Raw genomic sequence first — 71,877 nt, forward strand, 5'->3', positions numbered from 1 at the left:
GGACCCTTCCAGACCTCTTTTTCTAGGATTTTTTGATTCTATAAATACTGCTTCCTATAAACACTATAAACCATTTCATTGGTTCCCTACTAGATCTTGTTAGATAAATTCAGTTTCAATCCCATGGGAGAGTTCAATATTTTGAATTTGTTTTTATCTCAGTTCTGAAGGATATGGTGACATTTTGAAATTTACAATACATTCTGAAAAATTTAGTTTTCTGAATAACTAAAGTAGCCTTTTAAAATTATTCATATGAATAAGGTTAAAATTTTCCATTTTGGCTTTATATTATAAATTGTTCTTAGATGTTGACATGGTCATGCTGTAAGTTATAATAAATATTAATTTTGAAATAATAACATGGAAAAAGAAATGTTTCAACCTTATCAGAATGACTTATTCTGATAATTTTCCTTTAAAAGTGTCAATAAAGCAGACACACTTCTATAGAACATTTAGGATTAGTTGACTCAACATTTCATGATGGAAACATTTTCAAACAATTCTAAGTAGAATTGATGAATAGTTGGTGCAGTTCTATGGATTTAACCAGGTTTATTTCACAGCTAGACTTGGGTCCCCGCAGCCATCGCTGCGTGATGAATCCACTGTTTCCTGCTCCAACACCTTCAAACATGCTGCACCAGTCCAGGTGGGCTGTCTTCTAAACTGGAAGCAAGGATCATATTAATTTGGGAGTGGGCTAATTGGCTCTGTAACTCCTCAGAGCCATTTAGTCTATACCCATCTTCCGGTGGAAGCAGCTACATTGCTTCCAGTTCAGGAGGTAGTTATCTTGAAACAATATGCAGTGTTTAATTGTGCTGCCAGTTCAGATGATGGGTTTACCTTGTAGATATGACCTAAAATAAGTTTAAGCAACTTAACAATTCTGCAGTTAAAGTTAATCTGCACATTTGTGTTCTTACTGGTTTTGAACCTGAAATACAATGTTCTGCATGTGTTCATCAAGCAGTATGTCTATTAATGGGAAAGTCTTCAGTATTCAATGGGTATCTCAATTCTAGAAGGTGGGTGAAGGAATCTAGATGGGCTTAGAAACTGCCCACATGATGAGGGATATAAATGGAAGAATAATAAGCTTCTGCATGCTTCTGCATCTTGTAACACGAATGGAACACAAACTTGATGCCATGTCATGGTTAGGGGGCTGGCTGTAGCCCTATTGCCTTTCCAGTCTCTGAGAACATCTACCTCAGATTTTGGTTCACGTGTTCTAACCTCTTTGGAAGTGCTTTCTTAATACTCCCACCCATGGAGCGGGACACAGGCTCACTCCTCTGTTTCCCATCCTCTTATTAACCTGCAGGCCTGACTGGGTTTCAAGTACCTGAGTTTCCTTCTTTCACGAACCTGGTACTAGTGATATAGAGACTAACAGTATTTTTTGAGCAAAATTTTATTTAGCAGTTGGAACAAAGCATTTGAAGAAAAATGTAGTTTTTGAACAGCAAACTACAGGCATAATTAGTCTCATCTACAGAGTAAGGGCACGGACTCAAGAGCACATTCCAGTGTTTCCAGAATACTTGGAAGATGATTTGTGAGTGGATGGATAGCACCAGCATGTGCACTCCAGCGTGTGACTGACAGAGTGGAGTGAGCAGTGTATCTTATCTGTTATAATTTTACAACTCACATGGCTAGCACTGAAAAACACAACAAGTTGCTGCACACAACCAAAAAATGCTAATGTTTCAGTACATGCTGCTGCAGCATTAACTCCTACAAGATTTAGTGAATGGGAAACACAACGAGAATACACAGCAAGTTCATTTTTGGACATAATGCAGGCCTGAATACCTTTTATTTTCCATGACATATTAGAGCCATTATCAAAACCTTGACCTCCGCAGTCATCACTGTTCACAACGTTGCTTGTTCTGCTTCTGATTGGCTCCAGCAAATCTCACAGTGGAGACCCCATATAGGTAGTACATAACTTTCCATACATGTCCTCAAGCATGACCTACAATTTAGCCTTCGGTTTTTTTCCTCATGGTCATATGGTTGCAGCCTGCCCCCCTACTGATCTCTGGGCCCTGGTAAAGTGTACCCTTTCCCCCCCATGTTTGGGCCCTGGACAGACATCATACTTGGAGCACTTCAAATGCCTTTGAAACACTTCAGAGGATGAGCAGAGAGATGTACATGTTCCTTGAAGCACCTCAAATGTGGCTGAAGCATTCCAAAAATAACCCCAAGGAAAACAGCTACTGCTTAGAAGGACTTAAAAATGACAAGTCTCCTGTTACATGTACACGCTCTGTGGGCACAACAGAAGGGGGCTCCATCCACCCACATTCCACAGTGCGCTACGGAGGCTGCGCGTACAGAAGAGTGGAGCTGCAGGACACATGCCCTAGAAGAACTGAATGTGAAAAGCAGCCACTGACAGTGAACAAAGCTCACTGTTACTGAGCGATCCCTTGTGTACTCCACCTCCACTCTTCTGGAGCTCCTCTCACCAGAACTGGGAGATTCATGAGGGGCTTCAAGATGTCCAGTCTCCTGGCTGTGGCAAGGGGATCTTCAGGAGAGTGGAGACAGAGTTCACAGGAGAGGACTCATTAACAGTTTGTGCCACTCTCGCTGGAGAGTGGAGCTGAAGGTTTCAGCAGCCCTTGCCATACTCCTTGGCTGGAGTGGAGGTCACTGAATGCAGCTACAGAGATTTTTGAAGTGCTGTAGCTAGGGGTGGGGCAAGGGCTGCATGTCTGTCTGTAGCTGAAGCACCCCATTTTTGAAGTGATTCAAAGTGTAGCTTTGAGCTACACTTTAAAGCACTTCAACTTTGAAGTACTTCAAAAGTTACATCTGCCCCATACCTCATTTAAATGCTGTCTTCTTAAGTCACAGAACCACAAAAGAAACAACTGGCATCTTCTGAGTGAATCCAGATCCTTCTATGCCAAAGTGATTCATTCTGGATCTCCCAGTGTGACCCATGCTTTTCAAACTGGTATGGATGCTCTTCAGATATAGTCATTCAATGTCACTGGTCTGGCCCTCTCAGGGTTGTGTGATCATATATTTATTTTCCAAAGCAATGAGTTAAAAACTGCACAGAAAACTGAGGTGCGCTTGCTGCTAAATGATCTTTCAGACTTCCATTCTTAATGTGTTTCATTTATGGAGCTGTTCCTCTCTTTATTAGTTTCCCCAGGGCATCCTTCACATCCTTGTTCCTCAGGCTGTAGATCAAGGGGTTCAGCATGGGGAAAACCACTGTGTAGAACACCGACACCACTTTGTCATGCTTCAGGGTGTAGCTGGAGCTGGGACGTGAATAGATGAAGAGGATGGAGCCATAGTACAAGGTGACAGCTGTCAAATGAGAAGCACAAGTGGAGAAGGCTTTAAGCCTCCCCTCACTGGAGCGGATCTTCAAGATAGCAGCCAGGATGGAGATGTAGGAGGCAAGGATCAGCAAAGAGGGGGTGATGACATTGGAAGCTAAAAGGAAATACAACACAGCTTGGTAGTTGTCTGTCGCATCACAAGAGAGCTTCACCAGTGGGGGCAGGTCACAGAAGAAGTCATCGATGATGTTGGAACCACAGAAGGTAAGAGTGAAAGTGTTGATGGTGATGATGGTGGCATTGACAAAACCACTGAGGTATGAAACAGCCACCAAACCTACACACAGTTTCCTGGACATGGCAAAGACATAGAGCAGTGGATCAGAGATGGCCATGTAACGGTCATAGGCCATTGCAGCCAGGAGGTAGCATTCAGTGTAAGCCAAGCCAGCAGAGAAGAACTGTGCTGCGCACCCAGCAAAGGAAATGCTTTTATCCTCAGACATGCAGTTTTCCAAGATCTTGGGGGTATAGACAGAGGAATACCAGATATCCAGGAAAGACAAGTTCCCAATGAAGAAATACATTGGCATGTGGAGGTGAGAGCTGATGCAGATTAATGCAATCAGTATGATGTTTCCAGCCAGAGTCATGGCATATATTATTATGAACAATGCAAAGAGGAGCAGCTGGAGCTCTGGATCAGTTGTGAACCCCACAAGGATGAAAGTGGTCACTGTAGTGTGATTTCCTTGTTCCATGAATAGGATGGGAATGTCGCCCAACTGCAAAAGAGTTGAAGATGCATCTTGTGGTTAACTTTCTTGCTTGTTATTTTCATGACAACAGTATCTAAAGAATCCAAGTAACACAGAGGATGCATTATGCCAGGCAAAATAAGAGACAGTTACTGCCTTGGAGATTATGAAATCTAAAGAGACAATTCAAACAAAGCTTGTGAATGAAAACAGCAAAAGCAACGTTAGTTAACATAACACATCTTTCGTTAAGATCCAACACGGATCATATGCATGCTGTTTCTGAATCTTGCTAGCGCTCTGGAGTGGTTTGGGCATTCTGACTAAGTACAGACTTCCTGCAAAGAGGTGGAATAGAGCATATGAGCATTTGGAAGTAGCTTGGGGGTGGGAGGGAATCTAAGGGGGAAGGTCTGGAACCTTTCCAGATTATCGGGCCCTTCTTATTTTTATTCTTTAGGCTTCCTTAGGCTTTTAGAAACAACACCCTAGAATTAAACAGTGCACCTGCAAAGTGTTGCATCATCGCGATCACAGGTATGACTGTCAGAGCTTGATGGGCTATTTCATAATAATAAGCCTTAACATTACTTTGAGCACCAATCTGGCATTTAAGAGAGATTTCATGTGTGTATATAGTTTCATAGTAGCTAGGGTCAGGAGGAACCTGAACAGATCATCTAGCTTGACCCCCTGCCACAGGCAGGAATGAATGCTGGGTTCACAAGACCCCAGACAGGTGATCATCTAACCTCTTTTTGAATTTGCCCAAGGTAGGGGCAAGGACCACTTCCCTAGGAAGTTGGTTCCAGATTCTGGCCACCCTAACTGTAAAATATTGCCTCCTGATCTCTAACCTAAACCTATTCTCCATCAGCTTATTACCATCAGCTATGAATCTATGAATTATTGTTCCTTGTCACCCCAGGTGGTGCTGTATGAGTATATCTGCATACATATGTAATTGACTATTAATTATAGATTATTGCATGGTGTTAAATATCCAGTGTATATGTGTGCATATATTCAATTGGTTTGAATGCTCTAATGTATGTGCACTTGAGATCTCAACTTCAATGTTGCATTAATTCAATTTTACATTGGATTTCCTTAAAGTAGGTAAGGAAAAGGAAGAAAAATGCATCAGGGTGCAGATGGAGACAAGCATGCATAGACATCTGGTGCAAAGTGGCATAATTGCACTTAAAAATCAATTTGCTATGATAATTTACATCAGAGTCACAGAAACGTTCAGACTCACATCGCTGAAGCTGTAGCAGGATACTTTAACTGCTCTGAACCCTCACAACCCTTCACTCACCCCATCTCAAAAAATATATTGCAGAACTATTGGGGTGTTCTACTTCTTCACGCTGTCAAGGATTAAACCATAGAACTCATTGCCCTAGGAAGCTACTAAGGCCAAGAATTTTAAAACATGCAGAATCAGATGTTATATTTGTAAGCATATTGATACTATCCAGAATCATCATCATTAATTATAACAAGGATTTTGAAAGGAATATTACACTTCATACTCCAGGGTTTAAACCAATCTCAGAATCCAAGAAATTAAAATGAAATCTGTTTAAGGAGCAGATTATTCCCTCCTCCGCCTACTGTGGGATCCTTATACCTTCCTCTGCAGTGTACCATCCTCTGCAGCTGGTAGTGGCTACAGTTGGGGAGAAAATATTGATTTGGATGGGCTTTGGAAATGATCCAGCCTGGCAATCACAATGTTTCTACAGTGCTGAGCCCAGGAGAAAAAGATTGGGAAAATGAAAAGGTTCCATTAAGATGCCTCAAGTTGGGCTCGCTAAAGGAGGGGGAAGCAAAATATTACGCTACTTTAAAAAATCTTGACTATAATATTCTTACCTTGCAATATGAAAGAAGGAAGAATGACTTTAATTACAGCTTTTCAGTTCATTTTAGTTTATTGCAGTGTTTCAAAACCTTGGGAAACAAAAAATAGAATGTGAATAAAATATCATATAAAAATGAACTCATACTGTGCTATGATTCTGCCTATCTTTGTTGGATACCTTATATATTTCTGTCTTCTTACCCATGGTATTGTCCAACCAAAACTGGTGGCATCCTGGGTGCTGCAGTTAACAGGATGCTAGAAAAATCCCTGTTCTATCTGATCTAACTGAATAGAATGCAGTTGTTTTTTGCCAGTCCAAAAGCTGCCAGTTAGAAAGGGTTGGGGACATTTATCCATTACCTTATTCAGTGGTCTTTTGAGGGCCTCATCCCTAAGGTATGTCTTCAGCATTGTGCATTAGGGCTTGGCTTATTTTCTGGATTGAACAGGATGCTGTTAGTATACTTTCTTATCTGAATATGCAGTTGTGCATTCTACAGAGATTTCTTTGTTCCTTTCCTTTGTCTGAGAAAGTGATTCCCCAGAGCTGTTTAGCCTTTGAAGCATGATATGCATTTTCTTGAGAAGTTTAGCATGACACCTATGTTCAGCAAAAGCTATGGGGGAGGCAGGAGACAAACACAGTGAAATGGGAATTATAAACACAAATCTGTTGAGGAAAATTAATTAATTGGGGGCAGCCAACCTTCTTGAACCAGGCCATCTACATCCTAAAGCAAATCTGGGAGAGGTTTTGTGGGTGCTACAACAAAGGCAGAGTATCGTTCATCTTAATAAATATTTTGAAATATTTATACTGAGGATGATAGCTTCATGAAATATCTTCTCCTAGTTCCCTAGGCATTACCACTAGGATGTGATAGCACTCCGGGGTGCCTGAAGATCCTTTCATGGGTGCCACAGGGTGCCACATAGCGTTAGCACTATTAGGTGTGCAAACATGATTCACAAGATAAACCAGAAGGTGTGTCCACGCATGCAGGCATGTGTGCTTGTAGCAGCTCAAATAGAAGTGGTGCAAATTTAATCTGGGACTTTTTGCCTCAGCGCACATGCCTGGACTTGCACTTTGGTGTATGGCAAGTTGTGCCACTTGGGGCAAAATAACCCTGCCTGGCTCCTCTCAGATCTGCCGCCAGGGGGAGCTAGAGCAGCAGTGGAAAAAGCTGCCTTGTCCTGGCCCCATCAGTACAAAAAGCTGCCCTGGCAAGTAGCTTAGGGCTACTCAACAGGGCTGTGCAAAACAGCACTGTTTCATTTCAACTTCCATCTTGCTGTTTCGGGGGGGTGTGGGCTCCCGGATCTGCGTGTGGGATGACAGCAGGCTGCCGCTGTCGGCTGGGGCGAGTGCCAGCACTAGGTTCTTCCTGGCGCTTGGCACAGGCTGTGCCAGGCAGACTTGGGTGCTGGCATTGGCCCCAGCCAGCAGCACCAGCATACTGTCATCTGCATGCTTTGCAGCTGGTTTGTGGAGCTTTAAAAAAAAAAAGCCCCACACTCACCGGTTCTGGCAGCAATGATTGGGGTCTGTGGGCACTTGTGGCAGAGCCTCCCCTAAGCAGAACAGGGCACTGGGGGGGAGCAGGGATTGCCCCCGCTGGGCACCCACACGGCAGCTGCCCCATGGTGTGGGTGCAGCGCGGCTTGGCAAGGCGCCACACACTGTCCTGGAACTCCTGGTTCATTTCTCCAGTTCATAGATTCATAGATTCATAGATGTTAGGGTCGGAAGGGACCTCAATAGATCATCAAGTCCGACCCCCTGCATAAGCAGGAAAGAGTGCTGGGTCTAAATGACCCCAGCTAGATACTCGTCTAACCTCCTCTTGAAGACCCCCAGGGTAGGGGAGAGCACCACCTCCCTTGGGAGCCCGTTCCAGACCTTGGCCACTCGAACTGTGAAGAAGTTCTTCCTAATGTCCAGTTCTCTGATCATTCCCCTGCTCTTCCTGGTGGGCATGGCCCCTGGATCTACACACAGGGTTTCAGGAAGCTGCCGCTGCTGGCTGGGGAAATAGCTCAGAGCTACTGCCATCCCCAGCTGGAAATGGCAGCCTGCTGTTATCCTGCATCATCCAGGGGCCCGTGCCCCACAGAAAGATCTGGAAGAAGCAGTCAGAGAGCCAGGGGAAAGATTGGGGATCTGGGGAATCAAACTGGGAACTGGGGGAATGGTAAGAGACCTGAACATTCCCTTAGCTCCTGGCTCAATCCCCCAGTTCTGTGACCAGCTTTTCCTGTGGGGTATGGGTCCCTGGATCTGAGCAATGAGTTTCAGCTGGCTGCTGCTGCAGGCTGGGGCCAGTGGCAGCACCACAGTTGTCCTGGTGCTCGGGCCCCATCCTGCAGCACCTTTCAAAATTTTTTGAGTGCTCTTATTTCATTTTGAAGCTGTTTCCAAGCCTTTCGTTTCATTTTGATTTAGCTGTTTTGAGCTCAAAATTCGTCGAAACAGCTTTTAAATGAAACACCCATCAAAATTTCGCACAGTCCTACTACTCGCGCTCAGGAGCTTCTGGGGCCTGGCCAGTTGGTATCTGGGGATGCTACCCCTCATGCCAGTTGGACTGCAGAAGCAGCCCTGAGAGTTCCCTGCACCCTCTACCCACTGCAGCAGTCTGGCAGTGTGGGTTGCTGCCTGGCTGTGACCTGCTGTGTACCTGCCAGACCCAGATGGGAACTGCACAGCCAGTAGAGGCATCTGCCCCTCTGGGCCAGCTACCAGTGGGCTGTGGCTGCAGAATTGGCCTTTGTGTGGCACTACTGCTGTGTGTGCCCTTGCCTGGCCATCTGAGCAACTATCACCCGGAAGATATTCACAGTGTGGTGGCCTGCCTTGAACTGTCAAAGCATGTCCTCCTGACCCCAATTGGCCAGGAGGTCAGCCACCTCCAGATGGGTCTGAGCTCTGAGCAGGCTTCTCTGCCTGGGTCCTGCTACTTGCCTCCTTAGCAGGAATTCTGGTGTTCCCTATTTGAAAATTGAAAAATCCCTGATAAAAAAATCCCAGTCGCTATGTAAAATCCATGTTCCTCCACAATTAAAACAAAAGACCACTATATAGACAAAGAGCAAGAGCGATCAGTTGGGCAATGTTTTATTGATATATGTACAGTGTTAAAGCAGTTTGGATGTTTACCAGTGTCTCTATCGTGATAATAAAATGAATTCTAAATACCTATTTTTTTTTTTCTGTTTGCCTTTGGTTTTCTTACCGTAGAAGGATAGGGGGTGCACAGGGGTGCATGTGCACCCCCTTGAAAGCGCTGGTGCCCCCCCCCCGAGATCAATTACTCTCAGCTCAGGTGATGGGATGGGGGTGGGGGGCAGGTGGAGTGCTGGTGTCCAGGTACAGGACCTTCTCCCTGTTCAGTAATCGGCTGTGGAGGCCCCCCCACCACTGACACCACCACAGTCTCATCCTGTCTGGCAGCTGGGCACACAGGGTGTGTGCTGAAGGGATGTGGGGTTTGCAGAAGTGGGGTGGGAAGAGGTGTGGGTGGATTGAGGGGGGACTATGGGGGTGCTGCTCAGGAGGTCTGGGTCCCCTGCACCCTGGAGGGTGCAGCCCCCTTCCAGCTCCTGGACTCCCCCCCCCCCCCACAGGGCTACAGCCCCCCCACAGGGGCCACAGCCCCCCAGAGTGGCTACCACCCCCGCACAGGACCCATGTGCCCCATTCCCACTTGCACCCCCAGAGCCTCCAATGGCTGCCCCACCTGACCTCATCCCCCACTTGCATCTGCAGACCCCTGATGGCTGCCCCACCCGGCCCCAACCCGGCACTTAAAAAAATCACTGCACTCACTGGCAGGAGCAGCAGCCATCAGGTTCACTGGGGCCTCCTGGCAGGGCCCCCCTGCACAGCATGGGGCAGTGGGGGGCAGTGGGGACTGGCCCTGGTCACCTGACACCCTCACTGCCACTTCTCCAAGCGTGCAGGTGTGGCCTGGGGGCAGGGTACCACCTAGCTCCATGCACTGCCGGGCACCTGGGGCCATTGCAGCTGTCATCCGGGGCCAGTCTCTGCTGCCCCCGCTGCCACGTGCTGTGTGGGGGAGCTCTGCCAGGAGGCCTCAGTGACCCTGATGGCAGCTACTACTGCTTGTGAGTGGGGGTTTGTTTTTTTTTAATTGTCTGGATGCTGGGGTGGGTGGGGCAGCGATTGGGGAGTGTCTTGGGGAGCAGGCAGGGGAAGGGGCCAGGTGGGGCAGTGATGGGGGGGGTGCTTGGGGAGCCAGCAGGGGATGGGGCCAGGCGGGGCAGTCATTGAAGGCAGGTGGGGGATGGGTATGGGGCCAGGTGGGGCAGCGATCCAGGGGGCTCAGGGAGCGGGTGGGGGATGGGGTCCGTGGGGGTCCCCCATGGTCTCCTCCCCACTCCTCCAGCCTCCCCCCACCCCTTACTTACTGGCACCGGATCTGCCCTCGGAGCTGTTTCCTCCTGCTTGCAGGGCTCCTGGTGGGCCTGGGAACTCAGGGCTGTGGTGGGCTGGGGCAGGGGAAAGAGCTACTGCAGAACTGGAGCTATGCGGACCCATTTGTGACAGTCTTTCAAGGCAGGGGGAGAAATGATAGCTGTACTGATACAGAACCACTTTCCCTTTATGGCACTTGAGTTGCCAGTGTTTTCCCTGCTATCATGTTTTACCTGCTATTACCAGGTCTTGCCACCAAATTTTGCCACGGTTAGGGAGGTGAATTTGACACCCCAGCCATAGGTCTTCTGAAAGCCAGACAAGGATAGAAGATGCTTAAAGGAGGTCTATATTAATAGTAGATAATAAAAAATGGCTATAAAACTCCACTCAACCCTTGGCAGTATGGTCTATCAGGGGAGCAATATTTATGAAATACCCACTTTTTAGAACAATGCAACTCCAAACATCTCCTAATGTACCTAAGTAACTATTTGACCTTAATTCAACCTATTCTCATTCCACAACTACTCTTGTATTGTCTTCTCAAGTCTGGACACTGGGACATTTCTACTGGAACAGCAGCAAAGTTCTTATTGCCTCTGTTAGCTGGTTGGAATGAAGTTATGTTAGATTCAAGATTACAAGATGCTGCAGCCTATGCATGCTGGCATGTTTGTAATTAAGGTATGATTTTTTAAAGGCAATCAGGATGAACCTGAGTTTTCTCCTATAGAGTTAAAAACGTGTTTCACACTTTTGAAAATAGCAACCTTAGAGAGAAAGCATGCTCTTATGGTTATGACTCTACACTAGAAACTGGATTCTGTTCCTGCCTTTTCTACTAACTCCCTGCTGAACTCGTGGGAGGTGCCTGTATATTACTTCCCTATACGTAAAATGAGGATAATACTACTATGTTTTTTACCACACTTTTCTTTTCTTGTCTGCTTAGATTGCAAGCTCTTTGGTACAGGGGATCTCTGTCTATGGGCATGTCTATATGTGCGCATTTACTACGCAGTAACTGAAATTACTACACAGTGTGGGCATGCATCTATACACATATGCCTGTACTTTGTAGTAAATATGGCAACTTATGCTGATTCGAGCATAAATTTGATGCCTGCATCATGCAGGTATCAAATTTATGCCCAATTAGTTACTGCGCAGTAAGACACACGTAGATGCCTTACTGCATAGTAACACTGTGTGTGTGGACTGACTTGGGACTAACTTTATTCTTCCCAGGCCATGGGCTGACAGTTATGGAATTTTCCTAAAAAAGGGGAGAGGTATGTTCAACCTCCCCTTCCTGCTTTAGCTGAAAAGGATTTGGAACCTAGGTCTCCCACTCTTTGGCCAAGTCTCCTGACCACTTGAGTATTGGACAAAAGGTGGATGGACCACCTCCAAAGACTTTGCTAGCAAGGCTGTAGAATCACTTAGAGCAGTGATTCTCATCTAGGATGCAGTGGCACCCTGGAATGCTGCCAGATCCTTTGAAGGGTGCTGCAAGGTATGAGGAGATAAGCAGATAAGCACAAGCTCACCCTTTGCCCTGCCTGGCTGATTCCCCCTGCCAGTGTCTGGCCCCTCTGCAAGGAGATCAGTTCTGAAATATATAAAATTAGTTTTTGAAATTGGGTGTCACTCAATTCACAAAAGTTATGGAGGATTGCCTCAAGTGTAATGAAGGGTGCCTCTAGTCTAAAGGGGTTGACAATACTGCTTTAGAGGGTGAAATAGGATTTGAGCCTTTCTAACAAAATTAGTAAGAATTGTCTCTTTCTTCTACAAGAGAGATGCACAGGGCTGCAACTAAAGGAGAAAGGTGTGGAGCCGATCATACCATACAACACGAGGCAAGTACTGGAGAAGGATGTACAAAAATATCTCTAGATTTCTAAGGTAGGTTGCATCCTACTGTAAGAGGTCTAAAAGTCTGATAAATAGGTGTAACAATAAAACTGCAAGGCCCATGCCTATGCACTTGTATTGGCACCAAACTTACGGGCCTGTGGGTAAGTTTCTCTGTAGTATAGAGACCCCTGAGCTAGCTTTAAGTCTACTGACTTGACCAGCAATATCTGGCTACCTAGAGCAACAACAGGATAAAAACAGAAGTTCCCAAACAAAGCAGATCAAGCTGTGTCCCTCCACAGCTGATCTGCTCTTGTGGGCAAAACAAACATAGTCCATAGGGGCCCAGTGCAGGACAATGGACAATGTGCCGCCTTGCCCAAGGCTTTCCTGCATCCCTCACTCTGTGGGTCCCATGCATCCATGCTGGGGCTCACTCAGGCTTTCTTTCCTTTCAGGGACATGTCCCTGGAGATGTCAGGGTGGGGATTCATAAGCAAGGAATACCAACTTTTCTTAGGGGAATCTTGGGGCACTATAAGTGAGGAAAGCTGGGCAGATGCTTCAGGGGCTTGAGGAGACTGGTCCTGTGTGGGAATTCCCAGGGTGTGCAGGATTTGGCCTCTTATGTTCCCAGACCACTTGATAGTGGCAATCTCTCTTTCTGAAGAGATTTGGCAAAAACATGCTTAAGGAGCCTACTGGTACATAATGCAATATTTCCCACACCCACTTGGAACATGTTAAGAGGAGAGGGCTGGACTGTATTCTGGGAGAGTACCAGTTCAACCTCCTGTCAGTAGAGAGGTCCATGATGCCTTGTGAACAGGCCAGGCAGTGACAGCTAGAGTACATAGAGACTGGGCTCAGGGCCAGAGCCAGAGGGCACTGTGAGAGTGGAGAACCTGAGAGATGGATGGCTGTGGAGGAAAATGCAGGTGGCAGCTGAGAAGCTGGGACAGAAGCTGGCTGAGGAGCTAGAAACAAAACAGAAGGCAGTCTGGGGTGAACAGCAGGGATCCTGGTTTTCCTGAATAAAAAAAATCACAAATTCTCTGATAAACCCCCCTAAATCCATTATTAAAATGAAAGGACCCTCACAGCTCCCCCAGCCCTGCTAGTGCCCCATGTTTTCCCCACAACCCCCACAGCCCTGCTGGTGCCCCTCACCCCCAACCCGCAGCCCTCTGCTACCTCCAACCCTGCCAGAAGGGGCCCACAGCTGCCAGGGCTATGGACCAGGTACCCAGGTCTGCAGCCCCCTGCCCTAGCAGGGGCAGTGGCTGCTGAAGAGTGGAGACCAGACCCCGTTCCCTGCTGCCTGCTTGCTGAGGGCTTGGACAGTGGATGGGGGCCCTGCAGCTGCGCACACTCCTGAAGGGGCGGGGGGACCCCTGCCCCCCAGATCTGTGCATGAGGCGGGAGTGGACTGCCTGCTGCGGGCTTGGGCCCCACCCTGTTTCCCTTTGCTGGGGCCTCTGCAACCCAGCAGGTGCGACCCGGCGCTGCAGGGAACAGTGGAGCAGTGCAGGGATCTCCTTGCCACTGAGCTCTGCACTGCCCTGGCAATGTGTCCCCTGCCTGTGCAGCATCAGTGAAGGACATAACCCTGCACTGCCACGCTTGCTGCTGCCATGCACACAGGGGATGCCTCACCAGGGCAGAATGGAGCTCACTCACAGCTGCAAGGACTCCATGGGGTCAAATGAGGAGCAGATTTGCCCCAGGCCACAGGTGGCCCCCGCTGTCACCGCCCCATGATCCTGGCCCTCTCCTGACCACCAATCTTTCTCCCTGCCCTCCCGTGGCGCCATCTGTAGGGAGGGAAGGGGGACTCTGATGTGGGGGAGGGAGGCAGGAGGAGGATCTGTTTCTGTGAGGAGAATAAAACTGCTTTTTGGAGAACTGTTTTATTCCCCTCACACCGTGAGCTTGGTGCTGGGGGTGTCCGTTAGGTGGAGGTTTACGTGCGGCTTTCCAGGTGGGCTTCAGTGGGGAGTGCAGGAGGAGGTGGTCACCAGTGCTTCTAGCACCTGGTGCCCTGGCCCCAGTGGTGGGTGTGTGGCTCACCTGTGGCCTCAGTGGGGCAGGGGAAGGGTAGGGGGGAATGCTGTTGCTGCCAGTGAATTTAGTGCTCCTGGTGCCAGGCATGATCTGCCTGCTGTGTCTCTTCCACCCAGGCCTTACAAAACAGCTCCCCCCAGGCCTTGCAGATGTTATGAAACACACAGTGTGCAACAATGACCTGGGGATGTTGTCCTCGGAGAACTCGAAGCAGGCAGTGAGGGTGCACCAGCATCTCTTCAGCTGGCTGAAGGTGCACTCCATGAAGGTGTGGGTCTGGCCCAGGAACTGGTTGAAGCGGGTCTAGCGGTGGTCCAGATGGCTGGTGTAAGGCTCATAAGCCATGGGAGGAGCAGGTACATGGGTCCCCAATGAGGAGGGAGAGGACCTTCAATGTGCCCAGCTAGAGTTCTGGCACCCTCAGTGCAAAGTTCCCACTTTGCACCCGGGCTGGCAGGGAGGAGTTATGGAAGACATAGGCTTCATGGGCACTGCCTACCCAGCCAGCTCTCATGTTGGTGAAGGTGCTGCGGTGGTCAATGACAGCCTCAAGCACAATGAAGTGGAAGCCCTGAAGGTTGTATTGGGGGTGGTCACCATGTGGTGGGCATGTGACCAGGATGTGGGTCCTGTCTAGGGACCCAATGCACTTTGGGCAAGGAACCCCACCACCACTGCCAGGAGGTTGTACACCCAGAACATAGTGTGCCCCACCACATTCTGGAGGGTGCCGCATTCCTCCAGGATGGCCTCCACAGTGGTTGCCTTGCTCACACCGAAGAGATGGCCCATGTAATGGCAGCTGGTGGGTGCTAGCTTGAGCAAGGCAATAGGCAGCCAGTGCCTCTGGGGAGGGGAAGCCTCATGGTGGTCTCCTGCCACACCAGGCTGGGGGAGGAGTTGCTTCAGGAGGTCCTGGAAGGTGGCCCAGGTGATCAGGTGGTTTGGATGATTTGCAGTCCCCAGTTCTGGCTGGCTGGCTGGGTCCAGAAGTGGCAGGGTTGGAGGCCAAGAAGGGCATGGAAGGCCCCTGTGGTGGTGTCCAGGAGTGTGTTTTCACCTCTATGACCAGGTTCCAGGCTGGTTTCGGGCAGTAGCTGTGAGGTTGAGGGGGGCGGGGGCGGTCTGGGGCAGTGCAGTGAGGCTGGCAAGGTGGCTGTTGTGCGTGGGGGAGCCGGGAAGGCCCAATTGTCCTGGCCCCAATGGCAGTCACTGCAGTGGGCCAGCAGGGCCAGCACCTGGCCAGCAGGAGCCCAGGGCACCGGCTATCTCTGACAAGGTTAGGGACTGGAGCAGCTATGGTACGGTGAGGAAGAGGCTGAGGCGAGAGAGCCATTGCGTGCTGTCTCTTTGCTATGCACACTGCTGTCAGCCAGAAAAGCATCTGGCCAGAAAGCAGGGAGCTGGACTGCCTTTTACAGATGGCTACTGGCTGCAGGTTGCTGTGGCTGGAGCCTCCACCTCCCCTTGGTGGTGGCACATGCCCACTACAGGCCTGCAGGAAGCGGGAGCAGTTTGCTGCTAGGAGCATCTACACGCATGGCTGGGAGTGTTTACTCTCGAGTAGGCAGACAAGGTTTCTTGGGTGAATTTGATATCTTTTATTAGACCAACCCAAATGGTTGGAGAATAGTTATTAAGCAAGCTTTCGGGTTCAAAAACCCTTTGTCAGGCTAAGGAAGTTTCAGCAGTTGGTGTGTGCTCTTCCTGGATGGAATGAAAAGTAAACAAGCCAGGGGCTGGGCTGGAGAGTCAGTTGCCAGGCAGGTGTAATGTATCAAAAATCCAATGTCTATGTTTAGTCCCTGATCTCTAGTATCCAGCAGGTTGATGAAATGGAGCTCATAGGCTCGTCTCTGGGAAGTGTTGTGTAAGTTTCCCTTGAGGATCAGGACTGAGAGATTGGAGAGAGAGTGGCCCTCCTGTGAGAAATGTGCCCCCACCAGTAATTGGGTGTTTCTGTCTTTGATGGATTTCCGTTGTGTGTTCATTCTGGTGCGCAGTTGTTGTCTGGTCTCTCCTACATATCTTCCATCAGGGCATTTGGTGCATTGGATGAGGTATACTACATTTCTGGAGGTGCAGCTGTAAGATCCTGGGATGCTGATGGCTCTGTTGTGGGGTGTAGTAATAGTGGAGGTGGTGGAGATGTGGGGGCAGGTTTTGCATTTCTTGTCATGGCACAGTCTGGATCCTTTTGGTGTGTTCTGGGCTTGGGGAAGTTTGCTTCTGGTGATGAGGTTGGCGAGGTTCGGTGCTTGTCTGAAGGCTAGGATGGGTGGCTCTGGGAAGATTTTTTTAAGAATAGGGTCTTTTTCTAATATGGGTTGCAATTTTTTGAGGATTTTCTGTACAGGTTCAGGGGATGGGTGATAGGTCATAACCAGCGGTGTGCGATTTGTGGGTGTTTTTCTTCTGTACTGCAGCAGTTCTTCACGTGGTATCCAGGTGGCTCTTTCAAATGTGCGATCTACCTCTCTGGAGGAGTGTCCTTGCTGGGTGAAAGCCTTTTTAAGATTGGTGAGGTGGCGATCCCGGGTGTTCTCTTCAGTACAGATGCGGTGGTATCTGAGGGCTTGGCTGTATATCACAGCTTTTTTGGTGTGTTTCAGGTGATTGCTGGTTCTGTGCAGATATGTGTGTTGGTCTGTGGGTTTCTTGTAAACAGTCAGCATCCCTCCATCCGACTTTCTTTAGAATACTCCAGCACCAACATCCCCTTTTTAGACACAAGGATCAGTATCCAGAAGGGTAAAATACAGACCACAGTATACAAGAAACCCACAGACCAACATACATATCTGCACAGAACCAGCAATCACCCGAAACACACCAAAAAAGCTGTGATATACAGCCAAGCCCTCAGATACCACCGCATTTGTACTGAAGAGAACACCCGGGATCGCCACCTCACCAATCTTAAAAAGGCTTTCACCCAGCAAGGACACTCCTCCAGAGAGGTAGATCGCACATTTGAAAGAGCCACCTGGATACCACGTGAAGAACTGCTGCAGTACAGAAGAAAAACACCCACAAATCGCACACCGCTGGTTATGACCTATCACCCATCCTCTGAACCTGTACGGAAAATCCTCAAAAAATTGCAACCCATATTAGAAAAAGACCCTATTCTTAAAAAAATCTTCCCAGAGCCACCCATCCTAGCCTTCAGACAAGCACCGAACCTTGCCAACCTCATCACCAGAAGCAAACTTCCTCAACCCCAGAACGCACCAAAAGGATCCAGACTGTGCCATGACAAGAAATGCAAAACCTGCCAACACATCTCCACCACCCCCACAATTACTACACCCCACAACAGAGCCATCAGCATCCCAGGATCTTACAGCTGCACCTCCAGGAATGTAGTATACCTCATCCAATGCACCAAATGCCCTGATGGAAGATATGTAGGAGAGACCAGACAACAACTGCGCACCAGAATGAACGCACAACGGAAATCCATCAAAGACAGAAACACCCAATTACTGGTGGGGGCACATTTCTCACAGGAGGGCCACTCTCTCTCCAATCTCTCAGTCCTGATCCTCAAGGGAAATTTACACAACACATCCCAGAGACGAGCCTATGAGCTCCATTTCATCAACCTGCTGGATACTAGAGATCAGGGACTAAACATAGACATTGGATTTTTGATACATTACACCTGCCTGGCAACTGACTCCCCAGCCCAGCCCCTGGCTTCTTTACTTTTCATTCCATCCAGGAAGAGCACACACCAACTGCTGAAGCTTCCTTAGCCTGACGAAGGGTTTTTGAACCCGAAAGCTTGCTTAATAACTATTCTCCAACCATTTGGGTCGGTCTAATAAAAGATATCAAATTCACCCAAGAAACCTTGTCTGCCTAAATCCTTAGACCAACATGGCTACAACCTAAACCCCTACTCTTGAGTAGTGTACTTGAGAATAAACTGCTCCCAGATCATTTTCACGTGTAGACACACCCACTCTCTGGGCTGCAAAACCCTACTAGGTAGGTTGGTAAATACTTGGGTGGTTTTCATAGGCTGAGTTCTATGCTTAGAAACAGACATCACCTCACATCACATTTGTGTAGGGTTACCATACCATACGTCTGGGTTTTCCCAGACACATCCTCTCTTTTGGCCCCCTGTGCTCTGTCTGGGTGGGTTTTTAAAATAAGAGCAAATGTCTGGGTTTTCTGCTATCCTGGGCTTGCTGCCTGGGGGTGACAGCAGCAGGCAATGTGATTGGCTGTTGGGGGTCACATGCTCCCCACGCAGGCTCCAGCAAGCTCCCAGGTAAGAGGCAGAGAGAGACAGAGAAAGTGGCAGGGCTGGCAGGGCAGAGGCTGCGGGTCCAGCATGTGGGACACTGGCAGGGATGGGGGGCAGGGAAGGACAGGACAGGGGGCTGCAGTTCAGGAGTGAGGGGCATGGGGATGCAATGGGTGACTATGGGTTGGGTGTTCAATGCACTGGCAGTGCCAGGGGCTGTGGGTCAGGAGTGAAGGGCACCAGCAGGGCTGGAGGCCAGGGGCCCATAGGTCCGGAGTGAGGAGTACCAGCAGGGCTGGCAGGGGGGCAGGGGGCTGCGGATCAGGAACAAGGGGAACAGGGGACAGGATGGGTGATTGGATTGGGTGTGTTGGGCACTGGCAGTGCCAGAGGGTGGGGGTCAGGAGTAAGGAGTACCAGCAGGGAGTGGGTGAGCAGGGTACTACTGTTTGGGAATGATGGGCACTGGCACGGCTGGGGTCGGTGGGTCTGGAGTGAGGGGCAGCAGCAGGGTTGCGGGGGAGGAAGTGGGCTCATCAGTGAGGGGCAACAAAATGGGCAGGGTAGCAGCTTTTCATTGCCCTCACCACCATGTTCCCCCTGCCCTCCACCTCCCCACCCATGAAAGGTGTCCTCTTTTTTCGACCTGGAAATATGGTAACCCTATACTTGTGCCATCATAACATTTGGCACAACGTTATGATGTCACATTGTGCCATCATAACAGAAAGGCTGGAAGCGATGAGCAGGAAACAAATTCACTTTGCTTTCTTTTCAGTGATGTCTAAATTTGCTGTATTGAGGCCTCACAGACATTGATGGCCCAATCTTATTACATCCTTACATGTAGCACTTGCATGGCGACATAAATGCACTTTTTAGCACTTATGCCCATGCTGGATTCTATTTACACACACCTTGCACTTCCTTTTTCAGGGTATGCAGTAGGCTTTACCCTAGCCATACAGGGGTTCACATGGAATAGATGTGACTAGACACACACACATTGTTATGTACATCTTAAAACTTAAAAAACAGAACAACTCCCCCCCTCCCCAAACCAAACCCAACCAAACAGGTGGGGAAGGAGAAAGAGGGTCCTCCTACCTCTATCCCAATAATTTTGTAGTTAGGGCACAAGGATGCTCCACTGTAGGCTACCCAGCAGGCAGCCCATGCACTGAAGCACCCTCATGCCCTAGTCAGCCAGGACAGCATCTACACGTGCGCTGCTATGGAGTAAAAAACTGATCAGGATAGAGCTTGTATTTATAAGCACTATCCTGCTGTGGAGTTAATTAGTTTACTCCAGCCTAATAGGGGCACATGCATAGATATGTGATGTTTATTGTGGAGCTAATTAGTCTACTCTCCAGGTAATGTCTCATGTAGGTGCACCTACTGTGAAGTAAAAGCGTACACAAGGACAGTTAACCTGAAGTAACTGATATGTATTAAACTCACCTTCTAGCTTACCTTGCTGTGACTAGTTCATGTAACCATGTTCAGAATAGCTCCATTTATGCACAGAACTGGCACAAAGCTATGAACTTATATTGCCTGACTTATTCAACCAATAGCCTCTTTGCACAAGCTCATCCATTGTGTTAAACTTTTGAAATCAAGTTGACTATCATGCCCTGTGATAGCTGGACTGAGAAATCCAAGCCCATTTCACATGGGCCCCTAAACAGTTCTCGTAGGGTAAAATACTATATTTTACTACAAACTTGGAGTTTGATCAAAAGTGGTGACAAACATTTCCATTTTTACATTGATCCTCCCTTGAGTCCTTGAATTTTACTAAGGGACATGTAAATACAATGCTACAAGAGAATCTGCCTGCCTGATTGCACAGATGGAATCTATAAGACCTCTCTGTACAAAGGGGATGCCTCCCAAACACTTGACAGTAGCTAGGAAGATGACATATGGAGAATACAGGTTTTCCTTGCTTTATGGGGTAGATGTGTTCATGAAAAACTGTGTATAACTCAGATTCGCATAAAGGGAACCCACTTTACAAGGTAACAAATAGGGATATGTTCCAAGACCTCGACTGCATTGGCAGCAGATAAGTCTGCTGGGGCTGGGGTGGTGTTGGGCTCTTCCTCGTGGGGGTCTGGACTGGGCTGCGCTTGTGGTGGATGGTGGTGGTGCTGGGACAGGGATACCAGGGGGGGTTGCAGACACCCCAAAATTTGCCGTAGCACCCCCCCCAACCCACTTCCCAGCACCAGCACCTGCCCTGAGTGCAGTATGACCCAACCCCCGCACAAGGAAGAGCCCGGCCCTAGGGGCTGGGGTGAGTGGGGCCTCAATTTGCACCCCCACCGGTGGTGAGGGAGGGAATGGGGCTGGGGCTGGAGCAGAGGTAGGCACTGCACAGCTGGGGTGGGGCACAAGATGGGGGGCATGGCTCCAGCTGCCACAGGTTGCTGCTCTGGGCTAGGGCCAAGATCCACACTGGGCTCTTCCTGGCAGAGGGATTGAGCCGCATTGCACTCAGGGCTGGCACCAGTGGTACTGGGAGAGGGATAGGGGGTGCTACAGAAAATTTTGGAGTGGCTGCAGCCCCCCCCCCAGCAGCCTCACCGGGGCCTCGATCTGCCCTCCCACCCATGGTCCTTCCCCCTCCACCCATAGACTTACCTGCTGCCAATTGCATAAGAGGTAATTTACCACGCATATAATGTATTTTGAGTATAAAAAGGATCATTGCATAAGAGTGAATTCACATACAGAACCCGCATAAAGCAAGGGAAACTTGTACCATCATACAGAGCAACATGATCTCATTGTTTCCTTGTATTCACCCACCTGTCTGTCCACGATCACCTGTTGTCTCTTTTCTTACGCTCATAGGCCATGTCCAAATGAGCACAGTGATGTGGTATGTGGCTCTACAGACACATCTGCAGCACCACATACCACACATTCTATTGTCCTTCGTGCTGCAATGGAGCAGCATGGAGGGTTTTGTTGACCCCTGGATATCCAGGGGTAAAAAAAAACCTGCAGAAAAAGAAGCGGAATGGCACATGCATGGGCAGCGTGCACCTCTCAAAACCAGAGTGAGGCTGGCCAGAGCCACACTGCAGCTGCTGGCCAGGATCTGTGCTGCAGAATCATTGCTTCTGCATCCTCAGGAAGCCCCCAGGACCTCAGGTAAGGCTGCTGGGGCATAAGCACTTTGGAGAAGGGGCCATCTTTTGGGGAAGGTGTCCTACATCAGTACAAAGGAATAATCATATCGAGTGACTCAAGTTTAACACCGGATCCAGTAAGCGTCTCACATCCTCCTTGAAAATCTGTGTCTAATGACCATTCTCCTTAAGGCCCTTTTCACCTCCTTATTCCTCAGAGTGTAGATCAGGGGATTGAGCATGGGAGTTACAATGGTATAGAACACAGCAATCACTTTGTCCCTGTCCCGTGAGGATTGGGACCTGGGTCGCATGTACGTGAAGATGGCTGTCCCATAGAACAAGGTCACAACAGTCAGGTGTGATCCACATGTAGAGAAGGCTTTGGCTCTTCCATGGGCTGAGTGGATCTACAGGATAGCTGAGAGAATGCAGATGTATGAGACAACAATCAGGAGGAAAGGGATGAAGACAATGAGTATGCTGAAGATGAAAACCACCATTTCAGTGAGGGAAGTATCAGTGCAAGCCAAGGTCAGCACAGCTGGCACCTTGCAGAAGTAGTGGTTCAAGGTGTTGGGCCCACAGAAGGGCAACCTCAGGGTCATGACATTGATTACCATGGAGCTGAGCGGACTACAGGTCCAGGACATGACAGCCATCTGAGCACAGAGCTTCCTATTCATGATAACTCTGTATTGCAATGGATGACATATTGCCACATACCGGTCGTAAGCCATGACTCCAAGCAGGAAACACTCAGTCATGCCAAAGGCCAAAGACAAATACATCTGAACAGCACAACCCATGAAGGATATAGTCTTTTTCCTGGACAACAGATTCACCAGCATCTGTGGGACGTTGGTTGAGATGTAGCAGATGTCTAAGAAGGACAGATTGATGAGGAAAAAGTACATGGGCACATGGAGCTGAGGGTCTATTCTGATAACTGTAGTTATGATGATGTTGCCGACCACAGTGAGCAGGTAGAACACCAGAAACACCATGAAAAGAACAGCCTCTACCCTTGGCTCACTGGAGAGACCCAGGAATATAAATTCAGTCATGCAGCTTTGGTTTTCCCTGGTCAGTTGTCTCCAGTGTTTTATCTGCCAAAGAAAAAGTTATCAAACTCATCTTAAATCTTTTTGCAAATAAAACAAACTTCACCTTACACTCTAGGCTCTGGGAGAATGGCACATCATAAACACCAGTGACAAAATACTTGCCTGTTTATGTGGTGCACTGTGGTTAGCTGAGGGGTAAAAAAAATGTGGAGAAAATTTTCCCATGATAGATTTGGTTGAGCCTCCAGTTATGCTGGTAGTTCTGTGGTGCAACTCTGTTAATCTAAGAATTACTTCTGAGGTACATCCCTCTAAGTCAGATCAGATTCCTGATGCTGTCCTTCCATCTTCATAAAATAAAAATGTCATTGAAAATTATTCAAAGTGAAAGATTTTTGTTTGAAATCACTGAACTGCAATACCTTATGTTACTATAGGAAAAAGCCCAGTGCAGACATTGGCTGTGCAAGTTGCTTTCCAACATCGCTGTTGCTTCTTGTCTGATCTCCAAGTTTAAGGATCAGTTTCAGTTCAGGCAAAAAGAAACTTTGCAATTTATCACTCAGAACATCTACCAGTTTGTGTAGGATCTTATACAGCTCACATGAGAAACCATGGTGATGAGGGAGATGTCAGAACCTGTGTGAAACAATCAAATAGAAAGTGATAGAAGCAGCTAGTGCTAGTGGATAGGCTGTAGTGTTTGATGTGAGATTGCCTACCTGTGCTTATGATCAATAGTATTCATGCCCACAGTGTAAAGAAATTACAGTATACCTGGTTCTACTTTCACAAATTTGCATTAGCCATGGAAGGTTCTGCAAAATAAATTATGGTTGAAGGCCATAAACTGATCCTGAGGAAGGGCTAGGAAGGAATGCTGGAAAATAAAGTGATGCATGTTGATTTAAGTCAGTAGTCTCCAAACTTTTTTTTAAGTAGGAGATCACCTTTGGCATTTTAAAGCAACCCAAGATCTACCATGTGCTGCTGCCACCCCTCCCCCACCCAGCGGGTAAGTCTGTGGGGAGAGAAGGGGGGAGGGGAGGCACAGATTGAGGCATAGGGAGAAAAAATTATTTGGGGGCATGCCTACCCAGCAGATAAGTCCCACCTGGCTGGGGCCCCACTCAATTTATTGCTGCTCCTGCCTCTTGAGCACTGTCCCTCACTGCAGGGGCCTTGATCTAGCTCCTGCCCCTTCCCTCCCCCACGGACTGACCTGCTGGTCTGGGGCATGTGCAAGCATGCACATGGGCACTTGGCCCCCTCACCCCAGCCTCAGATCCACTCCAAGAGGCTCTGAGATCTGCCAATGAATCAAGATCCACTGGTTGGTAACCACTGGTTAAGGTGAATTGCAGAGTACATGTGCTTATGGGGAAAGAGTTGTTCACCCAAGTTTTCACCACCTATCCTAGAAAGCCATATGCCTGAGATGTACTAAGCCTTGGAATCAGGTATCAAATGTTGAGCAGTATGGAATTCATCTAAATGCAAATGCAGCACCAGAGATAAGCAAGCATTACACATGATTAAGCTCCATGCCAAGTAGGAAGGGGTGGGGTGGGGTGTGGAGGTAGAGCAGTTAGGGCATCTTGCTATGATTTCAAGGGTATGCAGTCAAGCCTTGCTTTAGGCTCATGCCAAAGGCTGTCACAAATTAAACCAGTTGTAAATTGGTACCTTGGATGTCAGATAGTTTGGGAGCTCTGGAGTCAAAGGCAGCTGGGTATGGTAGTAGCAATATCACTCCCCTATGTTCAGTTGGCTACAGAAGCTGGTGTGTTGTAACCACACTTGATAATTAAACTGTTAGGCTCATGTAGACCTAAGTGATGAGGATGCATTTGACTTTTGGTGTCTATTATTATGTTTACAATTGACCAACATAATCTTGGCTGTATTGAAGTGGAGGTAGAAAACACTTTCCTCTTCACAATAGAAGACAGATCCTCAGGCTGATTAAAATTGTTGTGACATTGATCCATGGAGCTATGGCTATTTACACACTCTGAGGATCTGACTCATACATTTTGGTTTGAGATTTTCAATAGAGGTGCACCTAAATACCCAATACCCCAGGCTTCTGTGACTTAGAAGCATAACTTCCTCTGAGAGTTTTGCTTCTAACTCACTTAAGCATAATGAAGATCCTACCCTCATCACATATTTCCCTCAGCAATTATGTAGCACAACTACAGGGCTTTTCTTTCAAAATTTCAAAGTACTTTAAAAAGAAGTGTCATTGTTTTTTTATAGCTAGGAAAATGGAGACAAAGAGTTAAGAAGAGTTTTCAGGGCAGAAAGATGATCTCTAAACTTCAGACCACTATCTTTAACATAGCAATACTACCATTACTGATAAAAAATACATTAGAGCTATGTGAGTTCTTATACTAACTAGATGATAAAATGCATCAAACTTATGATGAAAAAAGAGGTTCCTATGTACCTATTCAGAGAATGAAAAGTGGTTATTCCTTTACCTGGACTCCCCGATTCATACAAAGGACAAAAGACATCTGATCTGTACAAGGAACGCTGGCAGCAAGGAAAGGAATTTCACAAAATAAAATATCTGATAATTACAACTGGGAAATAAATACACATGGGATTTGGTCCTTACTGAGGATTTCACTTGGTTGATCACTGATGAGACAGTTAGTAATGTTGGGGGGGAGGGTGGAACTAAAATCCAAAATTTCTAAAATGAGAATCAAAAAAAAATTGTCAAATGTCAGAGGGATCTGATCCTGGTCATCATGTATAATTAGTTGTTCTGAATTTAACGAGGCCAATTTAATTGCAAGTGTTTATATCACGGGGGGGCGGGGGGGGCACATCTAAATGAGATGCTATTGCGCAATGGTTACTTTGCATTTATTTAGTACTTGTACAAGCAAGTACTAAATACATACACAGTAACTGGAGTTACTGTGTAGTAGCACCGGTGAACACCTTTTAAGTGATGCTACTGCTAAGTAGCATCTCAGCGCTGTTTTTGCCACATGACACTACTGTGCAGTATTATCAGGCTGCTGTGCAGTCAGAGTCTCATATAGACGTGTGCAGGATGTTTTAATTTAGAAGTAACATTTTCAAAGGAGCAACTGACTTTTCAAACCTTATCATTAACTTTATCTAACATATAGGCCCCTAAGAGCCTACCTCACTTTTGTCATAGATTTATAACTTTTAAGGTGAGAAGAGAGCAGTCTAGAAACAGACATTGCATTTGATCTGAGACAACCTGTGCCTGTTTTTGTCCCAGAAAAGAAAAATTCCCAAATTGGCATGTACGTGCATCACCCTTCTGATCAGGGTTAGTGAGCATCTGAATGCACTGCCACTTTTCTGCCACTGATTCAGTGATGGGACAACATAACAGATGCACTTCACAATGTCCTAGAGCAAACTGTTAGCACTTCTCATCCCATGGACCTTTTTAGGGTTTGTCCCAGGACAGTGGACATGGACATGGACATGTGAATGACTGCACTTTGTCCCAGGATAAAAAGCCTTTTTCTGGGACAAGTGTGACGTCTGTTTGTAGCCTCACGGGCTTTCAACTAACTGTCCATATTGAGCCCAGTGACTTGCTTATGAGGGAAGAGCATCAAGAGATCCAGTCTCCATTTGAAGACATTCAAAGACAGAGACTCTGTCCATTCTCCTGGTAGTTTATTTCAGCGAATAGTAAATTTCTCTTTCTCCTTCTCCTTCTGTTCTCCACTATTCTATTCATACATCGAGCGATAGCATTTCCCCATTTTCATCAGAGCATTGCACTGGGAGCTCATGTTAGGTTGTTTGCTCACTGAGGTTGGGCATCACTGTATTCAAATGCACTGTTTAAATCAACTCAAAACGCCAGCATTATTTGCTGCCAATCTGAGTATCAACCACAATTTTTATCAGCAGTGAATGTATATTTACTCTTTATAGCATCTGCTCTGGAGGTGAGTACCATCAGCTTTCAGCCTCCTTGGTTCTAGGGCAGCCACACCAAGAATAACATGTTTTGACCCCCCAAAAACCATCAAAATTCAATAAATTCAATAAATGGAATGTATTCCATTATGTCAGGGTGGCAGTACTTGGATCTTGGGGAGCACTGGATTTGCAGCTGAATAAAGGCTTTAATCTGTGGCTCAGCAAAGCAGAATGATGTATTAAAAATAACATTGCAAAATGCTTAGGCAAGCAGTTTCTTAACAATGTGGTAGTGTGTAGGATATATTATTCATTGTGTAAGAAGAACAGGATGCAGCTCACCAGCTATCGTGAGGAGATAAAGCAGAAGCAAGACCTTGGAGATGGTGCTGAAATCAGCAAGAAATCACAAATGACCTGGAGAAGCTGCGTTCACAGCCTCAAGGATGTGCACATAGCAAAAAGGCATGTAAATGAATAAAATGGAAAGGCAATCCCATGCTAATGAAGTAAATAGTAAACAGAGGCAGAGCTTGAGATAGGAGGGAATATGGTTGGAACAAAGGAGGGGCAAAAGTGGAGTAAATGTTAATGAGCATGAACCAAGGAGTATAAATGTGGAAAGAACTAATGTTCACTGCTGCTCCCCGGTTTGTTGGGTTTTTTGGAAGCTTGCCCAAAGCTGTCTCCATTTTGAATAAAGCTGCTGTTGAGCAATGTGTGCTGGTGTTTTCTCCCTGTTTGCTCCCTGAGCAACTGGATTCCTGAGCAATTGGATCATCATCTCCCTAGTTGCTGGGCAATGCATGGAGTCGGGGTCTAACACATTAGAAATATTTTTGCTTTCTCTAGTGTTGGATGGGGTCCTGGTTTTCTCTGTTTAAAAATTACAGATTCTCTGATTAAAACCCCACAAATCCATGTTTTTCCATGATTAAAATGAAATGTTGCAATACATATATAGGTATCAGTTGAACACAATGTTTTAATGATATATTTACAATTTTAAAGCAATTTGGAAGCCTACTCAGTGTCTCTGGTGCTTGATTTTGGTTTTTTTATCATGGAAAATCAGAGCTCCCCCTTCCTGCTTCACTCACCTGGACACAGGTCCAGCTGTAGCTGTCCCCCTGCCCCCCCCCCCCCCCCCCCGCTTTGTTACACTGAGAAGCCTTGATATGCTAGTGCCCTGCCCATGCCATTGCCCCTCTTTTCCAACCGACAGCCCCCTGGCCCTGCTGGTGCCCCTCACTCCCAATCTACAGCGGCCCTGCTGGTGCCCATCAACTCCCCACCCACAGCCCCCTGGCCCGGCTAGTGCCACTCATTCCTCATCCACAGCCCTCCATCCCCTCCAGCTGCCAGGACTATGGAGTCAGGGACCTGGGTCCACAGCCCCTTGCCCACACAACCATGCTCAAGCCTCAGCTGCTGCCTGTGACAGGTGGTACCTGCTGCGGCGAAGCAGAAAGTGGAGCCTGGCTCCTGCTCTCCCATGGGTGGCCATAGTGGAGCCTGTGGGTATAGGGGCAGAAATGGGTTGCCCACTGTGGGCTCAGGGCACCCCACCCTGCTGCCCTCTTCCTAGGGCCTCCACAGTCCAGCAGGTGAGACCCATTTGCGGCAGAGCAGAGCAAGGTGGAGAGGTTTGGTAACACCACCGGGAACCCCATGCCACCATGGCAAGGTGTCCCCTGCCCCACCCCCAGCAGCATGGAGCACAACACTGTGCCACCACCCCCACTGCTGCCAGGTGGGAAGGGGGTACCTCACCATGGCAGCAGTCAGTGCCACCATCAGTGGCATCAAGCTTCCCTTCTGTGCCAGGTCCTGCCTGCTGGGTTGCAGAGGCCCCATGAAGAGGGCAGCAGAAGGTCTCCAGCTAGACAAAACCAAAAACCCAACCCCCTCCAGTATGAGGGCCTCAATCCCCCTGCTCCCCAACTTACCCATGAAGAGCTGCTGTCATGCTGCCTGGCTGCTACGTGCATGTGTGCATGCATGCACCAGCATGTGGTGGCCCCAGCCTCATCGCTTTCCTCTCGCTCCCCCAGCCCCTTGCAGGCTGGAACTCTGTAAGCCTGCAAAGGGAAACCTGCCATTTCCTGCATTTTTTTTCCTTAAAAGAGAAAACCTGGGTTTTTCTTTTGAAAATGAGAACCACATTTTTCTCTTGAAAATAAGAAAATCCACATTTTTCTCTTGAAAATGAGAAAATCTGTTTTACCACGTTTTCCCATGGTGAATGGAAAACCCGGATCTCTGGTGTTGAATAAGGTATCTGAAGCTGCTGGGGTGGTGCCTCTCTGTAGAAATTCACTCTCTCACCCTTTGCCACTGACATTTTTGCTTGCAAATTTTATCACACCTTGGCTAGAAATTGACATTGCCAAATGAAGCTTATCAGGTGTGCCAGGATGTGTTGTGATACAACTTATCCCCTTCACTGAGTGAAACACATATTGCTTGTTGTTCTGTCTGTTGATGCTGTAGGACAACAGGAGACATGTTCTCCCATGGCTTGAATGGATCAATCCTGCACCTCCAGGGAATTCCCATGCAGGATCAGGACCCTCAAGCCCTGGGAGCACCTGCCTTGCTTTCCCTGTTTACAGACACATACCCCCAGGAGTTTTTGGGGTGCAGCTCCATAAGCAGGGAAGCCCCAACTTTTCTTGCTTACAGAGATGTGCCCCAGAGATCCTGGGAGTGCATCTTTAAGTGGGGAAACTATGACTTCCCCTGCTTACAGAGGCAGACCACAAGACCCCCTGAGGCACCTCTCTGTATAAGTGGGAAAAGCCAGGCAGACACTTCCAGGGCTTCAGGTGCCCAAACCTGTATAGGAATTCCTAGGGTGCACAGGTTTGGGAGCCTAAAGCCCCTGGAGCCCCTGCCAAGGGAAGCACTCTCCCACCTCAAAACAAATTGATGTCTGCCACTAAAAGGGTGCATCTACACAAGGTGCTACCTGTACATAATAATAATGTAACTGTAGCACGTGACAGCAGAAACAGTACTAATACGCTACTGTACAGTATTATTAGGTTACTGTGCAGTAGTATCATTAAAAAGGTATTCGCTGTGCTGCTGAACAGTATCTGCAGTTAATGCACATTTATTTAGTACTTGATTATACAAGTACTAAATTAAATGTGCAGTAACAACTGCACATTAATGAATGTGTAGATGCACCCAAAGTGGAACAAATGAATACCACCTTTGTTGTATGCACTCATTTTTTACACTTGTGATTCGACATCTGTTGGCTTGGTCTTTGTGCCATCATAAAAATGCTTATGGTAGCACAAAAGCAACATCTGTTTTCACCCTTTTAAATCAACGAGGTGTTGCCCTGCCATTCTTCACATACCTTCTAGCAACCACTCCGTCCCTGAGACCCAGTAACAAAATAGCCACTAAGGGCAGAATTTTATTTCCCTCTGTGTATAAATCATAGAGAAGTAGCTCTGGAAGGGACCTTCATAGGTTACCTAGTCCAACCCTCTGCCTGAGGCAAGATCTTTGCAATCCAAACCTTACTATACAAATCCAGTGTCTCATCTTGAGCCAGCAGGCCAAATCTGGCCTGTGGAGCCACAACATCTGGATGATGGTCATTAATGGTCCCCCCATTATTATTATATGTTTTGGAAAGATAACATTGATAAAAGAGGTCAGGAGGTGGTACCTCCTGTTAAATCCACCATTACCATGGGAGAAGTCTATTACTGAGGGTGTGTTTCCCATTAGATACTGAGATCTGGAATGCAACAAACTCCAACTGGTCAGAAAGCTGCAGTCTTTTCTTTCAGACTCAGATCTGGCCATCATCATTGTTGCATTTGTGACCTGCCTTCTAACAGGGGTATTATTATTGTTTTATTATTTTATGTTTTGTGATATTGATATTGTAAGCAACCTTGAACCTTTTTGAGGAGGGCAGAAATAAACCCACATCAACAAACAAACAAACAAACAAACAAACAAACAAACAAACCATAAAAGGTACACTACAGCCAGGGAATGCTGCTTCTGCAATGTGGAAAAGTTTTCTTTGAGTTACAAAGATATTGTTAGTCATTTTCCTCACTTGGGTAGTGACTGTGGACCATTTGCTAGGCCCTGGGCCTTGCTGATTCTTTTCCTGGGCTAGATGCACAGGCAATAGCTGTGAGCATCTCTGGAAGGTCTATGGGATGTGTGTTTCTGCCTGTTTCTGGCCTCTTTCTCTGTGGCTATGAGGCTGCCTTGGTTACTGCTCACAATCTCATGAAGCTAAGGCAAGATAGTGACAGCATGGCCTAGAAAAGACTCCAGTTATAGCTGTGAGTTTATCTTTGGGGGTGGTGAGCTTGGGGACTAGATTTTTGGTTTTGTCTGGCTGGAGACCTTCTGACAGAGTTTGTATTGTTAAATTCATGGTGGATTCTAAACATAGTTTGCCCAGACCATGGGCCCAACTATGGAGTCTCACCTTGAGTTTTTCCTTCACTCTTCTATTAAGGAAATAGTGTCTCATAGAGAGAATACCTACATGGAGTGTCTAAAAACAGGATCTTCCCACTCCTAGCACCTCTGCAGGACACCACTACACCCAGTGGAAGAGAAGACCCCTAACTCCATTATCAGAGAGAATGAGTGTTAGTAGGAAAAAGCACTGTGCCTTTAAGCCCAGAATACTTTGGGCTTGAAAGGCCTGTCCCTGGAAATATATAAATTGGGCTCTGGGGAGAGCTGGTCAGTCAGGTCTGAGCAATGCAGAGAAAAGCAGCTCCCTGGAAAGAATAACAGAAACCAGACCTAAATTGCTTAAATGGGAGTAGACCTAGGAGCTGGGAGAGGTGCCAGCAGGTCAGGGAAGCCTTGGGGCAAGGCACCCCCAAGGGAATTAAGTTTGATTGTACTTTTGCTTTTTGGTAAAGAGGATTCTTGCAAGTTACATGAACCTAAATCCACTAACTTATCTTCAACCCACAGAGTTAATATTTGACAATGTTGCCTCTGACAATGCTGGTACACTTGCCATTACAATATGCCTGAGATTTAATGTTCAAAGACCCGGGTGGAATCAGGTCTCACAGGATGCTCCTGACTCATGGGAACTCTGTTACACTTACCACCTCCTTTGAAAAGCACTTAGATACCATTTGATATGAGGCAACTGAACTTCCACAGATGATCAACAGCCACAATTTGGTGGGGGTAACAGTGAGAAGGCTCAAGTCATTTTCAGCCTTGCCACTTGCATTTGATTTCTCCTCTCATTATTCAGATCAAGGGCGAAGGGGAACACCAGTGACCTAAGACAACCTTCTCACATAGTTCAGGTTAGTATTTACTATCAAATTGCTGCTGATTGCTCAAACAAGTTAATAAAAGAATCTTTAAAAAACGGGGGAAAATCTAAATAGAACTAGAGTTTGACCTGTGGGAAGAAGTTGGAGAACAAACCCCCCCCCCCCCCCCCACACACACACCAGGAATTGATTCAGAGTATCAAAAGGAGGACATTGACAGATTTTGTGGCTTTCAGAGGCTATAAGAGGGCAAGGACCTTTACAGAGAGGATATATTATTTCTTTACATTGGTTTTCACCACAGAAAATATTGGGGGCCCACTTTAATCAGAAATAAAGGTATCAGAGAATGAGGTATGAAAGGAAGAGATGCTGAAATAAACTAATTTTGATATGAGATCATGGTATTCTCAGAATTCTAAGAGAATTTGGAAATGAGTTGTTGAGCAGATAAAATCAGATGTAAAATCATGCACCAGAGGGGTAGTTAATGCAGTCACTCCCATTAAAATGGGGTTAAGGACAATCCTCTGTCATTACATTTTCTTTATTATCAGATACATTTCCTGTATTAAGATTTTAAGAAATGAATTATATAAATTTAAGTCCGTGATTTTTAAAATTATCCACGTGTTCAGAGCATGAGCACCAATGACTTTCTATGGGAACTTTGATCCAAATCACTTAGATCAGTGGAGGCCAACCTTTTTTTGGCAGGCATGCTGCAAAGTAGCCTTGCAGCCTCCCAGAGCACCACTGCAATCCTTTTTCTTTTCTTGATCTGGTGCTCAGCTTTCTGCTCCTGCCCTGTGCTCCTTGACCAAGATGCAGCTCAGCTTTTTGCTTTCTGCACTGTGCTTCCTGCCCAGTCTGATGCTCTGTTTTCTGTTCTGTGCTCTGTCTGCCACTGTACTACCTGTTCCCTCCTCAGTCTGCTGTGTGCCACGCAGAAGTAGCCTGTGCTTTTTGTGACATCCCGTACTGCAGGTTGGCCATCCCTGACTTAGTTCTGAAAGTTCAATCCTTCATGAAAAAAACATGCTAAGGAGAAACCAGTCTAGCTTCTGTGTAGATAAAAGGTGCTTCTCCAACCTGCCAGAATTCTGCCAGTATCAGCCAAAACGTGCATAATAGAGAACTGTCTAATAGAACATATCGACTTTTCAAAGACGTTGAGAAAGCCAGCCATTACTAGGAGATTAACAATGTAATTATAGACCAAAACTCAGAATAATGATTGAAAAGTAATAAAAAAAGGAAGCAATGAAAATGTCGCCAGATCCCAGTATTTTCTCATGGCTCATGCTATTCAGAGCTTTTTAAAAAAATAATCCAGCTTCTGCAGTCAGAGCCATATCTTAAAAAACGAAACTCACTCCTAGATTTTCAGTGAAAATTCTGAAAACACGAACCCTATAAGACACCACAAATCTAGTTGAAAATCCACAAGCTGTTGTTAAAAAAACCTCATGAATTTTTAAATTAATCTAAGGCAGACACCATTTATTAATTGCTTGGGTTCAGAAAGAAATATATTAAATAAACATTAATGATAGGGTGTGACCATGTACTGGTATTAACAATATCTATCATATAAGAAAGATATAAACATGTAACTGTAAATCTGGTTCTTTAGTATTTAGAAAAATGTCTTGGTCCTTGAAGGTTTGATCTACACAAAGATTTTATATTATTTTAGTTAAGGGATGTGATATCTTCCCAAAATAGCTATTCTGATACAACATCTCTCCCCTGCCTGACATAAGTGCATTTATACCTGTGTAATAGTGCTTATCAGATATTGATAAAACTATGTAGAACCAAAACCTGTGGAGGCAGAGCTATGATGATTAAGAGATTGACAAGTATGATTGCTGATCAATATAGGTCTGTTTTGTGGAAGCCTGCAATGTAGATACAATTATACCGCCAATATTTTCATTTTTACAGGATAGCTGGTTTTGCTTATATGGTTGGTTTTATGCAAACAGTTATGGTTAATTTTCTGCACATACTAAAATTAATTTTGTTTATCTACCTCCATCTACTTTAGGGATGCTTTGATTTTAGAGATAATTGGTATTATTATACCAATAATGCGGTCATAAAGTACACTTAGCCTTATTCACTTTGAGTTACAGGAATAGCTCTACCAATATAAAACACTCTTGTAGTGCTACTTACACTCCTAAAGGGGTAGTAGTGACTTAACTATACTATTTTTGTTAAAACAGCACAATCTAATAGCATATGCACAAGCCCTGTGACACATATCATTTTGCACCCAAACACTGAATTACCATTATTGGGATTGTTAATATGGACTGCATAATCTGTCAGTTTACAGAACAGGAAAATGAGTTATGAGGTGGGGGGGTGGGAGGGAATTGATTTCCAAGGTTATAGCTTAAAACAGGGATGGGTAATTATTTCAGTCAGAGGGCTGCTTACCAAGTTTTGGCAAGCCATTGAGGGCCGCAAGGGTAGCCCCACCCCTTGACTGGTGCCCCACTCCCTGGTCACCATTTTGGACTGGAAGTCCCACCTCCTAACCCCAGACCTTTGCTACCAGATGTCCCTTCCCTTGCCTCCGCCACCCCCAGAAGTACTCCTTTCAGCAAGGGGTTGTCATCTTGGAACCAGAAAGATACCAAATTATATTCTAAAAATCAAACATTTACTACAACATTCATTAATATGATGTAAAAAAATATTTTTGTCCTGATTTACAAGTGTTTGTGTAGTGTACATAGAGGGGATTTTATAATAGCTTAAAATGAAGACTTATTTTTGTATATTGTGGGGGTGTGTGGATGAGTGAGCATAGGTTTGTGGGCTGTGGGGGAGGGTTTCGGTGTGTGTGTGTGGGGTTTGTGGAAGAATGGATAGGGGTGGGGGGTGTATGTGGGGTGAGGGAGCATGTGGATATGTGTGGGTGGATATGTGAGGTGTGGGTGGGTCTAGGGTTTGTGAGGGGCTGTGCGTTGGGGGAGGGTGGATGGGGAGGGTTATGGCATATGCAGAGGGGGAGGATTTGTCCACACCCTCCTCATGGCAGGCAGAGCCTCACCAGTGCTCCTCCAAGCCCCAGCTCTGCACTTCTGCCACTCCTACCCCCGGGGCACTGGTGTTGCCTCGTGCTGCCGCTTGCTGCCACTTCCCCTCCTGGCTGCCACTGCTGCCCTTCTGCCACTTCCCCATCCCTTGTCCCCACTCGCTGCTCTGGCACCATGTCCCAGCTGCACAATGGAGACCACAGGATGCAATAGGAGCTGGACTGGCACCACACAGGGCCAGCCAAGAATAACAGGGGCCAGCCAGCTTCTGCAGGGTCCTGCAGTCTGGCGCTGCAGCTGGGAACCACATGGTGCCAGAGCAACTGATGTGGGGTGGTGGGGAGTGGTGGCAGCAGCAGGCAAATGGCAGTGGCAGGGGGTGGGGGTGAGTGGGAGTGAGCAGGTGAGTGGGTACATAGTGACTATTGTGCAGGAGTGCGGGGCCTTCTCAGTGTGCTGGGGCCAGCGCCAGTGGGTGGCAGGAGCACAGGGTGTGGGCCAGCAGGGGATCTGTTGAGCCAGGCCGGGTGCCAGCAGGGAGAGGGGCACCCAGCTCAGCTCCTCAGCCCCTGCTGGCCTGGGCCCCATGCTCCTGCTGTCCCGCTCTGGGCCCCGCTGGTACTGGCCCCAGCGCACCAGCACTGGCTGCGCTCCACATGCCCGCTTACTTCCCCTTCCCCACAAATCTTGCTTGCTGCCACTGTCACAGCTTCCCTGCCTGCAGCTGCCACCACTCCTCTCCACCACATGCTGGCTGCTCCGGTACCAAGTGGCTCCTGGCTGCAGTGTTGGGACAGCAGCAGCTGGCTTGGCCAGACCCTGAGGACTGGGGCAATCACCTACAGTCCTCCACTGCCTCCCTTCCCACTTCTTATCTGAATTACCTTTTGGCGCGGGCAGGCAGGAACAGCCCCAGGTACCCAGCCCAGAGCCCTCTGCTTGGCATGAGGCTTCTGGCTGGTGTGGAGGGGGTGGGGCCACTGGGCCTTGCTTCTAGAGCTGCCTGATCCTGCCAGCATCTTTCACAGGCAGCCAGGGGCAGATAAATATTAATTTTCTAAATATTTTAGGGGCCCCATGGGCCAGACAGAATGGCCTGGTGGGCCAGATTCAACTCCATGGGCCATATTTTGCCCGCCCCTTGCTTAAAAGAAGCACCATGCTGAGACACTGGGAAATAGAAATTTTCTTACTAAAGGAAACTGGTCATACAGCAAAAGAAACCCCCAACAAAACAAGAACAGGGTGGTCACAAGCTTTATACATCTTCTGAAGCAATTTATTATGGTCAGGACTGAGACTGAAGACAGAAGTCAATGGGCCATCGTTATAATCTAAAAATGTACTGACAAAGTTCCTTTATTAAATGGGAACCTGGGAAGTTTTCTGGGAGAGAGAGGGAGAATGAAGTGAGGGGAGGGTGGAGGGGAAAACATGACATTTAGTCAGAAAGTGAAGGTTGTGCCGACTATATCACATACTTGTGTCGACAAAGCAAGGTTTCAGAGAGTAAGAAGGGGATTTTTCTGTCCACACCTCTGAGCAACTTGCCTGGATGACATCTCTTTTGTCTTGTTACAGAAATCCACGTCCTGGAATAATGATGGAAAACAATCATACCCCAGTGACCAGTTTCATCCTCTTGGGGTTCACAGAAGATCCATACACACAAACCATCCTCTTCATTGTGTTTCTTGTGATCTACCTGGTAAACGTGGTGGGAAACTTGGGCATGATCTTAATGATCACAACTGACTCCCAGCTTCATACCCCCATGTACAAATTCCTCAGGCATCTCTCATTCTGTGATCTCTGCTACTCTACCACTACTGTGCCCAAGTTGTTGGCAGGATTTGTGTCTCAGAGACAAACCATCCCGTTTTCAGGCTGTGCTGCCCAATTCTTTTTCTTTGCTGTCTTTGTAACTGCTTCAATCTACATCTTGGCTGCCATGGCTTATGACCGTTATGTAGTGATCTGCAACCCATTGCTTTACTCCATGAAGATGTCCAACAGAGTCTGTGCTCAGCTAATAGCTGCATGCTATTCTGCCAGCTGTGTAAATGCCATCATACACACAGGAGCCACGTTTAGTCTCTCATTCTGTAGTTCCAAAGTCAATCATTTCTTCTGTGATATGCCTGCAGTCTTAGCACTCTCCTGCTTTGATACTCACATAAATGAGATTTTACTATATGTATTTGGCAGCTTTGTGGAGATTATTTCTCTTTCCATTATCTTCACTTCCTACCTTCTCATTATGATTGCCATACTGAGGATCCGCTCTGCTCAAGGCAGACGCAAGGCCTTCCTCACTTGTGCTTCACACTTCACTGGAGTCACTTTGCTTTTTGGAACCATCATCTTCATGTACATGAGACCAACTTCCACCTACTCCTTTGACCAGGACAAATGGGCCTCAGTGTTCTACACGATAGTGATCCCTATGCTGAACCCCTTAATCTACAGCTTGAGGAACAAGAATGTTAAGGATGCTTTTAGAAAAATCTTCAGTGGGAAATTGTATTCTGCATGACAGGTCCTAACTGCTTGAAAGACTCATGGACTCACAGAGAGTTGTCATTCACATGGGATCAATTTCTGCATTTAAGAAGGAGAGGAATATCTGGTGTAAGATCTTGAAATATTCTGCTCTAATTCTCATTGACCAATCTAGTGACCTATCCATTGGTCTGTCTCAAACCTATCTAAAAATTGGAGTGCTTGTATTATATTGTATTTTATCATGTTTAAACACAGAGGCTGAGGTTTGAGGGGGTTTTTCTACACCACAAATCTTGTGTCACTAAGGGCCTTGTCACACAGGACATGTAGCACATGTTTTATCTTTTATCTGAGATTATAGTAAGCATTACTGTACTGTATTGAAAATTAGGGTTAGAAATGTTAGTCATATGTTAATCATAGAATCATAGAAAATTAGGGTTAGAAAGGGACCTTAGGAGATCATTTAGTCTAATCCCCTGCTTCCATCAATCACTGGCATCAACCACTTCCAGTGATCTGCTGGCAACACTCCTACCAATGAAGCCCAGTATACTGTTAGCTTTCTTCACAAAAAGGGCACACTGTTGGTTCATATTCAGCTTATTGTCCACTGTAATCCCCACATACTTTTCTTCATAGCTGCTGCTTAGCTAGTCAGTCCCCAGTTTGTACCAGTGCATGGAAATGTTCTGTGCTAGATGCAGGATTTTTCACTTGTCTTTATTGAACCTCATGAGATTTCTTTTGGCTCAGTCCTCCAATTTGTCAAGGTCTGTCTGAATCCTAGCCCTACCCTCCAGTGAATATGCCCCAGCTTGGTGTCATCTGTGAACTTGCTGAGGGTGCACTCAATCCCATCTTCCAGGTTGGAAGAAAATTGGCCCCAGGACCAACCCTGGGGCACTCCACTTGATATCAGCTGTCAGCTAGACATTGAGCAATTGATTACTACTCCTGAGCCCAACTATACAACCAGTTTCCTATTCACCTTACTGTCTATTCATGCAACTGGTACCTCTTTAGCTGACTTGTGAGAATGTTGTAGATTCTATTAAAAGCCTTGCTAAAGTCAAGTCCACAGCTCTCATGGTCCACAACTACCATGTCTACAGCTCTCCCCACATCCACAGAGCCAGTCATCTCATCACAGACGGCAATCAGGTTGATGATACATGGTGTGCCCTTGGTGAATCCATGCTGACTGTATTCCTAATCACCCAGTGCTTAGAAATGGATTCCTTGAGGTCCCACTTTATGATTTTTCCAGAGACTGAAGTGGGGCTGACTGGTCTGCAGTTCCCTGGATCCTCCTTCTCCCCTTTCTTAAAGATGGGCATTATATTTGCCCTTTTCCAAGCATCGGGGACCTTTCCCAATTGCCTTGAGGTTTCAAAAATAATGTCCATTGGCTGTGCAATCACATTAGCCAAGTCCATCAACACCCTTGGGTGAATCCTATCCAGCCCCATGGACTTGTACACATCCAGCTTTTCTAAATAGTCTTTAGCCTGTTCTTTCACCATTGTTGACTGCAGTGCTCACCTCCTCCCCAAACAGTGCTGCCAGGTGCAGTAGTCTGAGAGCTGACCTTGCCTGTGAAGACTGGGGTGAAAAAGGCATTTTCTTTATTATCTATCACAAGGTTGCTTCCCGCATTCAGTAAGGGACCCACACTTTCCCATATCTTCCTCTTGTTCCTAACATACTTTTATTATAGAATCATAGAACATTAGGGTTGGAAGGGACCTCAGGAGTTCTTCTAGTCCAACCTCCTGCTCAGAGTAGGACCATCCCCAATTAGATCATCCCAGGCAAGACTCTGTCTAGCCAGGTCTTAAAAAACTCCAAGGATGAAGATTCCACTACTTCTCTGTTTAACCTGTTTCAGTGTGTACTACCCTCCTAGTAAAAATATTTTTTTCTAATATCTAACCTAAATTTCCCTTGCTGTAACTTGTAGAAACACTTCTTGTTACCATTAATGTCCCTTCCTAGCTGCAACTAAAATTGTGCTTTGGCCTTCCTGATTTCCTCCCTGTATGCCTGAATAATACTCTTATATTCCTCCCTAGTTGCTTGTCCAAGTATCCACTTCTTGTAATCTTCATTATTGTGTTTTAGCTCACTGAAGAGTTACCTGCTAAGCCAAGCTGGTCTTTTGCCATACTTGCTAGTCTTCCTGCACATCAAGATGATTCATTATTGAGTCCTCAGTAACATTTCTTTAAAGTACAGCCAGCTCTCCTGGACTCCTTTCCCCCTTAGACTTTCCTCCCAGGAGATCCTGCCCATCAGTTTCCTGAGTGAGTCAAAGTCTGCTCTTCTGAAGTCCTGGGTCCTTACACTCCTGCTCTACTTTCTTCCTTTCCTCAGGATCCTGAACTCAATCATCTTGTGGTCACTGCTGCCCAAGTTTCCACCCACTACTACATTTCCTACCAATTTTTCCCTGTTTGTGAGCAGCAGGTCAAGAAGAGCATGATCCCTAGTTGGCCTCTCCAACACTTGCACCAGGAAGTTGTTCCCAACGCTCTCCAAAAACTTCCTGGATTGTCTGTGCACTACTTTATTGCCCTGCCAGTAGTTATCAGAGTTATTGAAGTCCCCCATGAGAATCAGGGCCTGTGATCTGGAAACATTCTCTAGCTGTTTGAATAAATAATCATCCACCTAATCCTCTTGATCTGGTGGATTATAGCAGACCGCCACCATGATGTCACCCTTGTTGCTCTCCCCTCTGTTCTGAATCCATAGGCTTTTAGCAGGCCTATCTCCAGTTTCCTATTGGTGCTCTGGGCAATTATACAGCTTGTCTACATAAGGCACAATTCCTCCTCTTCCTCTCCCTGGCCTGCCCTTCATGAAGAGTTTATACTCATCCATGATAGTGATGACAGTGCTTAAGTTATATGAGCTGTCCCACCAAGTTTCTGTTATTCCAATCACATTATATTTCTGTGACTGAGCAAGGACTTCCAAATCTTCCTGGTTACTATGATCAAGGATTTTAGCCTCAGTCTCTGTACCACACTAGGCTCTGGTAACATACTGGGGCATGGCAGGCCCAACCCTAATACCACACTGGAGCTAGCTGAAGACTCCACTACAGTGTAAGGGCAGGGACTGACAATAAATCTTGAATTGGCTCCAGTGGTGAATTGTAGTTGGGACTGACAAACCGATGATTGTTGATCTCAGCCCAGGGAGTGCATTGAAGCTGATTGAAGATCCCAGTGCAGTCCCAGGGCTGAGAATGACAGTCAGCTGATTTTCAGACCTCTTGACCCCTGGGTTTCTGCCTCAAGAGGGATGCTTCCTAGGGTAGCACTGGGGGAGCACAGAGCTCAAGGGAGATACACGGAAAGGGTTGAAATGTCAGCCACATGCTCAGTACTAGTTGTAGGTAGATAGTCCCAGCCCAGAAGGCTGGATCGTCTGCAGGTGGATTCCAGGGTGTGGAGGTAGAATGCAGGACATTGTGCTCCCTAGGGGCATGCTAGGGCAGGGGAAGGAGAGGCATACACCAATACAAAAATGCCCAAACCATTTTAGTTGCAAGCGTCTACAGAGGATGCCAGCACACAAGTAATACACAGGGAGCTACACAGATTCAAACTTCTTGCAGGAGTCCCTCAAAGTGAGGCACATCCAGGCATGTTTTCACTGACAAAACAGGATGAGCAGACAACTAAACCAAAGTGTCTTTCTAATGCATTTTTGGTGTCCATTATTTGATAAACTTTGCATACCCGCCCCATGTTCCTCCCCTCACCCCCAGCAAATTCACATTGATCTCCTCAGGCCCAGACAGAACCTGTACACAAAACATGGGGTATTTTCATGCCCACACATCAGTGTCTGGTCAGGTACCAACAGGGCCTGCACAGGGGAGCTCCCATTGCTTGCTATGAGGGTGGTCAAGGCTGCCCACTTTTGGCCAGGTAATAGTCAATATGGCTGCCAGAGGCAGAGGTGAGTGGGCCAAGGGTGGCACCCATACTCTATGATGAAGGATCTTTTGACCATAAACTTCATCGGAGGTGAGGAATTGTTGAAAGACAAGCGTCTTGACATCTTCCCCCATGTGTGTGACCACTTATGGGAAGCCCTCCAGGAATAGGACAACACAGTGGGGAACGACCACCTCCCACTGAGGTCTATTATAAACATGTAGAATATCCTCAGGAAGTGGATGAGGTCATGCCTGATTGAGGAAAGGCAGTCAGCCATGGGGATCTTCATGTGAAAAGCCATCACTACACTCATGCTGCCCTACACGTATATTTTCGTCTACATCATCTCCATTCTAGAGGCTAATGGGGTTGTAAGCAATTTGTGAGAGGTAGTAAATACAGGAGGGGCCTGAGAGTGGACCCTTTCCTCAGTTTCCCTAAGGGGCACAGGGTGGAGGACCACATGTAGAGGCAAAGCGGACACTAGTCTGCAGCCCTCACGCTCCATCCCCTGCTCCTGATTGACATGTCTGGGGCAGAATTAGAGGGTCAGGTGGCTCAGGGAGGACTCATAAGCCCAGGGCCTGACCCAGAAGGGATAGTCTGGCCATAGGAGCTGCAGGAAGTTGAGCTCATGGGAAAACCCAGTCTGGTCTGCTCACAAAAGAAGGACTCTGCGTTGCAGGGGGCTGGAAGAAACTCTGCACCCTGAAGAGCAACAGATAAGTGTCTCTAGCCTTTATGGTTGTGCTACCACAGGGCAAGATTAACCCTGGGAGGGAACCTTCTGGTTTTTGGAGCTTATGTTTGGTTTGCATTTAAACTTGGAGAATGAGTGAGGCTGTGAGGGCAGGATTGGAGACCATTATGGTGCTGCAGAAGTACCCAAGACAGAGCACCTCCAGGGTCCGAAGGACAGTGGGCTGTGTGGGGGGCAGAAACCCAAACACTTTAAATAGAGGGCTGTTGCAAATCAGGACTGAGTACCTGGCAAAAAAGGATGGAGGAGTGCAAGCCCAAAGCCCATGAGGCATGAGACCAGGGTGCTGAGAGGCCCAGAGCCCACAAAGGGCAAACTCGGACTTGGGAGCTTGGGGTCCTGATTCAGTGGAACTCAGGCAGAAAAACCCAGCTAAAACTTTTAAATTAAAGTGGGCCAAGGCCAGGGGAACCTCAGCCCAGACAAGGACCTACCCCAGAAACTCACTTCTGCCCCACTAGGGGAAGCCTCCTTATGAAATTATAGCATCAGGACATTCCAGGATAGCAGGGTGGTCAAACCCTGAGAGGTCAGAGCAAGTAATGAGGTAGGGTCCAGGTGATGGCCAGGAGGAGAGACCTTTCTGCTCCAGTGCCAAGCACATTGCACCTCTCTATACTCACCCTTCAGATATTTGAAAACTGTTATCAAATCCCCCCTCAATCTTCTCTTCTCCAGGCTAAATAGCCTTAGTCTTTTCAGCCTTTTCTCAGAAGTCTGGTATCCCAGACCTCTGATCGTATTTGTTACTCTGTGCTGAACTCTTTCCAAACTGTCCACATCTGTCTTGAAGCATGGGGCCCAAAACTGGACACAGTACTCCAGGTCAGGCCTCACCAGTGCCGAATAGAGCAGAAGAATCACTTCCCTTGATTTGAGAGTGGCAATTCTGGTAATACAACCCAGTATGATGTTGGCCTGTTTTGCCAACTGTTGGCTCATATTAAGTTGAGCCAGCAAACTGCTGGCTTATATTCAGTTTATGTTCCACCCTAACCCCAAGTCCTTCTATGTGGTACTGCAGGCTAGCCAGTCATTCCTTTGTCTGCATCTATATATATACAGGGTTTAGCCCATCTGTCGGTGTGTCTGTCTGTCCCTAACACTCTTTAAATGTGAATAGCTTGAAAACTGTAAGAGAGAGAACATTTGTGTCTTCAGAGAAATTTCTTTGCTAAACCTTAGCATTTGTTTAGTGACCATGTCAGGATGATCCCAACTTCCAGAATTGGAAAAAAAAGTCAGGGGCCAAGGCTGTTTCTACTGAGCTGCTCCTGGGAGGATGCTGGGAGCTCAGCACAGTGGGGAGGGCAGAGGGAGCGGCCAACTGAGGAAAAGCAGGAGCTGGGCAGAGGCATGAGAGAGTGGGTGAGCAGCAGTGGTCCCATACCGAGCCCTGAGCAGGGAATGAGGTGCCCAGGGTGAGCCCGGCATGGTGGGGAGGGCAAAGGGAGGGACCAGCTGAGGAAAACTGGGAGCCGGGCAGAGGTGCAAGGCAGAGGGCGAGCAGTGGCAGCCAAGTCCCAAGCTCTAAGCAGGGATAGAGGCACCTGGGGGTGGCACGGAGGAAGGCCTGGGGCATGGACAGCTGTTGTGAGGTACAGAGCTTGCCTGCCCTTGCCCTTGTCCACCAAAGAGGCATGCAGATGGCAGCCAGGCGGCAGAATGCGCAGGTCCACTTCCAGCCCACTGGACAAGAGCAAGTTCAGGAAGGGATTGGTATCTTCAAATGTTCAGCCTATTTTATTTAAGTTTTATAAATATTTAATATATTTAACAAATATAAAAAGTAAAATGTTTGTTTTTGTTATTTGAGATTCATCAGTTTGTTCATATGGTTATTCCATCCCAAGTGCAGGACTTGCACTTGTCCTTGTTCAATCTCATCTCATTGATTGAAGACCATTTCTCCAGTCTATCCAGGTCATTCTGGATACTAGCCCTGCCTTCCAGAGTATCCACAATCCCATCCAGTTTGGTGTCATCTGCCACGTGTGCACTTGATCCCATCATCCAGATCATTACTGAAGATGTTGAACAATAGTGAACACAGGACAGACTTTGGGGAACCTCATTTGCTATCTCCTCCAAACTAGATATTGAGTCATGAATGACTACTTATTAAGTATGATGATCCAAGCAGTTGTGTAACCACCTTACAGTACTTTCATTTAGTCTGTGTTTCCTTAGCTTATTAATGAGAATGTTGTGGGAGACAGTGTCAAAAAAACTTGATAAAATCAAGATATATCATGTTCACTGCTCTCCCCTCATTTATAGAGCTTGTCATAGAAGGAAATCAGGTTGTTCAGGCATGAACTTACTTTTGGTGATTCCCTGCTGGCTGTTTCTGATCACCTTGTTCTTCTCTAGGTGCTTCACAATAGCTTCCTTGAGGACCTGCTTCACACAGCACCTTCTCACACATAATCCAATGTCAGATGGTCTAAAGCCAGAAGAAATGTTCAGTCTTTGGGGAGAGATTTCATAGGGTAAGAAGCACCTACAGTCTTACCATCACCTTTCCATCTTGATACAGAGCTTTAAAAATACTGGAAAAATGGCAGAGGTCAGTCATACCATAGTGACTGAATTCATCCTCTTGGGGTTCACAAAAGATCCACACACACAAGCCATCCTTTTTTGTGGTGTTCCTGGTGCTGAATGTGGTGGGGAACCTAAACATGATCTTCATGATTACAGCTGACGACCAACTCTACACCCCCATATATTCCTTCCTCAGGGGCCTGGTGTTCTGTGACCTCTGCTATTCTTCTGTTATTGCCCTCAAAATGCTGGCAGGCTTTGTATCTGAGAAGCAAACATCTCCTTTGAAGGCTGTATTTTCCTTTTCCCCCCTTTACTGTCTTTGCAAATGCAGTAATATACATCCTGACTGCCATGACTTATGACTGATAGGTGGCAATCTGCAGCCCATCATGTCTGGAAGGGTTTGTATCCAGCTGATAGTTGCATCCTATTCTGCCAGTACTGTGAATGCTGTGATACACAGAAGTTCTACATTCAGCATCCTTTTAACTGCAATATCATCAATCATTTTTTTCTGTGATGCCCCCCCTCTCCTGGCACTCTCCAGCTCAAATACCTACATCCATGAGATTGTGCTCTTCACTTGTGCTGGCTTTGTGGAGATGAGCTCTCTCCACATCATCCTCACTTCCTACATCTTTATCCTGATCACCATTCTAGGGATGTGGTCTGCTGAAGGCAGGTACAAAGCCTTCCTCCCTTGTGCATCACATCTCACTGGGATTACTTTATAGGATAGTTATTGTACATACCTGAGGCCAACTTTAGCCTACTATTTTGACCAGGACAAAGGGACTTCTGTGGTACATGACTGTTACCACATTCTGAGGAATAATTATGTTTAAAATGCTTTTAAAACATTATCAGCAGGACTATGTTCCTTATATATGCTGTTAATGCAGTCAGTGGCAGAGATTCATTAACAAACAGGCATAATATCACTGATCCCACTAAAATCAATGTAGAGACTCCTGTTGACTTCACTTTGGATCAGGCATAGAAGGAAAAATGTGATAGCAGTATAAACAGAAAAGTGACAAAAACTCACTAGTAATGAAATCTCAGAAATGTTGACCTTACTGAGCTGTATTTAACTACCTACCCAGAGACCTTAGGATTTTGAGCTGGTGATCGCCACTATAACAAGAAAGCAACTGTAAAAAAAAGGGCACTTAATTATTTTAATTGAGAGTTTGGCAAGACAGAATTCAAGAGCTGGGTAACTTTTTTTTGGTGGAAATTAGTCAGGAAGTACAGATGCAGTGGATTTTACATGTTCCATGGGATATGTTGATCCTATTCAAATTTTCTTCTTATATTTCCAAGCAGCCCTACGGCCACTGGGTAATCTTCATAGTTTATCCACTACCTCATAAGTCTTGTCACTAGAACTGCCAACTTACCCTGATTACTCAGCTAAGACCAAGCAGCTGACCTATTCCCCTTAGCATGGGTTAGTTTGCAAGTGGATAACTCTCATCTATCTGCATGGCATGATGCCAGTTTACCCAGCTCCTGGGTTCCATGTGTTGGCAGGGTCCCCATCTGTCTCACCTGTCTATACCAGGAATGACAAGTTTCACCTGTGTGCATCTTGATGATAGAGGACAAACAGCTGGGATGCTGAGAAGTGAATCAGGTGGACAATGTTCCAGACATGCCATGGTCAGCTGGGAAGCCTAGGAAATAGGGAGGGCATAGCTTAGGAAAAAGGACATCATGGCTGCCTCCAGGTGTATAGACAGGGAAGTGGACAGACTAGATCACTGTGGAGCAGGGCATCCCAGCAGCCCCCTAACAGAGAGAGTGGCTATAAGTATTCATAGGTTCATAGGTGCTAGGGTTGGAAGGGACCTCAATGGATCATCAAGCCTGATGCCCTGGCTGTGGCAGGAAAAAGTGCTGGGGTCAGGATGCTGGGTACTGAGCAAGTAGCCTTGCTTGGGTCCAGGACCCCAGGGAGCTGAAGAGCCTGAGAAGGGTGGGACTAGAGCCCAAGAAGGTGAGAAACCAGGGCCAGGGGTGCATTGCCCAGGAGGGGTGAGACAGGTCGTGGTCCCAGAAGTCAAGGTCTGGGGCAATGAATCTTGGCTGAGGGAAGCATAACCAGAAAATAGGGGCTGAAGCTGGAAAGACTGAAGCCCCACCAAATGGGCCAGGTGTTGTGGTGGGGCCAGGAGGCTGCTCCAAAATGACCTTCTATGAGGCATGGGCATTGCTATGGGGAAATACATCAGCCACAAATGCAGCCTATAAGGTAGCTGGTGCCTCAAGGCACTGACAGGACTGAGAGGGCCACCATTTAGTGCCCTAGGGGGAAAAACAGAGACTTCAGAGACATTTGCCCTCAGCTTTGTGGGGAGCCTTTCAGGCTAGCCCTGTAGGATAGACTGAGTATGCAGGGCAGCATGGGGTATGATCCCAGTATGTGGGGTTAGGTGGAGGTGGTACATGGCCCTGGAGCCCTGCTTCTGGTGTATGAGGCTGGGCTGAGGCAGTGTGGGTCCCTGGAGCCCAATCCAGGCATGCAGGGGAGGCACAGGACCTGACCCTGGGAAAGGGTCCCATCCAGTAGGCAAACTGGTCCTGTATCATTCATCTAGCCAGCAGGGCCAAAATCTTGAACACCTCTGTTCTAGAGAAATGTGAATTCTCTGCTATTTGATAAATATAATACTTTTTCCCTTTTTTTATTAGTTGGGTCTGTCCTAAATTTCCTTGTGTTTTTGTATTCTTAAGTAATGCTTTGGAGCCTAGAACTCAATGCACACTTAGTAAATTTGCAGATGACACCAAGTTGGGTAGAGTTGCAGACAAACTAGAGGATGGGATTAGAATTAAAAATAACTTTTATGAATTGGAAAAATGGTCTGAAATAAATCACATGAAATTCAGTAAGGAAAAGTGTCAAGTTTTGAGCTTAGGCTAGAACAACAAGATGCACAAGTACAAACCGGGGAACAATGAGTAGGCTTCAGTATCGCAGGAAAGGACCTGAGGGTTACAGTGGGCTGCAACCTGAATATGGATGGAGAACCCCCCCCAACCCTTTTCTCTGGAGCACACTTTCAGCTCCTGGTTGAGTTTCACTGTCTTAGGGGTTGTTTTATATGGGATACAGAAAGGTTGTCACACCAAACACAGATAACATCAGTAGGGCTACCTCTCTGTCTCTTAATCTTTATCATTTCATTTGGGCTGGCAGAGCTATGGTGACAGAAACCTCAATATGGGAGACAGCATATTCCCACAGAAGTATTTTTCTTCCAGCCTAGTTATGCCACTCCTCCCCCCCACCAAAAAAAACCCCAACCAACACACAGCCTAAACCAAGACAGAAGGAGCCTTCACACCATGGGTTTTGCTGGCAGATCTGCCTCAATAGGTTGTGTAATTCTATCACACTCTTTGCTGACACAGCTATGCTGGCAAAACTTTGTAGAGTAACTAAGCCTCAGTGTTGCCAGTGATCATTTTTTATTGAATACATTATTTTTTCCATCTATTTTTAAAGCCTCAGCAGATGGAACTGGGATGGCCAGGGGATACTACCATACAATTTATTATAAAAACAAACAAACAAAAAAGATTAGGTTTCAATCTCTCATAATGGCAGGAAGAAGAACAAGGAAGTGCCATCCTTTCAGGCTGAAAATGCAGGAGGAAAATACAATGAAACCAATATGCACTATTAATAATAAAAGTTCCATGATTTTTTTAAAGCAAATCTCATCATTTTTGATCTTTTGGAGTGGTAAAACTGCTGGCTGCTCTACATTAGTGGCCAAAGGCAGACATCATGATCTTGTTTGTCAGGAAGGAAATGTCCACGAGATGGCAGAATCTCTTTACAAATGAAGTTTACATGGCAATGTGCCTATTACAACATAGCAGCCACTCAGCTATAGTTCTTTGTTTCTCAGGTACTTACATGTGTAACCCTTCTGCCAGGCATGGGGCAGCAGTAATAAGGGCTGAGGTCAATTTAAGGGTTTTACACAAATTTCCTATTTTGGATCAAGCTTCCCACCCAGAAACCTAGACAAATAAATTCTGCCTGGGTGTTCCAGTGTGATCAAACCTCTTAGAAGCACTATTGGAGAATAATAGGATTTATTGAATGGGCAAGGAAAATGGGACAACAGACAGGAAACCCCTAATAGCCAGTAGCCCACCACAACCAACTATTAACAGTTCATCACAGTAAATATGTTCAGGGCTCCCTTTTAGTTTCACACAAGATAAACTTGGTAGCCTGTAGAGCCAGTGCAGCTGCTAGCCCAAACTTTCCCTTTGCCTCACTCACATTGGGGAGGGCTGGTTTGGTACACTGTTTCTCCTCAATGTCACTGGAGGCAGTGCTCATCTGCTGCTATGATTGCTCTTCATTGCCACTGTGGGGTGCTGCTCTGACTGGGAGGTTGCTGCTCTGCAACCACACACCACCTGGGAGTGCAACCCCACCATTGTGCATCACCACCAGGAGGCACTTCCCTGATGCTGCACACCACAGACCTCAAGCAAACTCAGAGGCTGTGTTAAAATGCCTAGTCAGCATCTTCCCAGGCTTGTCTTCAGGTTTATTCTTGCCTTTGCTCTATTATCTGCCTGTCAATTTGATAATTATGGTCACTGAGGTGGGCAGGCAGCCCTCCCCACACCTTGCTTCAGGTAATCCTGAGGTGTAACCTGAGCTAGATGCATTCCTAAGGGAGGGGGAAACCTGCTCCCTTCGTCTCGAGTTCCCTGCCACTGAAAGTCATGTGACTAGCTTCCTCACCGGGAAAGGTGATATCATTTGAAAGCACCAGGCTTCAGCCAGTGGGGCTGCTCCTGGTGGGACCTTAGTGGTGAGGTCACAATAGGGGATAAAAGGGGTCCTCATGAAGAAGGAGGGGCAGAGCCATCTTGGAGAGCTTCCATGCTGGAAACCAGGGAGAGAACTTCCATGCTGGATGCCCCAGCACATCCTGTAGGGCCTCACACACCTCGAGGATGGCCTCCCTGGTGGTGGCCTTGCCCACGCCAAACAGGTGTCCAACATATTGGAGGCTGGCAGGCATGGTCAGCTTGAGCATGGCGAGAGCCAAGTGGGTGTCCGTGGGGAGGGTCGAGCACATGCCGGTGTTCTGCCACCCAGGTGCGGCCAGAGCTGCTGGAGCAAGTCCCAAAAGGTGGCTCAGCCCGGGTCATGTGGAAGCCATCCAGCCACTGCTCATCATCCCAGGTGTGCTGGATGACGTGCCACCACCAGTCCTCTCATTCAGAAACAGGACTGCAAAATCTCATGGACTTAAAAAAGTTAAGTTGACTTAACTGTCAAAAACTTAGTACATGTGTGCATATGCAACCATAGAGCTTATCATAGTGTAGGTATTATTTGGGTTAAATTTACCCAGGTGTATCACTTTACATGTATTTACACTGAATTTCATATGCCAAGTATTTGCCCATTCACTCAATTGGGCAAGATCTTTCTGTAGTTTCTTGGTCTTTACCACTTTGAATAATTTTGTCTCATCCATAAATTTTACCACCTTGTGGTCCAAATATTCACTCCCTTTTCCAGATCATACATGAGTATGTTAAACAGCACTTAGCCAACCACAGACCTTTGGGGGACCCTGTTGTTTACTTCTTTCCATACTGAAAACTGACCATTTAAAATCACTCTTTTACTCCTTTCCTTAAAAAAATTTCTAATCCACAAGTGGATGTTCCCTGTTATCCCATGACTACCTAATTTAGCTCAGAGTTTCTGATAAGGGACCTTGTTAAAGGCATTTTTGGAAGTAAAAATATACTACGTCAACGACCATCCTGATCCACCTGCTTGTTGACACCCTCAAAGTACTTTAGTAGGTTGGTGAAGCATGATTTCCCTTTGACAAAGCTGTATTGATTCCTCCACAGCAAGACATGTTCATCCAGTGATGAACTGACTTGTCCCTAGAGAGGAGTGGATCTGGTGACAGAATTTCCCTAACATCTTTCACAGTGAAGACAGATGGAAAGAATGCATTTCGTTTCTCAGAAATGGCCCTATTCTGTTTTAGCACCTCTTTTACACCCTGATCATCCAAAGGCTCAACTGACTCCCTAGCAGGTCTTGGTCTTCTAGATATATTTAAGAATTTTTGATTGTCACCTTTTGCCTTACAAGCAAGCTTCTCCTCAAATTCTTTATTAGCTTGTCTTATTACAGTTTTACATTTGATTTGCCAGAATTTATGCTCTTTTTTATTTTCCTCATTAGGATTTGACTTCCACTTTTTGAAAGAACCATTTTTTTTTCTGCTTATTGCCTCTGCAAATTTGCCCTTAAGCCATTGTCTGCTTTTCTTTTCTTTTTTTATTGTGGAGGGGTCTATTTCCCTTTATTTATTTATTTATTTATTTTCAGTATGCATTTGCTATGTACCTCCAGCATGATGTTCTTAAGTAGTTCCCATGCTGCTTGCAACTTCTTCACTTCCTTAGGAGCCCCATCTTAACTTCTAACTAGCTTCTGCATTTTGCTATAGTGTCCCTTTTTAATGTTAAAGGCTACCATGGTAGATTTTTGTTTCATCTCCCCTTCAATATGGATGTCAAAACCAATTGCGTTGTGGTCACTATTCCACAGTGGAATAGTAACACTTACCCTTTACACCAAATCCTGTGAGCTGCTTAGCCTAGGTCAAGAATGCCTTTTCTCTGTAGGTTTCAGGACTAATTGCTCCAGGAGATAGTCTATAACAGGGTGAGCAAAATGCAGCCTGTGAGCCAGATGTGGCCTACCAGGACATTTTATCCGGCCCACAGGGCCCCTAAAAAATTTAGAAAATTAACATTTATCTGCTCTGGGATGCCTGTCATGCAGCCCTTGATGGCTTGCCAAAACTCAGTAAGCAGCCCTCTGCCTAAAATTATTGCCCGCCCCTGGTCTAAAATGTCAAGAAATTCAGTTACTGCATCCCAGCCAGTTTATTTGTGGATAGTTGAAGTCCCCCCATTATTACTGTTTTCTGCTGTTGCAGCCTATCTCATTTCCCTTAGCATTTATAGTTCCCTGCTGCCATCCTGGTCTGGGGGGTCAATAGTATATCCCCAGGTGTAGTTTTTTTCCCCGCATTGATACCTGGAATTTCTATCCACAGAGATTCTATGGGACCTCTTTTATTAGTTGAGAAACCTTCCCTATTTATTTTGATGCAGTTTTTGATATAGAGTGTCACCCTCTCATATGACCTACTCTATCATTCCTGTATAGTATGTATCCTGATTTACAGAATTGCCTTGGCTTTCTTCATTCCACCTTGTTTCACAGATACCTGTTACATCAATATAATTATTTACTGCTAAGCATTCAAGTTCCCCCACTTTTGATCTTAGACTTCTAGGATTAGTATAAAAGCAGGCATTCTTTTTATTGTTGCCTGGTTGGCTACTTCAGTTTGACTTTTTAATAATTAAAAGTATTTGCTTGTGCTTGTCTTCTCCCTGTTTCTTATCCCATTTTTTATGGTTTCACCCTTATAGAGTATCAGTCCAGACTGTGCTGTTCCATACCTGTTGATTTTCTCCACGTTTTTAGTTTTAAGACTGCTCTACAACCCTTTCAGTGTTATATACCAGCAGTTTGGTACCATTTTGGCTGAACTGGAGACCATTCCTCCTTACATGCTCCCCCTGTTTCAAAAGGCCCAACTCCTAATACATCTAAACACTTCCTCCCTACACCATCATTTCAGCCATGCATTGAGACTCTGGAGCTCTGCCAGTTTACCTGGCCCTGCATGTGGCACTGGAAGTGTTTCAGATAATGCTGCCATGGAGGTCCTGGTCTTCAACTTTCTGCCAAGCAGCCTAAGTTTAGCTTCCAGGATGTCTCTGCTACCCCTATCAACAACATTGGTATCTACATGGACCACAATCACTGGCTCCTCCTCAGCCCTCCCCAGCATCCTATGTATACATCTTATGAGGTCCACTACTTTTGCACCCAGCAGACAAGTAATCATGTGGTCTTCTTGGACATCACAAACCCCGCTAGCTATGTGCCAAATAATCAAATCACCTATTACCACCACCTGCAGGATTCCTTCCCTTGGAGGAGTATTTTCGGTGCAAGAAGACACTGTCACATCAGCTGGAATGTGAGTCCAATCTAAGGGATAGTTTCCTTCCTTCCCAGCTTGATGCCCTCCATCCCTGAGGCACTCATCCTCCTCAGCAGCGTGGGAGCTGCTATAATGGAGGTGGGACTGCTCTACAATGTCCCTGAAAGTCTCATCTATAAATGTCTCTACCTCCCTTAGCTGTTCCAGTTCTGCCACCCTAGCCCTGAGAGAACATGATTGTTCTCTCATAGCCAGGAGTTCTTTACATCAGGCACACACACATAAAACCTGCCCCATGGTCAAGCAATTGTATTTGCTCTATTTGGTACAATAAACTGGGCAGCCCACACCCTGCTGCTGGACTTTTACCTGTATTTTTAAGGTGTTAAAACTTAGTTTCCTCTTTTAAGAAGGTTTTGATTTATGGGTTCCCTTAGACTTGTATGTTATGTTATAGACTATTTAAACTAGTATGTTATGTTATGTTATGTTATGTTATGTTATGTTATGTTATGTTATGTTATGTTATGTTGGATAGGGTTTGGACCTTAAGTGCACCATTATGTTTCTGTTGCATTATGTAAATAATGTTCAGCACTAAGCTCATATACCTGACAAGCATGGGAATTCTTTGGGGAGCTGGTACCCAAGAAGAAGAGAGATCAGACTGCAACCAAAACCTCCTTGCTGGCCCCCTTTCAGGCTGTGAGCTGCAGCCTCATGATTTACTGATAACAGAGTCATTGTTATGTTCTTCAAATAAAGGTTCAATTATACCTGGTCCTCAATAACTTTTCTTTGATTCCCTGATCCTTTCACTCCCTCTAACAGAGAACACAAAGGGGGTAGTAACACTGTTATCTAGATGGAATATAAGTGTCTAAACCCCACCTTAGGTTTATTTGGGATTCAAACACTCAGCATCCTTGCATATGAGGCATTCTTACACTGTAAACTCACTGTGACAGGTAGTAAGTTGCACTGTTCCATACAGGTAACTAGAAGTAGTGTAGTTGCACTCTCCTGTGCTGTGGGCAAGATAATTAGCACCACTGGCAGTTACTGCCAACTAGCTGACCCACAGTATGCTGTGAACACTTCTAGATCAGTAGCCAGGCATTGTAGAAATATATAATCTGGTTCAGGGCATGAATGCATGATGCATGGCACAGTAAGCTTGTATAGATGTGGCTTAGATTCCCTAGAGAGACCTGATCTGGCTGGTATTCATAGATAGTGCCTAACACACCCTGACAGCACTGATTTCAGCACAAACAGACACTCTCACTTAAAAGCACAGCTGGTGGTGATACTACTGCTGCTGTCTACCTGTTGTTTAAGAGACCTAGTGGTTAGAGTACTTGTCCTTGAAGTGGAAGACCAGCCAAGAGACCTATCTCAATCAGGAGCGTTGATGTAATTTATGTTAGATGGATATTGGTTAAAATTTAAATAGCCTTGGACAGCAGGGACTAGAACAGAGGCAGGCAAAATACGACCCACAGGCTGGATCTGGGCTACCAGGCCATTCTATCTGGCCCACAGGGCCCCTAAAAAAATTAGTAAATTAATATTTATTTGCTCCTGGCTACCTGTCATAGCTAATAGGAGCCAGGGGCAGTAGGACCAAGGGGGAGCCCTCAGCAGGACTGAGCAGCCCAGCCCTGCCCTACCCCCAGCTATTTCACTCCCTTCCTGCCCCAGTTCTGCTCTAGCAGCACATGGCTCCTGGCTGCATCACTGGATTGGGGAGCATGGGGCTGCACCAGTATGTGTGAGTGTGTGTGCGGGCAGGGGAAGAGTGTATGTATTGGCAGGGACAGTGTGTGTGTAGGCAGGGACAGAGTGTGTGTGTATGTGCAGGCAGGGACAGTGTGTGGATGTGTTCATAGGGTGACTCCCACATGCACACCCCACCAAACACATGCACCCACACTCCCCCTTGCACTGCCATACATGTAGACCCCCACACCCCCTCACATGCCCCAGCCACCCTCCCCCAACACATAAGGCTCCACAAACCCCATACACACTCACACCCCACATACCCACATGCCCACAGCCCCCCACAAACCTATACACCCCCCCACAATATACAAGAGTAAGACTTCATTTTAAGCTATTGTGTGATCACCTGTGTATGCTACACAAACACATGTAAATCAGGACGAACATATATTTTGAAATCTTATGAATGAATGGTGTAGATGTTTGCTTTTTAGAATAGATTTACATTAGAATAGATTCACATTAGAATAGATTTACAATAAATTCACTGTAGCCACTTAGTAGCTGCAGTTTCGAATGCCATAATTGCTTTATGGCTTTAGAGTAGTACTTGGCTGCTTGTGTGTGTGATAGTACCTGGAAAATACACTTTTTCTTGTACAAAAAACTTTGACTTGAAGCTAAAGAAATGAAACCCCCCAAATCTGTGTGTGGGTAGGGAGGGGTATTTATTTTGACAACCAAAGGCCCCCCCAAATCAGCCAAAAGCTGTCCATCTCCCCCACCCCCTGAAGAAACCTGCAATGGTCAAAATTTGCCCAGGAAGATAGATACTTTAATTTCACTTTAATTGAAAATGTCTTCTTTTTCCCATTGAAAAGTGTTTCAACAGAAAATGTCCAATCATCCATAATGCGTAAGGCACATTTGATTTCAGTGATATTTATCAGAGTGATATTACAAGGGAAAGGGGATCCATACACATTGTACAGAACATGTAAGCACTCAAACATACACCCACACACTGGGCCACATCTTTAGCCCCCAGCAGAATGTAGAGGAAAAGGGTTTTCTCACTTTGCTTCATAACTTGGGTTTGTTGACAGACCTGGTCGGGGGGCTATGTTATCTTTCCAGAGATGTGAGTTGGAACCCCCTACAAAACTTTAGCAGAAGGTCTCTCCCAGTCAACAGAGATGTAATTGTGTACTTGCTCCTGTGGACCAGAGGGAGAAAGCATAGCTGGGTGTGATGTCAGCTATATCACCTCCAAAGAGGTGCTTAGCTCATTTGGGAGATGTCTGACTTGCTAAATTAGTGTCTCTAATACAGTGCTTTGTTTTGGTAAGAAGTTTGAGGAAAATAACCTTGAGAAATAGTGCTACAGTGTAGCAAGATGTCAGTATTTTTGCTCAGACCAATAATTGCCAAAAGAGAACAGTTACATGTCCCTCCCCAAGTGTTCACAGATGAGAATGAAAATGTCTACAACATGCTCACAACATAACCATACAAGCATATGCACAAACATGTGGAATTCATACACATTCTTCCCAAAGGGTTTATATTTTACTCTCCCCCAAAAGGCCAACATCAAATTTGACATTATGCCTCCTATAATACATTTGATTTGAGCGAGCATTAAACTGCAAGCAGACTAAGAATTGCATTGACTAGGAGAGTACATGACTTTACATGGTAGGGCAATGTAAACTCCTCTGCTGCTGTTACTGCTATTTGCTATTCCTGTTATGCAGCCACTTCCATGGGGACATTTTATTGGGATAATACTTTCCTGTTAATAAGTTTTCTGAATGCTGCTTTAACATCCTTGTTCCTCAAGCTGTAGATTAGGGGGTTCAGCATGGGAATCACCACAGTATAGAACACTGAGGCCCATTTGTCTTGGTCCAGGGAGTAGCTGGATGTTGGTCTCAGATACATAAACATAACTGTCCCATAGAAAAGCGTCACTCCTATCAGGTGGGAGGCACAGGTGGAGAAGGCTTTTTTCCTCCCTTCGGCAGAGCAGATTCTCAAGATGGAGTCAAAGATGAACAAGTAGGAAATAAGGATGATGAGGATGGTGCTGAATTCAATGAAGCCACAGAGACTGAAGAGCAGGATCTCACTAACATAGGTGTCAGAGCAGGAGAGAGCCAGGAGGGGCGGGATCTCACAGAAGAAATGGTTGATGATATTAGAACCACAGTAGTTCAAGCTGAATGTGAGGCTAGTGTGGGCCACCAAGCTGACTAGGCCAGCCAGGTAGGAGCCAGCAACAAGCACCCCACAGACCCGTTTTGACATGAGTGTGGTATAGTGGAGGGGGCGGCAGATGGCCACATAACGATCATAGGCCATGGAAGCCAGGAAATAGCACTCAGCATCTACAAAGCCCACAAAAAATGCAAACTGTGTGGCACAGCCAGCAAAGGAGATGACCTTGCGCTGGTGTAGGAAGTCAGACAGCATCCGGGGGGCAATGGCAGTCGAGTAGCCTAGGTCCACCAGGGAAAGGTGGCTGAGGAAGAAATACATGGGTGTGTGGAGCTGTGAGTCAAAGATGATCAGGAAGATCATGCCCAGGTTCCCCAACAGGTTTATCAGGTAGATCACCAGGAAGACCACAAAAAGAACCAGCTGCAGCTGTGGATCATCTGTAAAGCCCAGGAAAACAAACTCTGACACTGACGTATGGTTTCCTTTGGCCATCCTCCTCTCCTGCCTGGTGAAGTAGAAGGTAAGCTGTGCAGCTTGAATAACAGGAATGCAAAGCAGGAATCTCCACACTGTGGGACACTACTTGGAGCTGCTGGCAGGACAAGAGGAATCTTTGCTTTGAGAAGGCTCACTGAAGCACAACAGCCAAACAGACAGTGTTCAGTTCCTTACCAGTGACTTGTGCTTCTTCTCTGAACCTCACTGACATGCCCCTTTGCAAAAAGATGTCCAGGAAAAGTAAAGTGTTTCAGGAACAGTTCCTCTCTCAGTAAAAGGTAACACAGAGGTTTGTTCCTTCAGCTGAATATGGGGACTTTGGTCCTAGGTAAGGAAGGTAAAAAAACCTTGGCAGTGAAACTGTCTAGTGAGTCATCAAAGCCAAAAACCAAAGATGCCTGACAGTGAAGCTAAAGGAGTAGCTTTAAATGGCTGATATCCATTGTAGGCTGTTTGTTACCCTTCATGTGGTCAAACCACTAAAGAAAGGTAGTCTCTTTCACACATACATATGCACATAATATTTATGTAGAAATTAAGAGATTAGCTGTTTTTGTAGGTATAAAAAACTACATTACTGAATACTCTGAAAATAAGCATTTCAGATTTATAAATAAATAACCTAAATAACCTAACCCCCTAAAAAATATTTCAGACTTTGGTGGCACTTTGCATATTTACACATTAGAAAATATGTTTTTTCACCACTTCTCTGTTGGAAATTGATGATTAGGCAACACTTACTCTGGCTTCAGGTGGTTTCAGGTGACTCAGTGGTTGTGCCTCACATTCCCTTCTCTACTTCTGGAATGCAGAAACAGGAATTTAATGACATCAAAGAATCCATTGCTGTGAGGTCAAAGCTGACTCCTCAACTCACCTGTTTCTGTGACAGGAGTCCACCCTGGCTTCACTGCACTGACACCTGCTTTCATCTACTCCAGCATCTCAGTAAGGACAATGACCCCTTAACAAGCCTACACCAATGTTCAATATCTTAGTGGGGCATTTCCTCCCAATATTTTGGCTTATCATGTCCTCATATCTCTTAAAGTGTAAATAAGTACCAGGCTGTGATCTCATCCCCTAAGCCAGAGCTTGGCAACCTATGGCCTGTGAGCTGGATGTGGATCACAGAACCTTTGGATCCCGATCATGGAGCTGTGGCTTTGGCAGCATTCATCAGTGTGGGGGTTCTCCTTGGTCTTCACCACACCTCATTTGAGAGCCCAGGGCTTTGCTGGAGATGAAGATTTGCTCACACTGGCTGCAGTTTGGTGGAATGGGCATTTGCCACATTGCGCTTCAGCTGGGTGGAAGAGAGAAGTGGTGGTGGTGAATATTGCCTAACCCTTGCTGATCTGAGCTGACCCTCTTCAGATGTCAGAGGACATTGCCGACCCCTGCCTAAGACACCTCTCGCTCTTTCTCTAGGTCCTTTCCTTTTGTGTGTCCTTGTGACAAGGTATTTCCAATAATTTGCAGGTCTGTTAGAATCCATGAGCGCTTCTGCCATGGCCTTCTCTCTAGGTGATAGAGGCCAGATCCATAGCTGATATTATTTTAATTACTTACTCTATAATACACCTGTTAAGAGCTCAGCCTATAATTTCAGATGTCACCTTCTGACAACTTCTGTAAAGTATCATGGATCACAGAGTTATCCTTGTTTGCCTCTTCTGTAGCTTTTTCATCTCCTATCCATAAGTTGCAGTACAAAGTCTGCAATCATTTGGAATATTATCTAAATTGGAGGTAAGCAAAAATGCTTATTTCTGATATGATACTTTTCCCAGAGCCTGACAAAGGGACTTCGCTCCTGAAAGCTTGCAGAAAAGGACAATTTTCTTGTAATTTCCCAGTTCGGCTAATAAAAGGTATCACTTTGGAACCAAGAGTTCTAGTTTTTTCTATGTCTTATTCTGATATGGCTTTCATGTAAAAAATGCTGAAGTCTGTAACATGCCTGTGAAATGTTCTAACAAAACTACATAATCCTTTCTTATATCTCAGAATTTTGCCTTATGGATACATATTTTTGCAACTCAAAATGATCCAGAGACAAGCGTACTTCCCCTGCCCAGTACTGGATCAACCTGAGCTCTGAGGAAACTCAGTTCTCAGCTTTGTGTCAGATCCCAGTTTTACTCAAGAAATGGCTCTGATTTTAATTTTTTCATCACATCCTAGATTTTACCCAATTTCAGCTCTTGAACTAAGCTCTGCTGCTCTCATCTAGCATTCCTTGAGACTACTTCCTACCTGGAGATCATGGTATGAATGATTGCTCCCTCCTCCTCATCTGTCAGATGTTTTTAGCACTACACAGCCTATGCCATGTTGTCTCTGTTTAGTTGTTCAAAGGGATAGTATTTATTTAGCTTGGAACCCCAACTTGGAGGATGATGTAATACTTGTAGCACTTGTGTACAGTACAGGATCACCAGAGAATCACATTCCCAAAGGACTTCTAAGCTGTAAATCTCAGATGTTTGGAGAAGCATCCATGAAAACATGTTACCTCATTTATAGATTGCAAATTAGCACTAATGAAACTTTGCAGCCCTGCAGGGTCTCTGGACTCCAGAATTCTCCCCCAGAACAGTTATAGGTACAGGATGAATTAATTTACGCAAATATTCCCTTTCTCAAATGATGTGTGTCTGCCACTTCTACTCTCCAGGACCCACATCTAAAGATGAAGCTGGAGACTGCTATTCATTTCATAAATCCACATGCAATTACCAGTCCTCTCATTTATTCAGCTACTGCTAATCTAAGACTTGACTGAAATATAAATATACTGATCTCCTTTAGCTCCGTGTACCACAGTTTCAGCTCCTGTAAATTGTTCGAGCTCTAATGATTTCAGTTGCTGTATACCAACTTGCCTTAGGAAGGGATCAACACCATTGCATTCAATTACATTTTTCTCAAATGATTGCACTTTGAGCTGAGTGAAATTTTCTTGCAGACTAGTATGCCTGGCTTTAATGTGCGAATGCGCCAAACTTGAGCTAGGCTAGCACTAGCTCTTGCCAACATTTGAGCTGCTCATGAAAAGTGCAACATGAAACAAGGCTCTGAGTGTAATCTTTATTCATCCTATCAGCCAGGGGTTCAGGATGACTGACAGCAGAAGCAGTGCAGAATTAAAGGCAAGTACAGAGTACAGTAAAACCTGTGTTACCCAGCATGAATGGAGTAAGAAGGGTTCTGGCTATCAAAAAATACTGGTTATCAGAATTAATGCAGTGGCGGCAGCACTGGGTGGTGGATGGCAGTGGCAGCCACCACTGCGTGCAAACTCCTGCCTCCTCCTCCACGTCTGGCCGGCTTGGCGATCCCTGTGCAACCTGCTGCCCTCCGACCCTGCCCCACCCCCACAAGATGTGCACACCAGATAGTAGAGTATTCCATTTAGTAAAAGGTCAGTTACAGCTTTTACTGAATGTTTCTATTTTATTCTTTTTATACATTATTAGATAAATGGTTTACATCAAGCATACATCCATCACACCTTACCATTTGCTGATTAATGCTCTCCATAATTACATTTCCACATACTTTTCTATGTGCTTTCTGTCAGGTTTTGGTTCTACTATTTTGCAAAGTTTCCTCTTGATTCATCCCATTTGGTGCCATGAACATTTACTATTTATTGAATAATAAACATATTTAGTTACAGCTGCACATCTACGGTTTCAGGTTTGCTCATGCCATCCTACATGCTTTCCTATCTACGACAGTCATTAATTCTATTTTTATCCATCTCAAAATGTTCTGGAATAAATCCCAAATGTTTTGTTGCACTGTGTTGTATTCCTTAGAATGATGTATCTCTTTTAATACCTACCACCTCTGATTAAGGATTTCAGGCACTCACGTCAATTGTTTTCCATCCTTCTCCAAGCAATCACATCTGTTCTTACAGTGAAATGCAACCTGAGGCTCTGCTGAGATGAGAGGAGGAGAAAAAGGAGTTGGAAGTGGATCAGCGACCCTCCCAGGAGCCAAGCAAGTTTTTGTGGTGATCTCCAGTCCACAATGGCTCCTCAGCTCTTACAGGCCATTCAAGGCATCCAGACCCTATTGTTTTGCCTCCCTCCCAATTTCCCAGGGGCCCAGCAGCAACCTAACATGTACTACACCCACCTCCCAGGAGCCCAGCATGACTACCAAGGCTGTCCCATCTGGCTCCCAGGTGTCTGCCTCACAGCTCCTTCTTCCCCTTCCCACTTCCCAGAGCTCACTACCTCCACAGCCACCCATCCACCAAGGAGTGTTGGTGCTCTAGAGGCCAGCACCAACTTCAACCGATGTTCCCTTAAAGCTCATTTGATTCAAACAACTCAACTCCCCCCATTCCTGAGAAATTCCCCCATGAACAAGCCCTACCTCCCTAGATCCCTCCACAACTGCATCTTCTGCTCCACTGGCCTCCCCCAGGTGTCTCAGGTCTACGCCCTCCACCCAGCCAACCGTGCCTCAACCCTCAACCTCCACACAATCATCCACCCTGGCATTATTAAGCAAAGGGGCGGCTGCTGAACAATAGGTAGGGGCAATAAAGGTGGATGAAAGAGCAGGCTGCAGCTCAGAAGAGTGTCAGGTGATGCTAGTCTTCAGCCTTAAAGAACGATTTCTAACTCAGTTTGTTCCTAGACCCCCCACTCAGAATGATGTCTTGGTTTCCTCACTCATCATGTCTCCAGATTTCTCTTGCTCCTCCTGACCCTAGTTGGCACCTTAATCCCTGAGTGGCCAAAGACGTGGTTGCCCAAGACCCACTTGTAACAAGCAGGCACCAGCAGTAGAGTGAATTCACTCCAAAGAAAGGCACCTGGCGACAGGACAGTACTCAAATGATGGAGGGAAACTCTGCAATAATCAAGGACATGAAGAATAGAACAGAGGAAAGAGAATGATGGAAAGAGCTCGGAGAATGAAGATCTTATTAAGGGGTTTCCCTGCTTATTCTAGCTCCTGGTATGCTGGAGGAGCTGGGGTGGACCTAGAGGAAGGGAGATGCTCTGGCTGGCAGCTGGAGCATTTCCCTGGATGACTTAACCTCCAGTTGCTCCGGCACATGCTCCTGGAGTGTGCACCATGCCCCTTTTTTTTGCCACAGGTTTTTGTTGTTGTTGTTGATGCTGGGAGTTCCCAGTGTCAAGAAAACGGAGACAAAAAAGAAAGAAGAAAAAAAAAATACCAGGAGTTCCTGGTATCAAATTTTGGTGCCATGCTGCCAATTTGCAGTGCAGAGCACAGTTGCACATGCACCATGTGCAGTTTGCAGCACCTCAAATAGGTTTGAGGCACCGTAGGTTGCACATGCACACTCATCTGGACCTACCCTAAGTGCTGATCTATACAGTTTTTTGATCAACACATCAAGAGTCATGTTGTAGGTGGTACAGATTGATTTGTTTCCATCCATGTGGATCTAGATTCATGGTCACATAAAATCCCAAAGTGTGAGTAATAGCTTATTTGACCCATGGGTGGAATTTTGCTTTCCTTTGTGGGTCTAAAAAACATTTTTTTTATGTGCAGAAGTGCTGTTTTAGGCAGCTATATACAGGTAGCAATGCTGTGAAGGCTGATATTCTGCAGCATGGGTATGCTGGTATGGTGCAGCAGGCATGATGTGCATTATGAACAGGGCTATACAGTCCAGTACATGGCCTGTACAGCAGAAGCCCAGGCAGTGTGTGATATGTGGTCCCCTAGATCTGGGCAGCTACTCAGAAATTAGGCAGCCCCAATATAGGCAATTTGATCATGAAGAACTCTGAAAAGCCTGAAAGAAATATTCAGCTCTCTTACAAGTGCATTAGAATTCAGCTACATCTGCCCGGACATGAGAATTCCTACACCTGGAATTACAATAATCAGATCTCAAATGTGTGTGTGTGGGGGTGGGGGGTGGGAATAGTGGGGCATAAGGAGAAAGTGAATTACCTGCTTTCCCCCCACCTCTTCTCTCCCCTTCCCTCCCCTCCCCTCTCCTCCCCTCCCCTGCTGAAGCCTGGAACCTGTCAAGGCACTTTTCCCCCTCCCCCTGGTTGCTCTTGAGCACTTAAGAGAGCATGTCCCATTCAATGGGATCATAAATTTGTGTAATTCATATGTCCCTGCCATTTCTGTTAGGACCATGCTGAACTCCATGGAAGATTCAAGTTTAAGCACAGATACCCTGAGCACTTGTGCATAAACAACTCTCCCTCCCTGCCAAGGAAACTCATGGAAAGGTATCAAGAGCATTTATTGACCTCAGCAGGCAAAAGGCAAAACATCAGTTTTTTTTTCCACAGCACATCCCTTGAACAGGTAAAGGAGCTACCATGCTGCTATGTCTAAGAACCATTGCAGAAACAAGAAAAAATCCCCCTTGCCAAAAAAATCAAGACCTCCTTCCCTCCCTCCCAGTCCAGGAAAAGGACACGTGATGGAAAGGTTCCTGTGTGAGAACTGACAGCTAGAAAATGATATTCAGAAATTTGCTTTTAGGAATTGGCTTGCAGGTAGAGTAGTTACTGCATTAGAACAATGATCCAGGAGAATGGCAAGAGTTAATTGGTTTCTAAAAGTCTGTTTGTGACAAAGTTTCATGTTCTCAGCCTTCCTGTGGGAAGCTAGCAGAAAAAACAGGCTGGGGAAACTGAAAAGGTACCACAGTATTCAATAACAAAGATAAGAGAATCTGCAGCGTTGGCATTAGGTCACAGTGACCAGCTGCAAACGTGGTATTTCTGGTTTTGGCGGAACAAGAAAATTAGGAGGCAAGATATGTCCAAATTAAGACACCAGTGAATGACCAAATTATGATGAATGAATGTAATATATTTGAGCAGAAAAGGGATATGCTGACAGAAAAGAACATGAACAGTATAATGACCACAGGCAACCCAATCAACAGTACCAGGAAATGAAGAGTCATCAGGAGGAAAAGAATACAAAAGGAGGAATTTTCAGAGCAGCAGGGTGATCTGGAGGCTGACGTGGGCAGAGGGGACACCACTGGCCCATCCCAGTCACCCTACAGACAAGGTTTGGCATTGGCCCTCAACTTCAAAGACTGCTGATGTCTGACATTCAAACAAAGAAGCACAAGGTTGCGCTCATGTATCAGCCAGACACACTGTTCTCCTTGTGACCCGGCTGGGGCTGGAATTGGTATTGAATTCTGTAATCATCTTGCTTGCTTTACTGCCACCTGCTGTTTGGAAGAGACACCCTGTGGTGCAGCACAGCTGAGAGTCACAGTGCCAAGAAAAGGCATCCATGCACACAATTCTGGACTGCTGGCTCTAGCCCCATAGATGCAGGCCCCCAAGTGGGTCCAGGACAGTCAGAATGGGAAGTAGAGTGCAACACACCAGCCAAGTGCAGTGTACCAGCCTGTTGGGGCAGGTGGTCACTGGGGCAGTTTCTGACAGCAGAGCTGGGTGACTCCAGCTTTTTCATGCCCTTGCTGGGATGCACTGGGGGAGCTCTTCTGCTCCCCATGGACCTTTCCTGGCGTGGGTCCTGCTGCAGGTGAATGGGGCAGCCTTGGAGGGAGGAGGAGGCTGAGTCCCAGATGTCACTGAGGGCTGCAGGTCCACGGTTCTTGAATCCTTGAAGGAGGAGACATGGCCTTCCTATAGGAGTGATCTGGGACAGAAGTTCCTAAACTGGTTTGACCTAAATTAGTTAAATCTGAAACTACATCCCACCAGGTTTATCTTAAAACAGTTTTGGTCAATTTGAAAGTGGTTTATGTGTAGTGAACTTCTGTTCTGTTACAGGTTTAAACCAGTTTCCGATCACTTCAACCAGTTTTTGTAACTTCTGTTCCTAGCCCAGAATCTCATGAACACTTGCTAAGGAGCTGCAGAAAGGGGGAAGAGGGAAGCGTGGGGTAAAGACTTACTCTTGCTGTGCCAGTAACCTCCCTTCTGTAGATTGGTGCTGATGGGGTTTTGTGTTACTTGATTTTTGTAGTTATTAAGAGGGAAGATGTAGTGATAAAAGTTATAATGTGTAGAGAGTTGGAAATTGGGAGATGGTCCCTCAGTTAAGGAGCAGCCAGCTAGTTACTTGCACTGAATGACTGCAGAGACTTGTCTCTTGCTCCACAATAAAGGTGTTGTTAGAACCTTCTGCGTTAAAATTAGAACCTGCCCCAAGCAGTCAGATGTTAAGACTGAATGCTGTCTCTGACCTGCACAACTGTTACTTGCCACTAGAGAGCTGGTGAGCAGAGGCATGACTAGGATTTTGGATACCTGGCCTCCATCCCTGCTCTGAGTGAGGGTGGGGTGGGAGAGTGGGCTGTGGGGGCACAAGCATGAAGCTGGGAGGTGGACAGGCATGCAGGGATAGGGGCTGAGGAACTTCCTCTGAAGGCCTCCTTGGTCTCCTTTTATTCGAAAAGAAAACATTTTTATTTCAAGTGAAATGTGTGTGTGTGTGTGTGTGTGTGTGTGTGTGTGTGTACATTTTCATCTGAAGGGAAAAAGCCAAAGAATAAAATAAAAGAAGTAAATAAATAAATACATATGTAAACATCTTGAATATCACATGCATAATTAATTTGGAATTTGGTCAGGCAGTGGTGTTGGCGAACTGTTGGAAGGGATCATGCTGGCACAGGTGGCCAGCAGTGGTGGGGAAAGGTGGGTTTTGTGATGCCTATATTTGCCCCTGAGCCCCTGTGGCCTCATCTCAGGTTGGGGGCTTCAGGGTGACCCTTGCTTCCCCCTGTCTCAGGCAGATGCAGGTGCAGGACAGAACAGCTGTGCTCAGGTCTCTGGTGTTCTCTGAGGATGGTGGGCACAGGGGAGGGAATGGCTGGGAGAGAAGACCTGATGTGCTGGTGGCTGGCTGGCTCAGGCAAACAGAGGCGGGGGGGGGGGGAGCTGCTGGGGGGTCTCTGGCTCTCATCATGTTTAGTTGATGTAAGTGATGTAGGATGGCTGACAAGAAAGGAGAAGGGGCTCATACCATAGGGTACAAGTTGTTGGAAGTATTGACATATCTGGGATAACATAGGCCTATTGCTACTTTGAATTCTGTCTCTCAAAAGTGCATTAAAGTTTATTAAAAAAAATTGCAGTGACCTAAATTGAGGACTGTTGATTCTATGGAAACATAAGAGGCAATTGATATGGAAAAGGACCATGTTTGGGTCATGACTCTTAAACACACAGAGATCAGAATTATGAAGTGTGTTCCTTCTTTACAGGCTCTTACTGAACAAAAATTAATGAGTTTAGAAACATGAGTGTTTATGCAGCATGGAAAAGGACACATCATCCCTCATCCATGGATGTATGTCTTCATACATTTTAATGATCTCCTTTGAGCTTGATTTAAAACACAGGACTCTTGAGATGTTTCAAAGATTCTGTCCCCAGGGTCATGTTTCATAATACAAAGCCTGGCTGTGCAAGCATAATGTTTTTGAACTGAGGATGGAAAGATGTTTCCAACCCACACATAAGTTATATCATTGCTTTCAGAAGCCATGAGATGAAAATCTTTCTTCACCTCTCACATTTGAATATAGCACCATCTACATCTTCTCTAAGGTTTTCTTTGCCGGTTTTCAGTGCCTTGGTTTCCTCCACTCTAGATCACTGTTATGCTGAGGAAAACCCAGAAGCTTTAGTTATTAAGGAATCCAGTTTTCTTTTTAGAGTGGAGAAAATCATGGGGAGCACATTATGCCCATTCTTCAAAGACAGCACTCTTTTCCAATCTGCTTCCTGATGCAATTCAAAGTGTTGATTTTTATCTAGAAATGTCCATATTCCTTGGATAGCAAGGAAACAGCCTTTGTTCATATGCACCAGCACAAGAGCAAAAGCCCTCTTGCTATTAATCTCTCTTTTACTCTTCTGTCATTTCCATGCCTGAATGGTCCAGTGAAGCCTATATCTCTCTCTCAGCTACATTGTCCCTATTAACATAGACTTACAGTATCTCAGATCTTGGGACTCCCATATCATGGGCTATGGCCCCAGCCTTCCTCTCCAAATTAGCATGAATGTCCTGGACCACTTTACAATTTGCATCTTTACTTTATATTTTTGCCTGGATAGGAAGGAAATAGCTCTTTCCATTTGAGTGGGGCGAGTTTGTTTATGGTCTTATTTATTCTGATCAGCATGGGTGTTTCTGAAAAAGTGAGAGGGAGAAAAAGGCAAAATGTGCCACAAGTGGTATGTAAATGAAGTGGCTTGAAAAAAGGAGAAAAAATAATCTAGAAAGTGTATTTTAATTAATTAGAATTAAATTAATTTAATTAGAATTTCAGCATATTTGATGGGGGAATTCAATTAATTAGATGGGGAATTAAATTAATTAGAATTCAATTAATTAGAATTTTAGCATATTTGATGGGGGAGCATGAATTTGCTTATTTCTGCTTGTTCTGAAATAAATGAAAAACCTTTCACTTGGAAGTGGTCAATCACAATACTTGTTTGGGGTTTGTTTTTTGGGGATTTTTTTAGTTTTGAGGATAAGCTAAACCAAATAAAAGCACTGATGTTTGAAATAAAAATATCCACATTGGGAAACAAACCAATAAAATGATGACTCTACAATTTCTTTATCTTGTTTACTGTGCCCCATTGTTTAGTGTCATCTGCGAATCTGGACGAGGTGCTTTCAACACCTTCATCCAAATCACTGATGAAGATATTGAACAGTACTTGCCCAAGAACATGTTACCTGTTCTTGGGTGATTTCACCAGGTGGTCACTGTTTATTACCTGTTACCTGGATCCTAAATGTATATGCCTTAAAGTTAATATTTATTCTCTTGTGCCTGTTCCTTTTTCAATAGGATGTTGGCTTGAGACCCTAATTCCCAGCATTCCCTATATAAAAGTGGGAACTTCCCTTGACAGCTTCCTGTGCCTGGTTCTGGGGTTGTGGGTTTGGTATATTAGGTGCACCCTGAGTGACCATTCCCAACTCCCAAGTACCACAGTCTCCTGTTTGGGAGCATCTCTAAATTATAACTTCTTTCACTACATGGACTTAGCCTCCTAAGCAGAACAAGGATATGGGTGTTTCCTTTCCCTCCCTCCCCCCCTCCATAGTTCAATGGCTAGTGCACTCATGTGGAAAGCTGGAGCCCATGGGTTTTGGCCCCTTCATGCAGGTATGGCTTGAACCAGGGTCTCTTTCACTTCCTATCACAGCACTCTACACCAACAACAGGCCAGGGGTTACTCATTAGGGTGTGCGAAGTTTCGGTCCATGATTCAATTTGGCAGACATCCAGCCTGATTCAGTGGCTGAACCTCTGAATCCAAATTGAATCAGGAGACCCTTTAATTTCTCTGAATTGAATCAGAACCATTCGAATTGATTTGGAGAGATTCGGAGAGATTCGGCGATTCAGACATAGACACAGCTTTAAATGTTTTTTCTACATATCTCAAGATACCAGGCGACTTATGAATGCTGTGATGCTGAGGTGGATGGAACGTCCTACAAGAGCGCAGGGGGCTCTCCAGTGTGCTCAGCAGCAGACCCGGAAGTGGACCAGGCACTTACAGGTCCCCAGCGAGCATGCTGGGCCACCCCCCCATGCCCTCCTAGCTTGGTGACTAGTGCCTCCTGGGTCTGGGGGGGCACTTAGGGTCCTCCTGTGGCTGATCGCTGAGCAGGGGGGGCACAGGCCCCCCCCCACACGCTTCCTGGTGGACACAGAAGTGGACTAGAACTGCTTCAGATCCACTTCCAGGTTTGCCACCGAGCTTGCGGGGGGTGGGGTGGGGAGGAGGGGGCTGCGCTCCTGTGCGACACTCTATCTGCCCCAGCATCGCAGCATTCACAAACCGTGCCTGATACCTCGACGTATGTAGAAAAAACATGTAAAGCTGTGTCTATGTCTGAATCACTGATTCTCCAAATCATCATCGAGTCTTCAGATTCATCTGAATTGAATTGGGGACAGTGATCCAAATCAACAAATCGAATCACTGTCCCTGATTCAGGCCAAATCTGAATCCATATTGAATACGGCCTGCTTTGCACACCCCTATTGCTCAAGATGTTCTCCAGCATTTCTTTTGAAGGTGAGCTGCTAACATCAGCCTTGGAAAAAAAAGAATGGAAAGCAGTGTAATTCAGGAAGGGTGGGTGAAGAGGGGGCTGGAAGCTTTGGGCCCACTTAGAGTATGGCCCTTGGCTAGAATCCCGGAACATTATCCCTTTCATGCTAACAAATAACTAACTGAGCCACATGCTCTCTGTCTAGGTTCCTTCCTTTACTTCAGACCTCATTTACCTCCCACAGACCTTCTTTTCATGGTTGCCTGGGGAGCTACCTTCATCAGCAACAATGGAAGGAGTGGATAATGGCTGACCTGTAGTGTGGTCACTAACATAGTATGTTTGGGAGTCAGGGAGACCCAGGTTCAAAATTGCTAGGTGAGTGGACCTAGAACCCAAGCCCTTCAGATTCACAAGTGGGTGTTCTAGCTTTGGAATGATTTGGGGGAACAGACAAGAAGTTTCTGTCACATTTTGGTGCTACCAGTCTGTGCACATATGTGGTTATCCAGGCATGCAGGTCTACTTATTTAGCAATAAAAAGTTGCTAGACAGGCAGGTACCAAAATTGCCCTGAAGAGTTTAATAAAAAGGCCACTTGGATGACTGGGGGAAAAAAAACAACCAAAACCAGAATGCCACCGTGTATGATTTTTGCAGGAATGGCACAGAAGAAAGTTGTGGTAGTGTAAAGAAGTAGTAACCAAGGTTTCTGAGGTCAGTGTCTTAACCACAGCCATACTTTTTTGTTAAAGAAAGGAAAATATGGAGCATATCCATAGTCTTAAAGATCAGAATGTACATGGATGCCGTTATAACTGGGCATATTATTATAACAATAAGATGGTGTAAAGGGACCATCTAGACTGTTGTTCCTTTGGGGCTCCCAGGTGGTTTATCTATATCCAAGGAGCAGGGGAGGAACAACAATAAGTCTACAAATTTAAGCCCCCAAACCTTTAGTAAACACTACACAACAGGGCCTTGGGCATCATCTGTGTGATATTGATGGAGTGAGCTCTTTTCTATGCCAGGTAAGATTTACATTCTGGGACCAAAAATAATTTGAGTGAAGTGCTTTAGTGACACTTCCCATCATTTTGCAAGCAAAACAGGGAAACAACAGTGAACAGAAAATGAAACTAGATGTGCAGTGTGTCAGACAATTTAAATTTGATTTGCAAACATTAATTCACTGTCAATAATATTTACACTATGAATAGCATCTAATGAATGAAGACTTCTGCTTACAAAATCCTATGCTATACAGCTCTGATTTAGTCTATAAGGTGAAAATCTACCTTGCCTCCTACAAATACATGAACACTTGCATTTATAATAAGTCTTTGCATTATCGCAGTCAATGTAGTAGCAAGATGACCATGGACTGCTCAGAGACTTCCCAACTATTGGCCAGTAGACATGACAAAATTCTTTCTACTCCACATTGTAAAGGTCAGACTGAGCTGCTGAACATCCTTAAGAGAACCAAATGAGCAAATGCTAAAGTTCATTAACCTTTGTCTTACTAAACATTTTAATTATGCCGATGAAAACTTGATCGAGTAGAAAGTTACAGTATATGTACAGTGTATGTTTTCCTGGGTCACCAACAATGTATTGTGTGGTGTTAGGCTAAAACCTGACTGTCTTCACCAACCCAGATTGTGTTTTTGCATATGAGACAAATTGATATTCTAAAAATGCACAAAGGGATGTTCTACAAGGCTGTCATTCAAGACACCTTTATCTCATATTTTATATGGCAAAAATGTTTTAAGGAAGTACTCATTTTTCCCTAGATTGTGCAAATGTTCAAGAGTATGACCTTTTTTCATTCATGGAGAAATCATAACAAAGTTCAAGAGAGCATAGGTACCCAACCCACATCAATGGAAATAAAGCAACTTTCTGTACTTCTGTTTGCATCTCTAGAAGCTTAAATACATTAAATTTTTTTCCCCAGATGCTTTGTTACTTTTTAAACCAGTAAATCTTTGGTTTAACAGGGCTGTCTGATAACTACATACAGCACCAGTCACAAGCTCCTGAAGGGAATGACCATAGGTGCTAAAATGACATGAATCTTCTAGGTAAGCATGGATAAAACACAAAGAATTAGGTTCCAGCCTGAGCTTGCCTCATCCCAGCCTTGAATCAGCAAAATCAAAGAGCATCTAAGAGGGTACACCTAGAGGAACTGTGAAGGGGGCAGAGGTGCTGTAAGTCCTCTAATTATGACAATAGACAGATGTCCAGAAAAAGGCTGAAGCTCCATGGAAAGAATCATTATAGATATGGTTCCAAGAGTTCAACAGGATTAGAAGAGCAACTCTGCATTGTTTTGGCATCAATTACACTTGATGTAACTCAGAAAGATTTCCTTTACAACCCCAAGGGCTAGAGA

At 45.8% G+C, this 71,877-nt stretch overlaps 4 protein-coding genes and 1 pseudogene across 4 annotated transcripts in view; 2 read left to right on the forward strand and 3 right to left on the reverse strand.

Annotated features, from left to right (window-relative positions):
- Positions 1-3,154: 3,154 nt before the first annotated feature.
- LOC102571635 (olfactory receptor 9G19) lies at positions 3,155-4,087 on the reverse strand. The gene has a single exon (XM_006263045.2). It carries the CDS (start codon positions 4,085-4,087, stop codon positions 3,155-3,157), a length of 933 nt encoding a protein of 310 aa, XP_006263107.1.
- Positions 4,088-21,661: 17,574 nt separating this feature from the next.
- On the reverse strand, positions 21,662-22,826 carry LOC102571413 (olfactory receptor 2G3-like; annotated as a pseudogene).
- A 13,862-nt stretch (positions 22,827-36,688) lies between these two features.
- On the forward strand, positions 36,689-37,624 carry LOC102571166 (olfactory receptor 5AR1-like). Its single transcript, XM_006263044.1, has one exon. It carries the CDS (start codon positions 36,689-36,691, stop codon positions 37,622-37,624), a length of 936 nt encoding a protein of 311 aa, XP_006263106.1.
- Positions 37,625-56,411: 18,787 nt separating this feature from the next.
- Positions 56,412-57,416, reverse strand: LOC102570702 (olfactory receptor 5AR1). Its single transcript, XM_006263043.3, has one exon. The coding sequence runs from the start codon at positions 57,402-57,404 to the stop codon at positions 56,466-56,468; it is 939 nt and encodes a 312-aa protein (XP_006263105.1). The 5' UTR covers positions 57,405-57,416; the 3' UTR covers positions 56,412-56,465.
- A 10,169-nt stretch (positions 57,417-67,585) lies between these two features.
- The window catches only part of LOC102570471 (olfactory receptor 9S13), a 5,716-nt gene continuing 1,424 nt past the window's right edge, over positions 67,586-71,877 (forward strand). Inside the window, exon 1 of the mRNA XM_006263042.2 lies at positions 67,586-67,602. The gene's annotated coding sequence lies outside the window, so the exon portion shown is untranslated. The remainder of the gene's footprint in view (positions 67,603-71,877) is intronic.

The sequence above is a fragment of the Alligator mississippiensis genome, chromosome 2 (assembly GCF_030867095.1).
Source record: "Alligator mississippiensis isolate rAllMis1 chromosome 2, rAllMis1, whole genome shotgun sequence".
NCBI classification, from domain to species: Eukaryota; Metazoa; Chordata; order Crocodylia; family Alligatoridae; genus Alligator; species Alligator mississippiensis.

Excerpts from the sequence above, each read along its gene's own strand:
- LOC102571635 (XM_006263045.2), bottom strand. The coding sequence starts at position 4,087 with ATGGAACAAGGAAATCACACTACAGTGACCACTTTCATCCTTGTGGGG.
- LOC102571166 (XM_006263044.1), top strand. The coding sequence starts at position 36,689 with ATGATGGAAAACAATCATACCCCAGTGACCAGTTTCATCCTCTTGGGG.
- LOC102570702 (XM_006263043.3), bottom strand. The coding sequence starts at position 57,404 with ATGGCCAAAGGAAACCATACGTCAGTGTCAGAGTTTGTTTTCCTGGGC.